Source organism: Dipteris shenzhenensis, chromosome 25, assembly GCF_047967505.1.
Source record: "Dipteris shenzhenensis isolate YYH24624 ecotype China chromosome 25, Dip_SZ_1.0, whole genome shotgun sequence".
NCBI classification, from domain to species: domain Eukaryota; kingdom Viridiplantae; phylum Streptophyta; class Polypodiopsida; order Gleicheniales; family Dipteridaceae; genus Dipteris; species Dipteris shenzhenensis.
Genome location: NC_141620.1, coordinates 39,111,150 through 39,183,238, shown reverse-complemented (window position 1 = coordinate 39,183,238; position 72,089 = coordinate 39,111,150). Strand labels below are relative to the sequence as shown.

The 72,089-nt window shown below is 41.4% G+C and overlaps 2 protein-coding genes across 2 annotated transcripts; one reads left to right on the top strand and one right to left on the bottom strand.

Annotated features, from left to right (window-relative positions):
* Positions 1-26,112: 26,112 nt before the first annotated feature.
* Positions 26,113-28,608, bottom strand: LOC147885872 (pentatricopeptide repeat-containing protein At5g27110-like). The gene has a single exon (XM_087396800.1). The coding sequence runs from the start codon at positions 28,483-28,485 to the stop codon at positions 26,179-26,181; it is 2,307 nt and encodes a 768-aa protein (XP_087252926.1). The 5' UTR covers positions 28,486-28,608; the 3' UTR covers positions 26,113-26,178.
* A 15,553-nt stretch (positions 28,609-44,161) lies between these two features.
* On the top strand, positions 44,162-46,468 carry LOC147885871 (pentatricopeptide repeat-containing protein At4g13650-like). Its single transcript, XM_087396240.1, has one exon. The coding sequence runs from the start codon at positions 44,162-44,164 to the stop codon at positions 46,466-46,468; it is 2,307 nt and encodes a 768-aa protein (XP_087252366.1).
* The last annotated feature ends 25,621 nt before the right edge of the window (positions 46,469-72,089 follow it).

Genomic DNA, 72,089 nt, shown 5'->3' with positions numbered 1-72,089 from the left:
TGTCCGAATCAACAACACATGTGAGCTACCACTTTTTGGAAAAAGCACCAACTATCAAATAGCCATCACTCAGGTCAGATTCAATGCACGCACATGTCACCACATCTCACAACGATTGCATGCAATCAATGCATGTTGCAAAAAGCTTGTAATAGGGTCCCACCACTAGGTGAACTACAAATCATGGTACCATGCCAGTTGTAACCATGTGTCATCACCATAGAGTCCTATGGGTTGAACCTACTCTGATACCATGCTGAAAGCATGGCAAATCATGCCATGTGTCATTGAGAGGAGGGTCGAGTGTAAAGTCTCCCACTCCTTTTCCCATATCCACATAGATCCTCCTCATCTCCCAAAAGATCTTGGGAGGGATGAGAGGAGCGATCTTTGCAAAGCCTTCATATTTGAGGTTACTTAGGGTACACGTGTTCTTATGCAGTTACTCTTAAGTCATATTGCCACATCTTAACTCGTGAGACCATGAGGCCCGTAGCATGCAATCCATTAGTCACATAGTCCCAAGGTACCATGGGGGGGTATTAGGACCACACAAGGCCCTACATTTCAATAAGAGCTCTGACAGTTCAGGTCCTTTGCTACCTCACTTCATCACATGACGGTTCTCGACTTGTCATATAGTGCCACCTCAAAACTAGGAATCTGAACACAAGGTTGAGGTGGGTTGAGGCTACACCCTTTACATGCTCACTCCCTTTGCTCTTTGACTAGGAATTCCATCTTCTTGATCATTCTTTGGTTTTTGAGCTCTCCTTTGGCTGCAACTGAAATCCATGAAATGTTAATTTTGGGGCTCAGCAAGCATATTACTGGGGGGGGCCTCTCATTGGGTGTATATGAGTGAGGTAATCATGGATGGGTTGTTTTGCACCATTGATGTGTTTGTGTCACCTGTTGTTTGTTGATTTCTTGAAAAATAGTTGGAGGGAGACTAAAATATAAAAAATTATGGAAAAATATTTGAGAAGTGTTCTTGAATTATTTGAGGGGTGTTTGGAATAATTGGTAGAACTAGGTTGGGTTGGCGCTATTGCTCATGTGCTGGTAGATGTGTTTTTTTGTGTGGTAAGTCTAAAGGATGTGTTAACCTAGGAGGACTAAGCATGGCAGTGATATTTTCAAGCACGATGGGTGTTGCAAAATTTTGCTAAGGCCTTTGTGGGTGAGGCACCTATGGTAAATGAGGGGGACCACAAAAGATTGGTTGGTAGTGCCAAGAAGAAACCACCCAAAAAATGAAGAATACTCCCAAACCTAGTAGAGCTTGTGTTTAAGGATGACTTCTATAAAATCCACTAGTTTTGATTGCCTAAATAAAACCTAAGTAGTGCCCTCCTACTCAAGAAAGTTCAAATTCAAGAAGTTGGAAACAAATTTGTGTTTGCAACTATCCATTGCTACCAAAAACCTAAGTTGGTCCCCCCACTCAATAAAGATCAAAATTTCAAGAAGTTGCGAAGAAAATTGTGTGTTTGTTCATCACATGAAAATATTGCTTTTGGACTTGAATGAAAGTGTGTCCAAGTAGGATACTATAGGATATACACACATATGACAATACATGGTAAGATGACTTACAAACGAGCCCCTCAAATGGGCCTAAATGTACAAGGCAAGATGTATTACAAAAAACCCTCAAAGGGGCATGAGTGTATAAGGTGAGGTGTATTATGAAAAACTCGATACAAAATCATACTCCCAAAAAAAAAAGGGAGACTAAAATCCAATAAATGCACTATAGTTTTGAGGCAAGATATGTTACAAAACCCCCTTTCAAAGGGGCCACCAAAGCATACTTTTGCCTACAAAAAGTGAAGTGTACAAAAGTATATAACACTAGAGACCACAATATGTAAAGCCCTTGGAAGAGCTCTCATCTCCTCAATCATCACCTGCATCTCAACCCTCATCCTCACTCTAGACCTTGACTTCTTTACCACTCTAGCCTCACCTTCTCTCTCACCCTTGCCCTCTCCATTGCTACTAGATGGGGTCGGTTGTAACATGAATCGAAATATTTCACAAGTACAAAAATATTTCATAAGTTAAAAGAAGCTAGTTTAGAAAGTAAGTCCAGGAGAATCAACTGCTACAGACCACCATTTGATCTATACTCCTTATAAATCAAGCTTTCCAAAGAGTCAATAAGTATATTAGTAATCATCCTTAGTTGCACACAATGCTACTACAAGAATTGTCCATGAGAGCTAAGCATATTAGGCAAAAAAAGACAACCAAATGCAATAACAAAAAAAAAGTAAGTAGTAAAAGATACAAAATATGCAGGCCACCCTTCCTGCTGCTCCCAAGGTGATAGAGTTGTCCATCCAAAGGAGATACCCTAATTACCTCCTAGCAGAAGTGGGCCCTAGGTCGCAAAGAACTCACAAGAAACTCTATTATCTACATGTGTCCAAAAGGAGTCTCTTGTGTGATACTTGTCCTCAATCTGATGCTCCTCCATGCTCTCTAGGTCTGCTCCTTCAGACGTTGAAGCAAGGCTAATCTGCTTTCTAAAGGCCTACAATCTCACTTGGGCTACATGTTGGAGAAAGGTACCTACCTTAAATGTGTTACATCCAACTCTGAGGTCGCACACCTCAAGGAGAACTTGTGGAAAGTATGAATTTCCTCTATCTATGTTGCAATGAGGGGGCCTTAGATGAGCTTGTCTAAGTCGTAAACCACTCACTATTTGTCACACTATCTAGGTTCTACAAGAGTATGGGTCACCAATGCATGATTGGAGTAGGTAGTACTAGCAATGATGCCAACCATACTGCCCCTATCGCATCTCCACTTACTCATGCGATTTGATCTCGAGTGGGTGGACCACTATGAGCATCAGTCCAAGCAACTCGCTTGGTTTTGGTGGAACTCAAGAAGATGCCACATATTATGGCCTCAGATATGAAATAGGAACTCCTCCCAAGTGGAGCACTGTCTCTCATTGAACTATGCTACTTCTTACTGTGGCTTCCTCTTTTGAGAGCCCCTTGAGAGTTTATCCCTGGCCTGGTACCAATCCTCTTGAGTTACATATTGTGGCCATGCTATACCTACTCTCATCACATCTTGGATCTTCAAATTATGGTGGGTCATCATATTTCACATGCACCGAATCATGTACTTGTGACTTCATAATCTCTAGCATGGGAAAATCCCTATATAGCGTGTCTATGACAGTCCTTCTTGTGAGTAGGTTAGTGATGCCAATCATTCAAGATGTCCTTTCCAAACACCACTTGCATGATATGTCATATCATATCTATTCTTTACAAAGACTAATCCCATACGTGAGAGGATGGAGGTTCGCAGGAGGTTGGCATGAAGAGGAGGTTCATGGGAGGTTTGGCATGAACGGAGTAGGTTCGGGGGAGGAGGGGGGGGGTCAGGGAGAGAGGAGAAAATGTTGGAGCACCACGTGGCATGATGGCAAAGGGGTAGACTGCAAGAGGGAGCCATGGAGGAAGGGGTGAGATGCGCCGTGCGGCATGATGCTGAGGAACTACACATCGGGTGAGTAATTGCATGGTGGCTATAGGGTGGGAGGCGACTGCTGGCCCGATGTGCCTCAGTACCACATGGCACGATTGCATGGGGCGCCAGAGAGGGCAAGGTGCATAGGGCACTGAGCCCTCGAGGCAAGATGTAATTGTTGACATGGTGTAGCAGTTGGCGAGCGCCACACGTGACGACAGATAGCGTGGCAAACTATGGACACAGTGGTAGGCAAAGAGCAGGGTGATGTGGCACATGGAGGTGCGAGGGCAAGGGACCCCCTAAAAATGCATGTGACTAGTCTTGACGACTGGTAGCAAGGAACACTGCACCAAGGGTTGGAGCACAACTTGGTGTCGTGAGAGGGCACTACGAGAGGACAGAGGCCTAAGTGGCAAACTATGAGGGAAAGAAGTGGGTTGCCATGTGGCAAAAGTAAGGCACAGATGCAGAGAACCACATGGTGCACCTTGGCAAGTTAGAGGGCATTCCCACAAAGGCAAATATGCTGAAAAACACTAGTTTATGCCACAGTTTGAATTATTCCCATGCGTAGCCAAAATTCCACAGCATTGTAGGTGCTCTCAAAGTTTTCCTCTCCACCCAGGCAATATAACGCTATCGAGAAAAATCAGAATTTGAGACTTATGTCATTTGTTGCAAAGTCCAAATAACTTCTGAATTGTTGACGTTCTAGGAGCTCCGCCCAACGTAAAAGAAAACGCGGGGAATATTGCTCCCCTACAATTCAATATGCGAGGGGGCTGGCATATATGCCAACCCTCGCAGATGTGGGAACATGCTCTTAGCAAAGGGGGGACAAATGGTTGGTAAATGCAACCCGCTGAGGGACACCACCACTCGCTTGACAAGACACGCGGAGCCCCCACCGTCGCTGTCATCGAGGAGACATGGCTACCGTTGTGGCTGATAGTACAGACAGCGTGGCAGAGACTGCGGCATACGGTCGCAGATCAACGATCGCGCTTCAACATGTGGCAACAAGTCAATTGACATGGCACATGATAGCGCTCTCACAAGAGAAGAATAGACGGCTCAGAACACAGACATGCGCACACATAGACAGAGGCGGACATAATACTGACGACACTCAACACAGAGAGAGAGAGAGAGAGAGAGAGAGAGAGAGAGAGAGAGAGAGAGAGAGAGAGAATACTATATATAAATATATAAATATGTATTTATTATATATAAATACATAGGTATATAAAATTTAATATCAATGTATGCAATAGGTATAATATATTATATTATATAAAATAAATAAAATAGTATACACACACACACAGATAGATAGATAGACACACACACACACACATAGAGAGAGAGAGAGAGAGAGAGAGAGCGAGAGAGAGAGAGAGAGAGAGAGAGGGAGGGAGTGCTTGCTTCTTCCATTGATCTCCTATGTTCTCAAAAGAAGTAGGAACAGGTAAAAGATGAGGCGTGAGGATCCAACTAAACTGTAAGGAGTAAATAAAACTAACCTCCCCATCCACTGAATATCCCCATCCCATAGGGAAATTCTGTCAGTGATTAACTGAGCTTCCTGATTTGTGAGTTTGAATTACCTCTTGATTTCAAGAAAAGTCTTCCATCTGAAGTGTTCCTCACGAAGCCACAAGTGCCCCCACATTTGCAGGCCCTTTTTAGCAAGATGACACGCCCTTATGAACTCCTCATTGTTTAGAACAACATTTCTGTGAATTGATGAGAACCAAATAGAGTCAAGTCACATAAAAGAGACTTTCCTAGAGAATTTGATTTGGGATTTTATTAATTCAAGAGCAGCCCATAGGGATTTCCACAAGGGACTTCCTTTTGTAGAGCAAGGTTCAAGGCTAAAGACTGCAAACAAGATTGGGTACCTCTTCCATCCGTTGGCTCTCATTGGCCTGACTTGTTTAAAATTCTTGGATAAGAGAATAGCCCAGTCAAGTTTAGTATTCAAAAGGGATTTTCTTATCTAGGTTGAGGCAAGTTTAGCTACAGACTTCTTGGTGTCCACAACCCCAAGACCTCCTTCACTCTTCAGTCTAGTACAGAAGCTCCATTTGACTTTTGCAATCTTGTTTGACCCTCCCCAAAGGAAGGACCTGCACTTAAAGATAGGCTTATCAAGCCCAGGTTGGCTCGCATGCCAACATGAGAGGTAGAAAATAATGATTGAAAAGGCAATGATTGAACACCATTCGTCTTCCTACAAGGTTGGCCTGAAAGCCTCTCCACTTCTCTAATTTAGAGCTGACCAATTTAGGACCCATTCCCACTGTTCTTCATGGAGACGCCAAAACCCATGGGAATGCCTAACAATCCGAAAACAATTCCTTTAGGGATCAACTGACATCCCAAGTGTTGAAGGTGCTCTTGTAGCTTTTCACTGAGCATGCAATAGTAACTAGTTTTGTTATGATTGATCTGAGATCCTGACGTTGTACAAAAAATTTATAGACACTCCAAAACTTCATGGACATCTTGGGGGGAGTTCCTACGATAAGATTAGTGTCATTCGCAAATTGCTGCATAACAAGCTGTTTTCTAGATTCAATACCCTTTAGTGAACCAGCTTGAGCTTTGTCAGTGTGATGAGTAGCCACCCCAGAGCATCCATGGCTTTAGCATATAGCAAGGGGGCGATGGTACAACCTTTTCTAATAGATCTTTTCAAGGGGAAAGGAGAGGACATCTCACCATTGATGCAAACCTTGGCTGACGCATTCGAGAGTAAGATTTGGACATATGAGATATATAGGTTGGGCCCAATCCCATGTCTCTCGAGGATTGAATTACGAAGTCCCAATCAAACCTGTCATAGGCTTTATCAAAATCAACATTAATAAAACAAATATCCTGAACATATTCTTTGGCATATTCATTGCCCTCCCAGATGTTAGCAATAGCCTCTAGTAGATGTCTACCCTTTGTGAGCCCCTTCTGTTCCTGCAAGATCCACCTGTCCATCTTGTGTTGAATCCTGAGGGCCAATGCTTTGGTAAAAAATTTACAATTGTAGTTAAGCATGGTGAGAGGTCTCCAATTTTTTATGAAGTCTTTCCTGCCCTCCTTGGGAATAAGCTTGATTATGATGATCAAGAAGAGACCTAACTGCTGCTAGGCTTTCCTGCCATGCCTCAAGGAGTTTGGGACCACCAACTCAATCCCAAAAGGATTTATAGCACTCAATTGGAAGAATGTATTCCCCCGGGGTCTTGCCATCCTTCATAACATGAACAGCTTCTTTGAGTTCCTTCAAAGTAAGGGGAGCCTCCAAACTTTGCAAATCAAGCCCAGTGGTGACTCTATATTTGGCTGCTTGATACTTGTTTCTAGCCCGCACAACATCATCATTAATCATATTCTGTCTCGGCTATTCTGTCTCGGCTGCGCTCCCCAGTTTGGATTATGTTTTCTTTTGGGTGCTTCATTGTTAAACCTTGGATTTATTGGTGCTCCCCACTTGATTGACTGCAGGTAGTGGGGCTAGATGATATGTTACTTGAAAATGAGGGGGTAACCTCCCTCTAAAATATGGATTGTACCAACACTTCTCCTTGTCATGATTGTCCTTCAAAGACAATATTCACAGGGAACCTTATCCTTTTGTGATGAAACTCCCAAGTTGTGCAATTGCTCCCGAATGAGCTGCTCGAACTTTAAGTCTCCTTTAGAGCTCTTTTCCTCATGATTTTTGTGTTTAGCTTTGTCTTTTGACTTAGAATTTTTGTCTTTAGCCTTCTTCTTTCTCTTCTTTCTTGGCTCTTGATCATCGGAGTCTTCGTCTCGGAAATATCTGACTCAGATTGCTAACTTACATCATCCTATGTATCAGACTCATTTTTGTCATTGAATTTTATATCAGAGTCATGGAATTTCTTCTTCTTACTTTTCTTCTGGTTTGTTTTGGTGCCAAAACATCTTTCAGCTCTCTAGGCTGCTCCATGTTGTTAAAATCATTGGCTCCAGCTAAGTGATCACGGCCTACTTCTGTATTCCAGATTCCTTGTTCATCCCTTGGCAAAAATAGTCACCTAATTGTTCTTCAGAAGGCCTCTGTGGTGCAGACTCATTGTTTTCAGCATCTAAATGGACCCAACTGTTTTCACTAATTTCAAGCATAGGAATTTCTTCAACTGCTCTTTTCCTGTGGATAAGTTTGAATGTCTCTTTGGTTGGCCTATCTAATTTGCTTGCCCACCATCTTTTGGTATATAGTCTGGCTGCAGTATATTTGATATGCTCAAGCCTGACTAGCTTACTCTTGCCTCCTTGTCTCGCCTATGCCTTCAGATTATCTAGGCGCTCTTTGACCGCATCCATCCTCTTGCTTCAAACCTTATCTCTAACTTTTCTAGCCTATTTTAAAACTTTTTGGGTTTCAAAAACATTTATTACCCACAAGTCAGCAGCAGCTGATTCCTCGGTGCCTCTGGGTGCATTCCAAAGATCTTTGATTTTGTGTTGCACTGTTCCCTGCTTGAACAGGGATCAGCCTTAAACCAGGAGGTGGATCTACTCCTTGAGCCAAAGTCACACGTAACAAGCGAATGCTTGTGATTAAAAAGTGAGAGAGTAGAGAAAATAGTACCTCGATGTTCTAAAGAAGAATCTGAGAAAAATAGGCTGTGTCCAGCCTGGCTTCTCTTCTTAAATCACCTATTTGTCTATTAGACTAGGTTAGATCTCCTGCAGATTCAAATCTACCAATTGTACAGAATCCTTGAGATCGCCCCATGCCTGAGATCAGAACCCCTTAGAACAATGCCTTTCCCAAGCCATCGGTTTGTTTTGCTTTCTACCATGTTTAAATCCCCCAAGATCACCATATCCTCATAGAAACATGCTAGGATTGCCAAGTTCCAACTCTGTCTTGATAGCTCCTGATTCCCTGGAGAAGGCATTTCAAAGCAAGCCTCCTGTTGTCAGTATCTATAACAACATCCAGAACGCTCTGAGAGTAGTGCAAGAGTATTCCAATGGCATTCCCTCCTCTGCCTTCTTCATGAGAAGTGAAAAACCATAATCTCCTCTTGTCAATGCAAATTAGCCTCGCTTCCAATGAAACTCATGTAGTTTTTACTTCTTGCAAAGCAAAAAAAGTGGGGGAAAGAGAATTTTCCCCTAACCAAGCAGTTGTAGGGTAGCTACCACATGGCAGCCTACCATTGTGTTGGAAATATCAGCCTTGGTGTGTGGTCTGGACCCCACTCATGGGACCCTTGGTAATATGAATGTATTGGAGGGGTATTGGAGCCCCTTGATGCGTAGGTGACACGTGGAAATATGAAGGGATAATAAAACTCCCACATACTATGGTGAATTGCTGGTTCCTTGGTATATGTGAGGTAATAGATGGACCCTCCTTCAGTCCAGCCGGCCTTTTGCTGGGGGCTGAAGGAGGCTATGTGTGTGGCTAGGAGGCGAGGGCATGGGACCCCCTCATACTCGACGGATCCATGGTAGGCTACCATGTAGCAGCTACCCCACAACAGCTAGTATACCTGCTCTATTGGGATCAGTGAGACCACAAATGTTCAGGGAGAGAAAAGAAACCCGTTTACTTACCATGTTTCTTCTACCTCCTTTTTAGCCCTAGGGTTTAGGCCACTTGCATGCGTAGATGGGACCTTTGGCTGTAGGGAGTCTTCTCTTGCTATGTGCTGTAACACTTGTCTTACCTATGACAATGATATCCTTATTGACTTGAGGAGGTAGAGGGAGCTCCTCCTTAGAGTCATCTAAACCTTCCGTCAACATATTGTCACTTTTGTTGACCACTTCTTTGAAGTCCTTGGACCAGTTGTCTCTTAGTCCTTGCTTGGGAATATGTTGAGGGTTTTCTTCAGGGACCAGCTCTGACAAGGCCTCATAAGCATTCTTCAAGGGAATATCAGCCCCATTAAAGTCTGATTAGGCTGAGTCAACTTGTCTGTCTTCATTTTTGATAGGTTAGCCGAGTGCTCAGAAACCTCAGGTTGCTTGGGTACCCATTTCTCTCTCGGAATCGAAGGACACTTAGAACTCCCTTTGGGCTTGGTTTTGTTCAAAGGGTAGCTTTTTACAGTGTGATCCAACAGACCACACAAAAAATAGGAACTAGGTAGATTCTTGTATAATACTTTTTGTTCCCTAATAACACCACCTCTCCGATTGAGAATTACAATAGTCTCATGAAGGTCTTCGGTTAGGTCTAATTGAACACATACCTGAGGATTCCCCCTAGGATTAATGAATTGTTCACGCTCAACGCTCAACACCTCACCTAAGCTACTGCATAGAGAAGAGGCTTGATTGCAGAGGGAGAAAGGCAAGTCCAGAAGCTCCACCTAGGCAAGCAGAACAGTGGATCTAGGATTATTAGGGCTGAAGGAAGGGGACCATCTGTCCAGATAAAGCAGTTGGTTTCGAACTGTCTAGAGCCCATGATGCAGAACTCTTGATGCAAAGACAGCTCTTTCAAAAAGAAAGATAAAGTAGCCTCGTCTAAGGAAGCGGACATTGGTAACATTAAGTCCTCTGCAACTCCAATTGTTGTGAAACCAATTCTCAAGGAAAGCAGCAGGGGGCGAGGACCATGTTGAAGAAACTGACTAGTGCATGTGACTCAAGCCATTCAACAGATTTTTCAAGGAGGCCTTCGTCAATTTGAGCAAAAACTGTTTTACTTGGTCTGTAAGTCGCCCTCTCTCCTTAAAACTCTGCGCTCAACTTTTGAAAGTCTCGTGGAACTTCAAGTGCTCGCTCTCCAGCCTTTGGGCTGTCAAAGTTTTGGGAGTCTGCATTTCCTTTTTCAACACCCTTGGGTGACGATGCACCATTCTCTTGGGTCGGCTAAGCAGGATGGGTAGGCACTTTGTGTTCCTTCTCTTGTATTCCCGTTTGTCTAGAAGCTGCCAGAAGGTTGTGTCCTTGCCGGAAGGGGGCTGAGAAGAAACCCCCTCTGCTTTGTTCTACACCCCCCGTGTATGAGGCACCGAATGCTGAAGTTTGTCTAGAGTGGCTAGCCGTAGCTGTTCCTGAATGGAGAGCACCACGACCTGTTGTGGGATTGCCAAGTCTGCTCCCTCCTTGACTTGAGAAGGCAGAGGAGCCTCCTCGTTCAACGGCTCTTCCTTGAGAGTCAAAAGGAGCTGTCCAGTCTTCCCTGCTTTCAAAGTCTCCGCGAGATGTTACAGTAGTGCTTGAGGGTTGTCCACTAGCGGGGGAAAGGAGGCAAGATCTAAGAGGTCAGGGCCCCGGTGTTCCTTGTTGAAGGTAGCTCGAACAGCATTGAGAGGCAAGTACACTGTTACATCATGCAGAAGAAATGCTGGATTCTCTCTGAGTGTCGCATGCGCTCACAAAGGAGTTGAGTGAGGCAAAAGACCGAGTGGGAGTGCTCCGTACTCAGGTTTGAGAGGTCGGAGGGGAAGCCTAGATTGGGAGGGACATAGGCCACCACCATCACCATCCCCATCACATTCCCATCACCGTCCTCCATCCTTGCTCCTCAAAGATGGTTTCTCACACAATCAGCCTCGGTAGTGAGTTGGAAATTCTTACCATTTAGAATGGAAGTGATGATAACCTCGCTAAATAAGTGCATTGAGACATTTCATGGGAAGCTACTTATCTATTTTTGAAAGGATGGCTTCATCAATGATAGCTTCAATCAACTTCCTAAATTTCATTGTCAATCACGCCAAGTCTTTCCTGCAAGGCTAGAAATGAGTTCACACAAGAGCATGCCGACCCTTAAGCCTAGATGAGAGACATTCAGAATTCCTTGACAACTGAAGTAACACCTCAAGGGAAGATCCAACGATAAATGGGCGTCAAGTTACAACAACCAAGATTCGAAAGCAACAATGCCCCACTATGGGAACATTGTGGTCACAGAGTGGTTGTTGGATCTACTAAGGTGATGCACATAGGGAGGGTTAGACTAAGGTTCATGAAATTACGAGGTGGCAAATTCCTATTGGGTGGAGTTGGTGGCCAGCATGTATTGGTTAGTAGTAGGTGGCAAGCCATGTGGCAGATGATGGCTAGTGGCTGTTAGGTGGACTGATAAAGTTGGAAGATTTTCCTCATTTGTAGGAGGCAAGGATTTTAGGCGGTTTTGGGAGATAAAAACGTGGGGTTTTCTTCTTAAGCTGAAAAAGTTGATCTATGTTGATTGTCTTCTCTCTCGACCATGGTGATGGCTTCTTCTTTGTGAGCCCCAACAAGGCTAGTAGGCCTGAGGGGACACAGCCATGCAATTGTTTAGATAAAGTCAGTGTAGTAGGTGTTAGATTTTCTTTTGCAGTTGTATCAATTTCTTTTGGTTTCTTTACTTGTGTCGATTTGTCTTCTTCCACATCTATTGTATCAATTCATAATTCCTATAGTAGTTACCAGCTGCAAGAACTTGCCGTGTAGGAAAATACAACCAAAATCTGCCATGTGTCACAAGGAAGGTGCTAAGTACGAGAGGTTCCCAGGTCCCCACCTCCTAGCCATGCACAACCTTTACATAGTCCAAAAAGCCGGCACGACTACAAGGACTACAATCTTTCATTATAGCTTACGAGATTATTCCAAGTTCCCAATTGTCCACGCGTCATCTACGCACGTTACCATTCGAGGGGTTTGGGCCATACACAAAGGCACCTATTTCCAACAAGGGGGGGAGAGAGAGAGAGAGAGAGAGAGAGGGGGGGGAGGGGGGGGAGTAGAGGCGGAGAGAGAGAGAGTCTCACACACACACACTTTTTTTTTTTTTTTAAAGTAATGCGAGTAGCTTATATTACAGAATTAGGTAATACAAAAAGAGTCTCCAAAGCAGAGACTCTCCATCAAAAGCAAGAGTAAACTATCTCCAAGCAAGACGTCTCTAGGTCACCTTCCTTGCAGGCATCATAAACACATTGCCTTAAGGAGGCTCGAAAGAACTCATAGGGCTGAGTGAACTGTTGTTGCAAATATGCCATATTATGTGCACTCCAAAAAGTCCAAAGAGCCCAGTAAAACGAACCCAATGAAGGAGAAGAGAGTAGAGTCTTACTGGAGTGGGACATCAGCCAAAAATCCAAAAAATTTTCCCAAAGGTTGTATTAGGGAAACGAAGGCATAACATTTGAGAAATCCTATGAATCAAAAGTCTAGAACATGGGCATAACCATAGAAGGTGTGGTACTGTCTCTGCAAATGCTGAACATCGAAGATAGGAAGCCATGGCTGTAGCAATCTTCCGTTTGACCAGTGTAACACCTACAGGCAGAGTGCCTATGATACATCTCCAAAGGAAAAGCCTCTGCTTGAGAGGAAGCTTAATTTTCCATAATGCATGCATAGCCCTGCTCCACCAAGTAGGTGGTTTGAGCAAATGCCACAGATTATTAGCATAAGTATGTATCCAAGGCCTCGGCTGCAAAAGCCTATAAGCGATAATGGATGTGAGCTGACATAAAGGCACAAGACGGATGTTCAGCCCTGAGGGACATAGTGCCCAATCAGCCAACCTATCATCATGCGAAAGAGGAACAGGCAGAAAAGGTTGTAACATCTCCATAATCTTTCGCCAAATAGGCCTGTGATGCATGCGTAATCCATATGTGGCCATAGTCTGAGGAAAAGTAAGTAGGTGCCCTTGATCATCCACCACATCATCTATGTGCTTGATATCCCTTTTGCTCAAATTGTAGGCTTTAACAGGCTCCTGACATGCAAGTGGGTTGTCAAATACAGCACTTCAATATAAGCTTTCCTGACGAAGAGAGTTGGCCCTTGGATTGGGTGGAGCCCATTTGATGCGGGAAAGAGCCTGCTGCCAATCAAGGATTAGAGTGGCAAAAGGACACCTTGGAATCTTTCCCATAAATTTGCCAAGTAGTACCTCCCATATGTCCACATCCCATTTACCATAAGCAGGTGTCTTCATAGTCCTAGACATGTATGCAAGCATGTGGGTCCATGGCTGTTCCTGCTGTGAGAAAGTGAACAGCAGTGACATCTTACGAGACAGGGCATGTAGATGCAAATTAAGCACATTCAATCCACCACTCTTCTAAGGAGAACATACATATTCCATTTTTAGTAATCGGAGAGCCTTCCTGGATGACTTTGTTTTCCACAGCATTTCCATTGCCTGTGACATGTATGCTGAAATATCCTGAGAAGTCCAATGGAACAAAGGCAAAAAGAATTGGACATTGGCCATGACAATAGATTGCACTATTTTGAGATGAACATGCAAGGGCCAAGTGGCTATTTTCGAACAGTGCAGCTTGTCATGGAGTTTGTCAAACACCCATTTAAGTTGTTGCTTCCTGGTAACCGTCCATCCGATAGGATAGCCCAAATGTCTGACGACTGCTTGAGAATCCAAAATCTCCCCTGGCCAAAAAATTGCATGCCAATCAGTTTGTTTGAGGGCTATCAATTTTGATTTCTCAAAATTAACATGAAGACCATACAGAGATAAAGAATCCATGAGGAGCTGCAGCTCTTGTTGATTATTCTGAGGCATGAAAAAAGGGTCATCTGCATATGCCTGTGCTGCAAAATTTTTTTGTCCTGGCAGCTGGAGTCCTTTCAATCTCCCCTGAGTGGTAAGATGATCCAAATAGAGGAGCAAAGGATGGGTAGCAATGGCATAAAGAAGAGCACCAAGGGGGCAGCCCTGTCTGACTGATCTACCCAAAGTCCAAGGCTGAGATAAATGATTACCCAAAATGCATTGAGCAGACAAATCAATGTACAGCCAATGAATTGCATTTGCTACCCTGGGCCCAAATCCCATCCGTGTCATTGTCTAGGCAATAAAATCCCATTGAACAGTATCAAATGCTTTGGCTATATCCACCTGTAGAATAAGGACATCTTGGTTAGTGTACTTGGCATACTCTATGGCTGTCATGGCATTTGCAATGTTATCATAGATATGCCTTCCGGGCACAAAACCATACTGATGTGGATGCAAACCATCATGTAATATATTATGCAGTCTATGAACCAACATTTTGAAGATTAACTTATAAATCACAGGCATAAGAGTAATTGGCCTCCAATCTGTCAGATGTTCACACAAATGCCTCTTAGGAATGAGCTTGACAATGCCATGTTTCCAGGAAGCAGGCATACACTGGCTATCCCAAGCTGCATTAACCATGGCAAGGAGCACCTGTTTGAGTTCCTCCCAGAAAGCCAAGTAAAATTCTACTGTGAGCCCATCCCAACCAGGAGATTTCCCTTTGCCAAGATGAAGCAATGCATCATGAAGTTCCTCAGCAGAAAAAGGCTGCTCCAGAGGAAGTGCATGGTCCATTGTTAGTATTGGCTGTACCTGAGTCAATAGAACTTCCTTGGCATCAATGATTGGCTGAGTGGGTGAAGTAGGTGGTGCAAACATTCTTTGAAAATGATCATAGCACTCTTGATCAAGTTCAGAGAGAGTTTGTGTCCAAGTGCCATCAAGTCTCCTTACTCTGAGACAGGAACTCTTCCGCCTATGTGCATGCAATCCTTGAAAAGTCAGAGGCTGAACATGAGAAAGCTCTGTAAGGTATTGCATCTGTTGTTTAGCATAGTGCACCTGTCTTCTCCAACCAACCATGAAACTTCTGCCATAATCCTGAATAGCATGCTGAACACGGTACACAAAGCCTTCCTAGGCATAAGACATATCATGAAAAGCATGTGCCTGTAGTGGAGCAATGGCATGGTGGATCATATTCTTAAATAGACTATGCTGGAAGTATGCTGCATTAATATGCTTGAGACAGATGGTCTTTGCAGGCAGATCATCTATGGGCATGCCAAAGTTTAGAGTCATCCACAACGGAGTATGATCTGAGAGTGGCAATGAATGATCCAGAGTGAGTTTGATAGTAAAATCAGCAAACTGTTGGGCATTAAATACATACCATCTGTCCAACCTGGCCCAATAGTTGTGCAATGCATTATGATGATAAGGGTAGCCAGGCATAGCATGCTCCAAAGTCAACCATAAATCCTCTGTTGAGTCTCTGCCATAAGGTGAGCCCACTATCTCTTTTGTATTTGAAGCATATGTGATCTGCCTGTGGTATTATCCCTGGACAAGGGTGCATTATTAAAATCTGCTCCAAGAAAGGCAACAGCCCTCCATGGATAAGAGGCAATAGAGTCCCACATGGCAGCCCTTATGGTAGAAGACTGAGCGGCATATACACCTGCAAATTCATAGATTTCACCTTGGATACATGTCTACACAACCATCCATCTGCCAAGAGGATCATTCAAAGCAAGCACAGGCTGCAAATCATGTCAGATCAACATGCAAATGCCCGAAAAATCGGAATTCCCTGCATAATAAATGTCGTATCCCCCAATAAACGTCACATCTCCTGCCATGAAGTGCTGATTATGTTCTTGAAGACATACCACATCAGGCTGGTGTTTCATCAAATAACTCCAAAATAGCCTCCATTTATTTATGTTGTAGAGGCCCTAAATGTTGTAGGTCACACATTTGATTGTTGTAAACATGAAGAAATATGTACAAAAAAGAAATCCATATGTACAAGTGTCTGAAAAGGCAGGGACTAAGCATCAGCCTGCATGCTATCAAAAGACCCCAAGGCTGCGAATGCATTCTCATCTTCACATACTGGTATGTGTTTCTTGACCGCTTGCCGCCATCCCTTCATTGCTAGTCCCTCAGAGGATGTCGATGGCTGTCCAGGCATTGGGGAAGAGACATCCCAATGTCGAGATTGCAAAGGTCTAGAACACAAATTTACTGTCTTTTTCGTTGTCTGCCATTCCTCATGAACATTTTCAATAATTTTTGCTTTACCTTTGTCTTTAGGCTTGTTAGAAGCCATGGCATGATTCCTTGCATGCACTTGAGTCTTAGCATTCTTATGCTGAGACTTCCCAACTGCATTTGGCCTTGCACCTTGCTTCTTAAGAGGCATAATATCCTGAGTCAGAGCAATGGGAGGGGGTTGGTGCAATAAGGTAGGGCATTCAGATGCTAGATGACCAAATTTATGGCATGTGAAGCAAGCCCTCGCAGAGACCCCCCATTTCAATTTGAAATACTTCTCACCTAATGCAATGCCACCAATCTCCACAGCAATGGAGGATGGGGTCTCCTTGTCAATATCCCACAGGATACAGAACCTGTTGCGATTTCCTGCAAGACGAGGAGGACAAATGACCTGGCCCAATGCTGAAGCAACCACTGGCAACTGTGCTCGCATATAATCAGGGAAGTCTACCACTTCAACCCAAACCGGACAGTGGTGTTGAATGAGACTACCCTAATCCTTGTTAGGGGACCAAGGCATTACATGTACCATCTGTTTGCCAAAAAATAGCGGGGACATCAACAACAAACGTTGCTTGTGCGATGCATCTGACAAGTGCACTTCATAAAACCCTTTGGATGCAAAGTATACTCCTTCCACAAAGGAGCCTTCAAGCAGGGCCTTGACCCATTGTGCCACATCATTGGCAGAAGGCAATTTTCTAGGGAAAAAAATAATCACCGCAGTCTGTGATAGCCTCTTGAGAGGATCAACTAAAGATGGCAAACTGAGCTGAATCTTAAGTTGAGGCTGGGCATCATTCCATTCCTTCCGTGTTTGAGTAAAATCATCTTTGAGCATTTTATATACGTACTGAGCATTTTCCAGGGGAACTTGAGTGGTTGAAGCATCCTCCACACATACACACACACACACTCTCTCACAAACACACACTTTTTTTTTTTTTTTGGGTAATTCAAGTAGCTTATATTACAAAGTCAGGTAATGACAAAGAGTCTCTCCAAAAGCAAAGAGTCTCCATCAAAAGCAAGAGTAAACTATCTCCAAGCAAGTCCTGTCCAGGTCACCATCCTTATAAGCATCATAAATAGATTGCCTTAAGGAGGCTCTGAAGAACTCATAGGGCTGAGTGAGCTGTTGTTGCAAATATGCCAGATTATGTGCAGTCCAAAAAGTCCAAAGAGCCCAGTATTGAACCCAATGAAGGAGAAGGGAATAAGATCGTACTGGAGTGGGACATCTGCCAAAAATCCAAAAAAGTCTCCCAAAGGTGATATTTGGGAAACGAAGGCATAACATCTGAGAAATCCTTTGGATCAAAGCCTAGAGCATGGGTAGAACCATAGAAAATGTGGTACTATCTCTGCTAGTGCTGAACATCGAAGACAGGAGGCCGTGGCTGAAGCAATCTTCCGTTTGACAAGAGTAACACCTACAGGCAGAGTACCTGCGATGCATCTCCAGAGGAAAAAGCCTCTGCTTTAGAGGAAGCCTAATTTTCCATAAGGCATGCATAGTCCTAGTCCACCAAGCAAGGGGTTTTTGCATATGCCACAGATTATTAGCATAGTTATGTATCCAAGGCCTTGGCTGCAGTAGCCTATAAGTAATAATGGATGTGAGTTTAAATAAAGGCACGGGACGAATGTTCAGCCCAGCAGGAGACAATGACCAATCAGCCAACCTATCACCCTGTGAAAGAGGAGGAATCGACAAGAGTAACACCTACAGGCAGAGTACCGGTGATGCATCTCCAAAGGAAAAAGCTCTGCTTTAGAGGAAGCTTAATTTTCCATAAGGCATGCACAGTCCTGGTCCACCAAGCAAGGGGTTTTTGCATATGCCACAGATTATTAGCATAGTTATGTATCCAAGGCCTTAGCTGCAGTAGCCTATAAGTAATAATGGATGTGAGTTTAAATAAAGGCACAGGACGAATGTTCAGCCCAGCAGGAGACAATGACCAATCAGCCAACCTATCACCCTGTGAAAGAGGAGGAACAGGGAGAAAAGGTTGTAACATCTCCCTTATCTTTCGCCAAATAGACCTGTGATGCATGCCCAATCCATATGCTGCCATAGCTTGGGGAAAAGTAAGGATGTGCCCCTGATCATCCACCACATCATGTATCTGATGTAGGTGCAAGTTGAGCACATTCAATCCACCACTCTTCCGAGGAGAACATTTTTAGCAATCGGAGAGCCTTCCTGGAGGACTTGGTTTTCCAAAGCAACTCCATTGCCTGTGACATGTATGCTGATATCTCCTGAGAAGTCCAATGCAACAAAGGCAAAAAGAATTGAACATAGGCCATGACAATAGATTGCACTATTCTGAGACGAACATGAAGCGGCCAAGTGGCTATTTTCCAATAGTGCAACTTATCATAAAGTTTGTCAAACACCCATTTAAGTTGTTGCTTCCTGGTAACCATCCATCCTGTTGCTGTGTACTTGGTATACTCTATGGCTGTCATAGCATTTGCAATGTTATATACCTTTGTAAGACTAGAATAAGTCCAATCATACAAATTTAGAATTTTTGTTGTTCTAAAGATCAAAAATCTACAAAGAAAATAAAAGAGAAAATGAAAGAGAAGAAAAAAGAGGTTAACAAAAACTTTTATGAAAAACAAAAGGTAGACATACTTAGCAAGCAAAGCAATACTTATGTCGTCATCAGTGCCCAAGCATAAGCAGCTATACTCGGTTTCTAAAGACCCGCGGAGTCTCTTGGGCAAACCCAGTGCTTACTAAAATACGTCAAATAAACAAAAGAGAATGAAAACAACAAATAAAGAAGAAACGAAGCAGATGACTTGAGCAAAAATAAACAAGCAAGTCAAGAAACAAAAACTTCCAAAAAACTAGAAACTCTCTCTCTCTCTCTCTCTCTCTCTCTTTTAAAACATAAAAAGCTAAATGGCCCTTTACACTTATGTCTCGTTTCTACAAAGAGGCGAAAATACATTTCTAACTTAGAAAGCACAAGTATACTCAAACAAACTCTCTTTTTTCAGCTTATGTTCAATCATTCTAAACAAACCTAAGGCCGAAACACCATAGATAAAAGACTTCATATCTAAGAATGTGCGAACTTTTTTCATTATTTTCCTTGGATTATACCTCTTTTGTAATAGTAAAGTGATCAAATTACTACATTGAGTGATAAAAGACTCCTTAGTTGTACAAAGGCGGGAATTGGGAAGAAATGACTCCATATTTTGCCAAATCAGAGATGTTTGAGTCAATGTGAGGCATTTTTATAATGTGTAAACCACTATATTCAGGTTGTTCACGTTTATCGTATATATCAACCTCTAATCCTATGGTAGACTAAGATCTAAGAAAACACAAGAATCCCCTCTTGAAGTGCAGTTCAATTCACAAGAGTCACGAGGATAGATTCCTTCTCCAAAAGCTCTAGTGTCTTTGTACATAAAGTCTTGAAAGTTGGGAACATCTGGTATAAATAAATCATCTGTAAAACGCCTAACTTGACTAAGCTTATGTAAAATGATAGGGCAAGTATTGATAGAAATAAGACGTTGCATAAACTCAAATTCATAAGTGAAAAGATAAAAGTTTGCTAAAAAGATGGCACAATTAGTGCCCTTGGGGATTCCTGTAACTCGTTGAAACAAAGAATCACCTATTGTGATGTAAAGATTATCTAAAAGAAAATCTATCCAAGAGCAAACATCTTCTACACTTACTACCTTTGTGTATCTTTTCTTTTTAGAACCTATGTCATGATCTTTATTTTTTAGCCACAAAAAGTCAAAGCATAAGGCTGTTTTCTCAACTTTTAGCACTTTGCATCTATCTTTGTCAAATCTCAGCTTGAAAACTTCAGCCACTAGCTTTTTAATTCTAAACTTCAAGTCTTCGAGCTCAATCTTTGTGTAAAGTGTGGTAAAATCATAGGTTTGAAAGAGAATAGGAGACTCTTTTTCTTGAATGCTTCGAGAGGAATTAAAAAATTTTACAACAAGAATCACTCCTACAGAGTCATTTAAAATCCAGCTTGAGTTTGAGGGGACATCTGCCTCTTTTAATAAGTCCCTCCAAAGTTCATGGACACTAGGCAACATGGCTTTGAAGCAGTAGCTTAGCCATTTAGAGACATTTGTCAAAGTAGTCTCACAAGCAGTTGCAATAAATCTTGGCTTTTTTGGAGTTTTGTGAAACTTCCAAGCAGCACAAAGAAAAGGTATGCTTGGATTGCAAACAAACCAGAAGACTTGCAAAAACTCTGATGTTTTGAGATCAAATCCTTTTGAGAAACTAAGGCAGGGGCGTAAGTTTTGGCAGACGAGTTCACTTCTCTCAAAAGACATTCTAAGTAAAACTTTTTGCAAATAAAAACAAAGTTATTGGAACATTTGTCCACATAAGAAATGGCAAAATTCCTATGGAATTTTCGAAGAAGAGTTTCATCTTCCTTAGAAAGATGGTTACTTTTCTTTGAGCAAATAACCGAAGGGACTTCTTCTAGTTTCAAAGCAACTTTCTTCAAAATCTTCCCTTTCCATTCTGATAAGATATTTTTAACTCCTAAACATTCTTCTAATTGCAAAACAAACTTTGAGATTCCCTTATCTATCAGCTTTTAAAAGGCAAGACTCTTTAAAAGAGTATAATCGAAATTTCGTGCCTTTCATGAAAAGATCTCTTAGGTTACTAGAAAGCAAAATTGAGGTATCAGTTGTGACTACATGTCCTAAATCAGCATCAATAAAGCTTTGGAATCTCTTACTTTTACAACAACAAGGTTCTTTAAGGATAGAAGATTTTGAATGCTATGAAAGCCTTCTACCTATCTCTCCATAGTTGAAAGCCTTTTGTCCTAAAGTTTTTACATACTTCCAAGCTGCTACTGGATGCTTCCAAATTCTTCTCACAAAATGAGGGAGAGAATCCATTACTTCAGGAGACTTCAAAATGGAGTTTAAGCCTATCTTGTCAAGTGAGGGAGAAGTAAAAATACAAATCAAGAGTTCCTTAGACTTCTTTGCTTTGAAAGGAAGCTTTTACTGTTAAGAAGCGATCCAACCAAGTTTTAAGTTGTACATAATGGAGCTTATTTAGATTCAAATCCTCAAAAGAGAAGTTTTCCAAGGTGTACTGAAGTTTAAAAAGAACTTTGACATTATATTTTTCAAAAACTTTTATTGAAAAAAGACCCAGTGACATTAATCTATCTAGGTAGAGTAGTCTTCTTTTATAGTCTCGAGAAGCAAAAACTCTTGGAACTGAGGAAGTTAAAGGAACTAAAGGAGGAGGAAGTGGAGGAAGAGGAAGTGGGGGAGGCAACTCACGCACTACATGTGAGATTGCAGGAGAGCTAGGACAACCTCGTAACATAACTTTAGATTTCCATACGATGTTAGGTGTATGACTATGTTGGTAATGATGAATGTTAAAGGGCTTGATATGGGTTCTCCACATCAAAGGGTTCTTTTTAGAGGTTCTTTTATTTTTACAAAGAGTTGATTTTCCTTCCAAATTAAAACCTCTTGGGAAGAAAGTGTGTAAAGTTCTCATCCAAAACAATTCACGAGGACGAGCAGCCTTGTAAAAGTCCTTGGCATTATAAAAATGGCCCTCTATATGCTCAATGGGAAAGCAACGAAAAGATTCAAAACCAGACTTTGCCATTGCTGCATATAAGGGTTTTGAATTCTCAATTAAGGAATTCTTCCTATGAACTTTTCTAGCTTCCCTAACATGTTCTTGAAAACGAATAAAAGCTGTCCTATAGGTTTGTCCTACATAAAGCATATTACTACTATGTATGTTATAGACAACATAAATTACTTGCGTGGCATGAATAGGACTAATAGAAATAGAAGTCTTAAGATGCTTGTTTCTAAGACGTCTTAGTTTATTAAGAATTCTTATATTATTATTAGTATAATGAGTGCTAACTAATAAAGCCTTAAAGTTAGACCAATTAATGTTACCTTCCCCAAAATCATGAAGATTATTCATGTTTGACCTAGCTAAAAAGTTATACCTTTCTCTATATATGTTTCTTCTAACTTTTTTGTTTTGATTTACCGAGCTAGACCCAACTAAATCACCTACCAAAGAGACAAGACCACCAATGTTGTTCGGTGAGGTCAAACGATCCAACATTGGGGAACTTGCTTGCACTCTCCCTGCCCATCCCAAGGCAGTTTCTCCCTTGCTATATCCCCTAACTCTAGCACGAGCGAGACTAGTATTTAGGGGGGGCTTGCTTGCACAGTCGTTACTCGTCCCAAGGCAACTCCTCCCTTGCTACTACAGGGGAATGTCACAGGAGCTAGATGACATCCCAAGAGATCGCCCTGCTGGTTTCTAAAAGGCGAATTCATCATAGCATGTATCACTATTGCCAATATACCCCCAAACTGGCGATTACAATTAGGGTTAGCCAGGGCCCCGAGACCACTGTAAGAGCTTAATCAACCTAGAAGCACCAAAGAAAGAGAAAGAGAAAAGAAAAGTTACCAATAATTTAAAAAATAAATAAATAAAATAAAATAAATAAAAAATAAAGCGGTCATACAGTGAAATAAACCAAGGAGAGCAACTAAAACAAAACGCAAAAGCATACTTTTTAAAGAAATAAAATTAAGGGAGAGAGACAAATTTAAAAATTAAAAAAAATTAAACAAAAAGAAAAGAATTAAAATAATAATAAGAATAAATGAGAATAAGATTAGCTGTTGGGGCTTCTGCACCCGCGTAAGATAAAACGATGTAGTTGAACAGCTGATCACCACTTGGACGAAAATTCAAAGAATTTGCATGTCCGCTAAGGTTATCATAGATCTGCCTTCTGGGCACAAATCCATAATGATGTGGATGGATACCATCATGTAATATATTATGCAGTCTATGAACCAACATTTTGGAGATTAATTTATAAATGACAAGCATAAGAGTAATTGGCCTCCAATCTGTCAGATGTTCACACAAAAGCCTCTTAGGGATGAGCTTGACAATTCCATGCTTCTAGGAAGCAAGCATACACTGGCTGTCCCACGCTGCATTAATCATGGCAAGGAGCACATGTTTGAGATCATCCCAAAAAGCCAAATAAAATTCTACTGTGAGCCCATCCCATCCAGGAGATTTCCCTTTGCCAAGATGAAGGAATGCATCATGAAGTTCTTGAGCAGAAAATTGCTGCTCCAAAGGAAGTGCCTGGTCCATTGTCAGGATTGGCTGTACCTGAGTCAGTAGGGCTTCCCTAGCATCAATGATTGACTGAGTGGGGGCAGCAGGGGGAGCAAACATCCTTTGAAAATGGTCAAAGCACACACACACACACACACACACACGGAGAGAGAGAGAGAGAGAGAGAGAGAGAGAGAGAGAGAGAGGAGGGAGGGACGCAGAAGGCCTTCACAACCTTCCCTAATTCCTTCTCTACCTTGGTCTTTCATTCTTTGAATTTGTTAAAAGCTTGTGACTTCTTGGCCAAGCAATACACCCGGGTCATCTTGCTATAGTCATCTATGAATGTAAGAGAATATCTAGACCTGCAAATGAATTAATACCCGTGAGAATCCCTCCCTGTGTTCACCTTCCATATCTCTAACAAGGTGCCATAGTTGACATGTCCAAATCTCTCATGCCACAACTTGGAGCTCTTATGATCTCAAACTAGGAAAGCATCAATCAAGCCATTCTTCTCAACTCCTTGAGCTACGATATCTCCGGTCTTTTTGGTCTTCACAACAACTCCCTTTGTCATCAAATATCACCCAATGCTTGCCGAACTTCAACGTCTGACTAACAGAAAGCAAGTTCTTGCATAGCTTTGGAACATAAGAAACATCAGAGAATACCTCAATGGCTCCTGACTTGGTACGGAATGGTATGCCTTTGACAGGACATGTCCCATCGTCCCCCACCGTCACTTTAGAGTTGGGATGTGTACTCTCCATGGATTTGAACCTTTTCTTCTTGTTCAAAATGTGTTTTGAAGCCCCTCTGTCCACATACCAGCTTTCCATGTCTTCAATTGCTGTGCATGAGCTGAGCAATGTCCAATGACAAGGAAGAGCTCACCGATAGTAATATTTGCTGAGTCGGATTTCGTCTGCTCCTTGGGCCTCGACTCCCTCTTCCGCTTCAGATCCGTCGTCTTCTTGCGACAATCTTTAGCATAATGGCCAAGCTTCTCGCAATAGAAGCACTTGACTTCTTCTCCTCTGTGTCTTATGCTTTCTCTTTGCAATCTGGATCCTTAGACTTCCCCATGCCGGGTTTGTCTTTCGCCAAGAGAGCCTTGTCATCTTCTTTGTTGAACTGTTTCTCCCGAGCATCCTCGTGCAACAATAAGGATCCAAGCCCTTCGAATGTAAGGGACTTCATCCTCTCCCCTGCTGTAATAGTGGTTACAAAACCCTTGAAGCTCCATGGGAGCATCATAAGTGTCAGCAGTGCTAGCTGGCTTGAGTCACAATTCTGACCAACCGTGACAAGTTGATCCCACACCACGACTTTCGTCAGATGGTCATGCACCGTATCCCCCTCATCTATGCTCCCGCTGAAGAGCTCATGATTAAGAGAGAGAATACGTGATGTGTTATCTGTCTCCTACAGATCCTCAGAGTGGCCCACGCCTCCATAGACATCTCTGCCATCTGGATGTCGGGAATGGCAGAATTTGCTATTGTCCCAATGATCATTGCAAGGGCCTAGGCATCTTTGTCCTCCCACGCTTCGAGCTCATCTGCATCCACAGGAATAGTGATCTTCCATGTCTTATCCTTGACATCCACTAGTTTCGGATCCACCCCCATCGTAATCTTTGACAATTTCCAAGCCACAAGATGGCTCCGGATCTTCACTTTCGAGATGGGATAATTAGTCCCATCCAACTTCCCATACTCTCCAAAATTAAGGATGAAAGGAGTAGAAGAGGAGGAAGCGAGAGGAGTGGTTGTACAGAATGCCATCTCCTGCTGTAATACACATTGCAATATACTCTGCAAATTTGCAAATAATCACTTGCTATAAGATACTAGAAAACTCTGCTCAAACCTGAGTTGAATCGGGTCGCCTTGTTTGGAAGGACTCCTTCCTTCAATGTAGAAAACCTTGCTCTGATACCATGTCGGAAATGGAGGAAAGAATTCCCTCAATCCTCACCCATGCTGTGGATAACCTTCAGCTGCAAGTAACCTCGCACACTTGATCACAATGATGCTAACCTCTCTCTCAGAAAACACAGCACATAGAATAGCAAAGGGGAAGGAGAGAACTCAGAATATATGCATCCACCAATCAGTGGGTAAAACAGGCTCACTAGTAAGCACTACAAAACATCCACCAAGGGCTGGGATAAACCTTGACTGAGTCCTCTCTGCCAACTGCAACTCTCCTCCCTTGTCGCACTCAGCAAAATTGGATGATAAGTGTGGGGGAGTAGGGGGGTTTATTTAGGGGTTGGCTGCCCCCTGAAGTAGGCCAACCTGCTGGTCGGTTTTCTCTGTCTGGACCGACCGCCTGGTTGCCTGGACCAACCAGCCTTGGTTGGCTGGGCTGACCCCCTTGGGCAGGCCTATAAATAAGGCCTCTCATAGGGCTGGTCCTTTGTCGCTGCTGCGCATCTGGCAGTCCACACAGCCCCCCTCACAACACCCTTCCCCCTCACAGTCTAATGTCCCCCTTGTCCTCCTATGGGGGCTCACAGGTGCGGACATTGCATGCCTTTGAGCCATCTTGGAGACGAGCCTGACATGAACATGATAGTTGGCACAAAATTAAAAGCCCTTGGTAGTATGATGATGGATAAATTAAATGTAAATGATAGTTTTGTTCCTTATAATTTCCAAGGCTTGCAGCACCATGTTGCAGCTTAAGAAGAAACCTTGACTTCTCTATTGTCCATGCACTGCCAGTTGTACCCCTTTTCTTTCACCACTTTAGCTGTTATTGAGGATAAATTTGAGCTAACAAGAGAATCAAGCACTCTAGAGTTAACATAAGAATGCTGTAGCTCTGAATGAGTTTTATATTGCTCCTCCCTCGACCTACCAATCAAAATTGCTGCATCCTCCCCCTGGCCAGCTGCTGCGTAGACATTCCATAACATAATATATGGTGCAGCATTCACTGGATCCAATTCAAGTGCACACGTAGCAGCAAGTTTTCCTCGATCCACATCAGCAGGGTATTTACAAGCACTCAACAACGAAATGAAAGGTGTACATGCAGGTTGAAAAGGCATATCATTCATCAAAATTTCAGCCTCATCCAAACGTCCTGCTTTTCCAAATATGTCAATCATGCACACATAATGATCAACAACAGGTGAGATGCCATAATCCCACTTCATGGAAACAAACAACTCATATGCCTCGTCCACCAGACCAGTATGACTACATGCAGCAAGAACATTGATGAAAGTCACCTTGTCTGGCATTACTCCTTTCTCCTGCATTTGTGCAAAAAGGTGGAGGACCTCATGGCCACATCCGTGCTGGGCATATGCTGCAATCATGGCAGTCCATGAGACCACATCTCGCTCAGGAATCTTGTCAAACATCCTCCTTGCGTCCTGCAGGCTAGTGCACCTACCATACATGTTGACAAGAACATTCCCTACAACAATATTTGACTCTAATCCAACCTCTATAATGCAATGGTGTATCTGCTTCCCTTCAGGAAGAGCTGCATCAGTGGCACATGCAACAAGCATGGTGATGAATGTTACCTGATTTGGCTTCATGTTCTCGTTCTTCATTTGGTCAAAAACTTGAAGCATTCTGTTAACCTGCCTATGTTCAGCACAAGCTGTTATCATGGCATTCCACAAGATTACATCCCATTTTGGCAACTTGTCAAAAATATTTCCGGCATCATCCAAGCTTCCACACCTTGCATACATATTGACAAGGGCAGTTCCAACCACGATATCTGATTCAAATCCACTAGTCTGGATGAAGTCATGCAGCCACTTTCCTTGCAAAATCATTGTAGGGGTTGCACAAGCTGCAAGAATGCTAACAAAAGTGGCCTTGTTCGGGATTGAGTTTTGCTGTTGCATTTGGTCAAACAAGCGGAAGGCCTCCTGCCCATGCCCATGCTGAGAATAAGCTGCAATGATGGCAGTCCAGGCAACCACGTTGTGCAATGGCATTTCATCAAAAACCATTTTCGCATTCTCCAGGTTGTCACACTTGCCATACATATTCACAAGAGCAGTACCGACCACAACATCCAACTCATAGCCACTGTTCTGAAGCCAGGAATGCAATCGCTTTCCTGCAGCTAGTGCATTGTGACCTGCACATGCAGCAAGTATGCTGACAACGGTGAATTTGTTTGGCAATACTCCTTCTTGTTGCATTTGTTCAAACAGTTGGAGGGCCACCCTGCTGAGCCCATTCTGCTCGTATACCGTAATCATGGCAGTCCAAGAAACTACATTCCGCTCAGGCATTTTATGAAAAACCATAGCTGCATAATTGAGGCTGCTACACTTTCCGTACAGATTGACAAGAGCAGTCCCCAGAATAACATCTTCCTCAAAGTCAGCACTAACAATGATGGCATGCATCCGCTCACCTAGAGCCAGCGCTGCCTCACTGGCACATGCATCGAGGACACTGACATAGGTAACCTTGTTTGGTAATATTCCAGCTTCCTTCATTTGATCGAAGAGTTGGAGAGCCTCCTGTCCCTGCTTCAATCGGGCATGTACTCTGATGATGACATTCCATGAGATAGCATTCCAATAATGGATGCTGGCAAATACTGACATTGCTTCCTCCAGCGCTCCACACTTGCCATACATCTGTAAGACCAGGTTTCCTACACGCGTGTACTGCTCAAGCCCACTTTTGATGATATGGGCATGGACGCGCATGCCCTGTGACATGGCCTTTAAGTCTCCACACCACTGCAATAGAGACCCATAGTTGGCAAATTCCACCGGTTTGTTGGATCGGTCCAACTGATCTAAACACTCATTCAACCATCCCTGGCCGCTTTGATTTTGAGCAAGGGTAAAGCTGGGGTCCTGCAGACCGTTCGGCAGTTCCCTCGCAGTTTCCCACGTTTCTTCAGGCGATGCGCTTACCATCACTTTTCCTTGGTATTTATAGCTATGGTTGTTTATGTCGCGAAAAAGAGGAACCCGGCATGACCTCTTCAGAGCCATTGCTGACGATGTGTAGCAAGCGAAGGTGGAGAGGGAGGCAGTAAACGTTGTGTAGGAGTCATTGTGGTGAAGCTTATGAGATAGAGCTGGCCTTTATATCAAGAGAGGCCGATTTTGCTGTAAGGGACTAGTATAAGGGAATGACCATAGGGACAACATTCCCACAATGCTGCTTGGGAGCTCAAGTTATAGGAGAATGGACCCTAGGAGGCCTTGGTAGGAGGGGCACTTCCCCACCCAGAAATGACTGCCTTCAAGCCAATCCCCAATTCCTAGGCACGCTATTGGAATTTTCAACAAATTACATTATGAGAGTACTTGCAACAATGGGGCAAGTCACAAAATTTATTGACCTCAAAAGGTGAGCCATATTCTTATTCTGAAAATGGCTTCTCAGCCGACGTGCAACCTTTACGAAATAAGAGAGCTCGTCATCACTGTCTTCATTATGTTGAACTTTTTAACTTTTATGGAGTATATCAATAGTTATTGTAGGAGAGGGTGGGAGAGAGAGAGCGCTCACGCACAAGCAAATTGAGAATAGAAAGGAGTGAATAGAGGCATGGCATGGGATGGGTGTCCAAAATTGATTGAGAAGCATCCTCTACCACATAACTTCAGAGATCACCTCTAGAGTTCGCACTCTGACTTATAGTGGCATTTTCTTTTTTTTTCTATAAAAGGAAATCACAGGCGCGAGCATTGGCATAGAAACCTGATAATCACCCTTTAACAAAATGCAAGACTAAGCTCCATTTGCCAACTCCCATGTCGCCCAAAAGAACCTGTCCATGTTGCCATAGAATCGTCAGTCAAAAGCCATACCGGAACCCACACATCTGGGAGCACATGAATCATCTGCTTAAGGAACAATTGGCCCCTTTAACAACAGAAGATCAAAAGCTATGACTACCAATTCATCTCGACAAGTAACTACATATAGTGCATTCGGCAACATAGAAAATCAACGGGATGAGAAAGCAAAAATTAGTCTACATCGATAAAAAAAGGAGGGTGTGGGGAGCAAATCGGGGCAAGGGAAAGCTATGCGGGGGTGCAAAAGGGAAGGGAGGAGTTACCAATTTGGCTTGCATATTGGTGGTGCCAGTAGTGGCCATTAAAGATGGAGAGAAACAGGATGGGGCTCAAGGATGGGAAAGAAGAAGCATTTCAGCAGAGAATCAAAGGGAGATTGATGGAGAACACATAGACAGACAAATAGAGAAGATTTCACAAAAAATAAGAAGATGGACAAGTGTTGAAACACTGCATGCGCTAATCAGCCTCCACATAACTCGAGCACAAATTCTAATAATGAGCACAAATTCATTTAAATTATTAGCATTTTTGCTTCTCAAAAACACGTTGTCTTCACTTAGGCCTTCCCATGGTAAGCCAAAAAATTTAACACAACTCCCGGCCTTAACTCTTTGTATTCATCTCTTGTTTTGGCACATTATGACACCATTATGGAGAGTTGTGTGAGTGTACTACGTTAATAATCACGATGTGGTGGCATCACAAGAGTCAACAATCAGGGCTGCATTTTTTTCCCAGACATTGGCTGTCAATGACACTACAATGAAATTTGAAATATGGGATACAGCAGGACAGGAAAGATATCACAACTTGGCCCCCAAATATTATCGTGGAGCTGCTGCAACAATTATTGTTTATGATATCACCAATAATGTAAGTTCCTGCAAACCTGAACTAAAATAAAGTTGGCAATCATCACAAAGGCTGATCATCTGAGGCCTTCATGTAGTCTCACAATGAAGCTCACAATTTATAGTAAATGATTTAGCGGTTGGTGTCATATCTATTGCCTTTGTTGAGAAGCGCATAATTTATCATAGCCTGATTTTACCTTAATCTACAAAGCCAGTACGAGGATGATAGATATGGTTTGAACGGTATTGGCTCCATGTGTAACCCTGGATGTTTGGCCCTGATGAACTTCATAAGAATGATGGAGCTGATAGTTGGTAACTAGGGGTGAAAAGCTGCAATTTTTGTTTGTTTTGCTTCCACACTATGAGCATGCTCATACTCTACATATAACTTTTTAGCCTGCCCTATGTGTGGGAAGGGTATAGTGATGGTTCTCCAATTTTTGAAAGGTAAAATAATTTTCTTTTGATTTAAGGACTACATGCTAGGTGGAAATAGTTGATTGGCCATTGAGAGTGCCACATGTGCAAAAGATCCCCTCTTTAAATGCTTGCACAGCTCTTGCATTCGACTAATTTATTTTTTGGCAGGCCTCTTGAATGATTTAAATCATTCATTTTGATTTCAAAAGTGTTAGTAGAGCAATGTTGCTTGGAAGGTAATGCTAAAAATGAAGCATTGATAGCAAGCAAATGTGGATCATCCACATGGTGACTAGGATCCAATGTAGAAAAGAATTAACAATAGCTCCTTGGACAACTCAAACACGGGCAATAATAGTAGCTATATTATGCATCTTCCTTCCCACACATGCTATACTAGTTACACCATATACTGATGCAAAAACACCTGCAAACCACACACACACACACACACACACACACACACACACACACACACACACACACACACACACACACACATACACACACTCCTCCACTCGGGGATCCTTGTAGTCTGGAGATGTGTCCATAAATTGACATTCACTTAGACTTCCCTTGGGGGCCCTTGGCACTTGGTCAACACTTTGACGACCCTTGATATTATCATTGACATTTGCCACCATGGAAATGAGAGTTGAAAGGAACACCATGTGTACCTAGTTATTAGTAAAATGGGAGCACCTAATCGATGAGTGATGCCCCTTAGCCCCCAGATGAGGACCAAAGGAAAGAGGACACCATGAAATTGATAAAAAATTTTTTGGTATATATGAAGTTTTGACACTCTATTTAGCTAGGAACGCTTTGTCTACATGCCTAACCATTAAACTAGAGGAAATGGAAAATGCATGAGAAGTGGGAATTGCATACAAAGTGAACATGAGATCCAAGTAAGATCTACACTAACTACCATTGATTGGTGCTTGACGAGCAAGAGGGTTGCCATTTTGGACTTTGCCTATTGTTCTAACAAGCTCACACAAAGCCCGAGTTGGTATTTGTATAGAAGTCGATATCCTTGTGTTTGGATCAAGCTTGCTCGCTAGAGGTGACTATGGGAACAATGCCCTTTTACACTCTATTAGGATTACCTATCTCTTGCAGGTTGATGGGACAACATGGGAGCGTGTCGTAATGCAGCATTGTGTGTGTGTCATGATGTTGCATGGTCTCCTAATCCCTATGCCACACTTTACTATATGGTGGTACTCAACTATTTTTACAAGTTTTGGATCATGTTATAGACATTGATCCAAGATGACCTCAATAGGATGGAACATACCCATTTGGTTTTGAGACTCTAGCTTTTGGTTCGATGATTCCATGGTGATTATGTGGTTAACACACTTACATAGATTGATCGAGAACTGAATGCAAATATATGGGCTGAGTGGGATGGCCTTATAAAATCGTATGTCAGTGTTTCAATACTAGCTTTGATTGGATTTTTTTTGCATAGCGTTGTGGATAGGCTCATAAGACTGCCCAAGATTGTGGCAGTGAGATGTTTGCTACTAGTATATACTTTGGACTGGGGTGGCACAAAGTATAGATGGCATCTGGCAACTTGCAGGGGACAACCTTTTTTATTTTTGTGTCTTCTTGTTACACGCTATATGTCCTCTTATGCCCTCGACCTAGTTTGGACGACTATGCATAGCATTGGTCATCCATTTGAGAAATTAGTAAACCTTTACTATGTCTATATATATGCAGTCTCTAGTAAGAGTCCCTTTTAAGAGGAAATCGCAGACCTCTGCTCCATAATTGTTGGGTTTAACCTTTAAGTACTTGACAAGCCTTTTGGGTTTAAATAAGAAATACTAGAATGTAGGATTAAAAGCCCTCATGGTAGAGAATATATGTCATATAGGTATCATTTTTTACAACCTTATGACATGAGATATGGCTATGCACGAGATTCATTCACAAGGGCTAAGCATCTCAACTTTCTCACCTAAATTGAGACAATGAAGGAGTTCTTGGCCATATATTCCTTTTTTACAAGAAGTTAAAATAGTCAGGTGATCTATGTTTTGGAATGCTCATAAGTATCTGCTTTAGCACTTTCAATGATGATATTGGTTTAAGTGAAACTTGGTTGATTCAGGTGGGTGAGATTTTCTACATTGTCTATTATAAGGCAAAGATTTAAGTGGGTAAGTTTTTTCTACATTTTCTATGAAGAGGAAGAATGGGCCTTATAAATCAAATATTTATCTCTAATAAGGGTTTTAACCTACCTGGAGATAGTTCTAAACCTTAGCTTAGCATTGATAAATGGAAAAGTCCATCATTTCTCATTTATTTTTCATGAGGCTCTAACTTGAAATGTAAGGTAAATTTCCATGGATAATATGTTACCCTTACGATGGTCTTGCTTATTTGGATTGTAGGGATCGGCATTAAAATTCATGACCTTGGTTGGAATAAGGAAAATGTCCATGGACATTTAACACTTGGATAGTTGAATTAATGGCTTGACACTATGGATTCCTTTGTTTTTTCATTCTATATTCACATTATGGAGTCCTTGGGCTTTTCATTCTATATTCACACTATGGATTGTCTTGGACATAAATGGAGTCAGGACATATTTTACCTTTGATCTATATACATCATTTTCTTGGGTTCTTGTTTGCAGGCCTAACATGATGCAATATCATGGCTGGTTGAGAAGTGATCAAAGGACAACGAGGCCTTTGATTAGTTTATATACTCCCCTAGCAATTGCACTAACATTTTACAAGCATTTTATTAAATTGTCTAAATGCCAACCTTTGATTATTTCTAGATATTCAAATGCCAAGATTTGATAATGCTAGTCTAGATAGAGTGACATGGATAACAACTGTGTGCTGGCATTGAAGCTTGGCTGCCATAGCTTGAATGAATTGTTCTAACTTTCATTTGGTTGTGATGGTGCCAGGTGAGTTGGCACACCTCTCCATCAGATTTGCAAGGGCATGGTATTGCAAAAGAGGCCCTTAAACTTATGGTTTGGATAAACACTTTTTTTTTTAATGGTGGCGAAGCCTATAGGAATTACTCTAACATTTATAAGGCAATAGGCCCCTTTCAAAGAACATTAAAGGATTAATTTTTTTTCCTGGAATTATCTTTCCATTTAGAAATTATTGTGATATTTTTATACTTTAAAGAAAGTGACATTTTGCGACAAATACCCTTGCTTAAATACCCTTGTATAGTAGGGAATGATGAAGCCCATACTAGTATACATTGAACTGTTGATAGTGGTAGGCAATTAACTTTAATTATTTTTTATTGAAACATGCCTTCTTGTATATGTCAAAGAGTTGGCTATCTTGTTTTTGAAAATAGAGAAACTTGAATCTTGATTGATACATTATATATGGCATATGGTAGAGGGCTTGCTTCCATCACACACAATGAAGAGCTAGTAACATCTAGAATGTAATATAAGTCCGTATACCACCCCCAAGTCTCCCTGGCTACTTTTTTGAATACATGTTTTGCACAGATTACTAAACCTCGAGATCCACCCAATTAGATAAACTTTTTGCACTATTTCATGAGGATCCTTCAATCCCTCTGAATGATTTTAGGCAAACCCATCAAAATTAGCTTAGCAATGTAAAGAAATGACATGTGCTCATAGCACATATGTTATGAGAATTGGGATTATCCCATTATCTTTTAATCTTTCAGTATTTAGTTATGGGATCTGTCATTGTGTCGCACAGATGATGTAGTGTGTGCTCACTATTCATATGAGTGTGTAGCAATGTGTGCACCACTTACGCGACGAGAAACAGTATGTGTAGCAGTGTTTGAACCATCCGTACCCATGGTTGGATATATATGGCTATGGCCATATGAGTGTGTAGTAGTGTGCACACCACTTACATGATGACAGTATGTGTAGCAGTGTGTGCACCACTAGTATGCTTTTATGCATGTGTAGAAGTTTGTGCACCATGCAATGGTGTCACATGTGGCACCATCCATCTATGATTTGTTGATTTTGCATTGCTTAAATGTTGAAAGATTGAATAATATTGGTGATTGTTTCCAAGGTTTCTTATCCTTGAGAGATTTGCATTATTGATGGATGTTGTGGATTCAGTGGAAGAGTAGCTAATCAGGAAATGGCTATTGGCGACAAGCATTTTTGCATGCATAAGGCGCAACCAGTGATGCAGGGAATAAACAAGGCTTACTTTCGAAAGCCTAGTTTTTGAAATTACAAATATTCATGTACATATTTTAATTTTTGGAACATTAGAGGCTTAGCCTAAGCATATTAAGTATAGTGGGAAAAGGAAAGTCTATTTCTAGAAAAGGCAAGATATTTTGAAAGGGTGTGTGTGGCTTATCTCCAGTTTGTGCATGGAGGAGATGTACATGAGTTTGTACCAGTTGTTGCTCGAAATTCTGGAATCAATCAAATACATAGGAAGTGGAAGACAAGCACCACTCCTACGGGGGGAGATTGCACCCAGCTTGTCTTCTTTTCCATTTATGAACTTTGAAAGATCGTGCATATTCTTGTATATAGTTTTCACTGTGTTTTTGATGATTTGCAGGTTCCACAAAGCGATCCTCATTGTAGTGGTATCAGAGAAAAGGCTTCATCGATCCATAGCATGTGCGGGCCTACAGGGAAATTCACGAATGGTGTTAACACGAAAGAAAGTGACACAAGAACGAAGGGAAAGATTTTGCCTTCCACAAACAGAAGAAAGCACAAGCAAATTTGAAGAAGAAAGACGGAGCGGCAATAATAAAAAATTTTGCAAGAAAGAAAGTACTGCACAGTAGCACGGAGAACTGTCAAAACACAGTGCAGAAAGCACCACCAAAGCGTGCAACAAAGGGGGGGTGACCAAGGCATAGTCGTTGGCATACTTGCACTATCAGCTGCACGAGATAGACTTCCGAGATTGTCTCTCAAAACTTCCCAGGAGGTCACCCATCCCGATATTGTTCTAGCCCAAGCACACTTAACAATTGTGACTATCCACTAGGTCAAGTCACTCTGTTGTTAGGAAGCAGACAAGCAAGTGTTTAAAAGTGCAAGGCACAAACTACAAGTGCTCTTGGACATGACGTTTGCTTTTTACTTTGCAATGTAAATGCACTCGTTGGAATCGTGTGAGTCTGAGAGGCCATAATGATTCTATACTCAACAAATAGCCACTTTCAAATCTTGGGAACCGAATTGAGATAAGTCTTGTGTCTATGTGTATTTCCTTTCATAGTGTTTTTTCTTGCTTGCACCATGCACAATTCTAACTATGTCGAAAAAGCATATTCTATCAAAAACAGGTCATCTTGAAGACCGACATCATGTCGAGGATGTGGGAAATGATCATTACCAACCAGAGAGAGGTCCAACACCAAAGAAACTCACTGAGGAAGGGTGGGATGCACTCTATCAACATGAGAAACGACTTCGCCAAGACATGGAAGATGCACTATGACAAGTGACGTCAACTTGGAAGTTGGAAGCCACCTATATCTATTGCGGATGAGGAGTCCATGATTACATTAGATTCATTGGAGGCATGGAAACAACATGCATACAACCTTGAGCAAGAACTTGAGTACATGCGCAATATGTACAATACACACAAAGACAACAAAAGGTATACAACTCGAGCACTCAAGGAGTTGTCTGAAGTCATAAAAAACATAGGAAAGATGAAGATGATGGTGAAAGCAACAGCAGCGAACCATTGGATGCCTCCGGTAATGAGCGTGGAAGACACTAAACAGGACATCAAAGAAAGAAGAAGCATCATGTGAAGACTTCATTGCGGCGACACCACAACACTACCCCTTCGCATGAATCTAGTGATGATGGAGACAACGTGGGGAAGGCGATCCTGAAAGCACTCAAGCTTCAGGATAAAACGAAGTCACGTAAGATCAATCGCAAAACTTTTACTTTTCCAAAGTATGATGGTAAAAGAGATGGACAGAGTTTACTTGCTTGGATTAGTTCCTTCAACTTGCTATGAGTCACATGATGGGTAGTGCACAATTATGGTGGAGTGTACTTGCGAAAGCACACACACTGCAAAGACATGGGAAGCATTCAAAGGCAAAATTAAGAATCACTTCCTACCTACATAGTTTGAAGAGGGTACTCGTATGCAATGGCGAAGAATGAGGCAGTTGGACAATGAAAGCATGCATGCATATGCTAAGAAATATCTTTTAGCTCTACTTCATTTACAAACCATTAAAAATGTACCACGAAAGGAGCAATACCATACCTTTATTGAGGGTTTGTGCCCTACTATTCGTGTTGATGTGCGCATGCTTTGATAGATTCTGATGCTATGGATTTGGCATTAGAATCAGAAAGGAAACAAGTAAGAAGCTTTGCTACTCGCACATCTCGAGAAAAGAAACATACTCCATTTTTCAAGGAGGAGGGACGAACTGGTAAAGTTGATGGTAAGTCTAATTGGAAGCCTGCAAAATCAAATATAAATCGAATAACAGGTATACTTGTCAAGTGTTATAATTGCAAGGAGATGGGGCAATATTCTTTTGAATGTCCAAAGAACCCACTTGCTACATGCAAGCTAGGTACTTAGGGAAAGAATACTAAAAAAACAATGGCAATGAAGGGCGCACCAATGGCTATACTAATGGTAATGGCCAGTGCAACTCTGCATGAGTCATCTACATCGATGATATTGCTGAGGGCATCTTTCAAGCAAGAGGGCAGAGAAGAGGAGGAAATCGAGGACACCGACTACATTGCTTTAGGTAAGTGCTCTGTGGGTAAAAGTGCATCTCTTTTTTATACTTCTTTGTTAACGCATAACTGCATCATTACACGGAAAAGAACCTAATTTTTTGTTTGATGACGGAAGCACCCACGATTTCATTTCACATCGTAAAGTTGAGGAACTAGGTCTTCCATCCATCAAAACAAAATACAAAGTCAAATCAGCTTTTCAAGAATCACATTACAATTGTTTGCAAATAGTGAAGGATCTTGAGGTGATTATAGGGCTATTAGCTGAGAGGCATGATTTCTTAGTTGCTCCTTTGTGAGCAAGATCTTATTCTTAGGATGCCTTGGTGCTTCGATCATAATGCCAAACCCGATTATCTTGAGTGCACTATTACCGTGACTCACGACACTGAGTCCATGATTTTGGAATGCAACAAGAGCCTTCCCTCTTGGCCTTTATTGTCGCATACCCAAACTAATAGAGCTATGCACAAACATGACAAAACATATCTTGCTATGGTCAGCAAGGTCAAGGCTAGTCCCACGACCGAAAAACCTAAGCAAGAGCCTCTTGATCCTTTCCTAGCTACCTATGCTGATTGTTTTATGGAAGACTTACCCCCTGGCCTCCTCGATGTAGACCTGGCGACAATAAGATTGATCTTATCTGCTCTGCCATGCAAAGCACCATATAGACATAATCCTACTGAGCAATAAGAGATTCAATTGCAAATAGAAGACCTTTTGGCTGGAGTCTTGATTTGACCTAGCAGTTTGCCATTTAGGGCACCTGTTCTTTTTATCAAGAAGAAAAATGGGATGTGCATTAATTACCATGCCTTAAATAAAATAGCAGCAGTGAAGAATCAATACCCCATTTTGAGGGTTGACAATCTTCTTAACAAGTTGAAGGAGCCACAATATTTAGCAAAAGCGACCTTAAGTTAGGATATCATCAAGTGAGAGTGATCGAGCTTGATATTTGCAAGACTACTTTTAGGACCCAAACCGGTCACTATGAATTCCTTATGCCTTTTGGCTTGATTAATGCACTTGCCACATTTAGTCGGATGATGAATCGTATTTTCCTACCTTATCAGGACATTATGGTAGTTTTCTTTGATGATATCATGGTTTATAGCAAGAGTCAAGAGGAACATGAGAAACACTTGGATCTTGTTTTCTCCCTCTTACACTATCCTGACCCAAAGAAAAGTTCATTTTTTCAATCTGAAATTGAATATCTTGGTCACATTGTTTTAGCTGAAGGTATTTGAGTAGATTCCAAGAAAGTAGAGGCAATAGTGAACTAGCCATAGCCTAAAGATATTCATGAGTTACGATCTTTTCTAGGTGTGTAGTTTTTACCGAAGATTTGTTAAGAAATTTGCACACAAGGCACATCCATTGACTGAACTTCTACGTAAGACTTGTGCTTTCTATTGGAAAGAAAAACACACTTTAGCCTTCCGACGACTTAAACAAGAAATGTCCCGAACCCCAGTTTGACAATGCTAGACTTCACGAGACCTTTCATTGTCATGGTCACTGATGCTAGCGGGCAGGGTTTTGGGGCTGTGCTTATGCAAGATAACCATCCGATTGCCTTTGAGTCATGTAAGTTGAAACCAATGGAGCTAAACTATTCCATATGATAAAGAATGTTCAACCCCAATTATTTAGATGCATACTAGCTACTAATTCTATCTTAGAAAACCGCTTGAATAACTGATATCAGTTTCATCCCATTCTATTTGTGGTATCTCCTTGAGACACGTGAGCTTCTCTTCTTGTGTGTATCCCTCAATAAAATCATCAGCAAGACAGCCAAAGCAATCCTCTGGCAACCCCCCGATGCACAATATTTTCTTATTTTTTGGCTATGTTTTCCTACTCTTTTACCTCTGTATATAGATCTGCGTTGTTGATTTTGTTGTTGGCCACCATAATAGCCATCTCTTTCTTGGCTGAGCTGACCTGAGTAGTGATGATCTCTTTGACCATGGAGACAAGTGTTGGTGCTAGTGGAGATGTGATGCATTTGATTTCTTGCTTTCCATTACCTTCCATCTTCTTCACTTTCTTCTCAAGTGCTGCTACCATAAGTCTGAGCTCTCTTACCTTTTGCTAATTTGCTCCTGCGAGTCTGATCCAAAAGTATAGTGCATAGGGGCTAGGTGTCGCTGATGAGGCTACAATGTCAGAGTAAGAGGGCTTGATTGGTGTAGAGATGAACTGCTTCATCTTTGGGAAAGAGGGGGACTCCATAATCTTAGCCTGTGCAAACGTTTTGGTCCCCTTAGCGGAAGCTAACCCCTCAAACTAGGCTAGGGGATCAGCCCAATTTGAGGTAGGGAGGTACGACTATACGGATCTATATGGAGGTACGACGTATGGAGATGCGGGGGCCTATACAAAAGTATGGCATGTACAGAGGTATTGTATTGGTCCTATACGAAAGTATGATGAAGGGTGTAGTGTGTAGCACTGATGATAGCTATACGGGCCTGAACGACTGACAGGAGAGAGAGGTACGTCTGGGAGGGAGAGCTACGGGTGGGGGAGAGAGAGAGAGAGAGAGAGAGAGAGAGAGAGAGGGAGAGACTTCAACTTGCCTTTGTACAATTGGTTTGTATTTATAAGTGTGTGTGTGTGTGTGTAAAGAGAGAGAGAGAGAGAGAGAGAGAGAGAGAGAGAGAGGGAGAGACTTCAACTTGCCTTTGTACAATTGGTTTGTATTTATAAGTGTGTGTGTGTGTGTGTAAAGAGAGAGAGAGAGAGAGAGAGAGAGAGAGAGAGAGATCTGACACAATTTTCCTTTTTGGAAATAACAAGATGTGACTGGAGATTTGATCTCATAGTTTTATAGGCTAGGGAAAGGGAAGGGGAGCCCTCTCCCACCACGAAATGACAACCACCACAGCTAGGATTATGATCACAAGCCTTTCCAGGTAGGTGATAAAGGGGTGGACTACCCCACCTTTGCAGTTGTAAAAGGATTAGCCACTTTTGATTCTAGAAATGATATTCATTAATCATGCATATGGGTAGAGATGAGGCATTTCCTACCTTGGCACTAGTGCGAATCCATGGGAGATTTGCAATGAGGCAATTGCATCTCTCTAATTTTCCTCCATCCACCACATCTCCTATTGAACATCAATGTCCAATAGTTTTTTTCCATGACGTCCCCTATTGAATGTCGCAGTTGCATCTCCCTAGGGTGTTTATAGACTACCCCACTGTGGGCATGCCCATGGATCTTTTAGTGTGTTTCTATTGAGTTCTAGAGTAGTACTATACTACTTTATATCCTAGAGTGCCACGTGTCACTATGGGACTTATCCCATATACATTTGACTCTTAGAGTGTGTGTGCCTACCCTATAAAGGCATTGTACTTCCTCTTATAGGTATGTACTTTTGTCTCGGTACCAAAATTTTGGGGAGGATTTGTTCGAAGGCTTGCCGCTTCATCTTCTTCTAGCAAGGCACCAGCTGGCTTGACATCTTTTGCTGTAGCTCTTGCTTCTGTTTGCCTATGCGACTCCCTAATTGTGCCATTTCTTCATTCATCAGGATTTCCTCATTGCAAAAAATAATCCAAGAGGTCGTGCTAGTATACAACCACGATTACACTTTAAGTTTAAAGTCCCTCTTTCCAACAGAGCCAAGCATTGTGAACCAAGAATTTGTTTAGTATTTGACGATTCTCGTAGAAATAAGTGGACAACCTCACAAACTCTGATGAATGGCAATCACCATTGGATTTATGTAGGACAACATTTATTGAGTGTGATATTTTTTTCTTGGCAGAATTGGGCATAGTATGAGATTTGCACCTCGTTTACCACTGCTCGCAGCAAGCAACCTGCTCCTAAGTGCCACATCTTTACCTCTACACTAGGTGCCTATCAAAGGGATAGCTCTCTCTGCTCACATTCCTAGATCATCCACAATGGGCTCACTATCGGCAAGTTCCTTGCTCGTGGAAAAATTTATGAGAGAAGGATTCCCCACATGGCAAACGAAGGTCCAACTCCTTCTCATGAAGGAGAATGTTTGGGATTCCATTGAAGATGATGAAGATCCTGCTAAAATGGAACCTCCAATGCACAAGATTTGGAAGCAACACAACTCGAGAGCCATCGCAATCATCAGGCTTTGCCCAGATGATTCTTTGATTCATCACATCGACTTCAAGTCAACGGCCAAGGAGATTTGGGCACGCCTTGAGAATATATTTGGTAACAAAATCATAAACTCCAAGGTTTTTTTGAAAATGCAATTTTATAAGTTGAAAATGGAAGAGTGTGATACCTTGAGTGCACATATAGTAAAAATTCAGTCTTTAGTTCAACAACTTTCTAACTTGAAGTGTTGCTCAGATGACGAGGACAAAATGCCTGTCCTCATGACAAGTATGGAAGGGAATTCTCGCTTTGAGAATGCCCTTGAAGTACTTCTCATTGCATCGACTACCTTTGAAGATATGGTGTCTCTTCTTCTTGAAAAGGATCGCCGTAATAAAGAATCTCCATCCTACTCATCGGATACTAGACAAGCTCTTGCCTCCATCAGCAAATGGAGACCTAGGCCATTGACTCCAGCAATACGAGGAAAGACATTCAAGCTGTTCAAGTGCACTTATTGCAACAAGCTCGGTCATACTGAGGACAGGTGCTACTAGAAGCTTGCTCAACAACAATCGAAGGATCATGCTAGTTGGGTGGCATCCACCACTAGTGATGATGCAGACAAAGATGACCATCCAACACAGGATCATGCTCTTATTGTCTGTCTCCAACATCCAAAGGATGATGGAGATCATGATTTTGCTTTCTAAGCATGATATATTTGGGTACTCTGCCCTAGGGGTGTTTCCCAAAAATGAATGCAATAAATCATGTGTGTGTAGTCAATAAAGGTACTTTGCCTTGGACAATCCTCCTAAAATGATGTATTTCTTTTCTATTTTTGGTGTGTGGCTCCATGTTCCTCATTAGTCTTTGGAGCCAAGAGGGGATGTACTGTGGGAGCCATGAGCCATGTGTTTTTTGGCTTTAATAGGTCTATTTGTTGGTGCATTGGTCTCCTAGACCTCTGAGTTGATCATGCATCCATGCATGATGAGCATTTGAGCCATGCTCACTTGCCTCTGAGATTGTGTGGGAGTCATGTCTAGTTCTAGACCAGCATGCACAATTTTGATGACCGTCATTGTCATGTTCTTTTCTTGGTTCCATTCTAGTAGTCCCTCACCTTTCCTCCATGGGGGGGTGTAAGGAAATGGAGTCAATTTGAGTGACTTTTAGTGTGTTTCTATTGAGTTCTAGAGTAGTACTATACTACTTTATATCCTAGAGTGCCACGTGTCACTATGGGACTTATCCCATATACGTTTGACACTTAGAGTGTGTGTGCCTATCCTATAAAGGCATTGTACTTTCTCATGTCAAATCAATCAAGCCTCAAGACTTTCTTGATCATGTAAGTACTTTGCTTGGTTGTACATTTCTTTCTAGCATTCTTTCATTTCCATTATGTTTGCCTAGTCTTGCTTTTCTACTTTCCTTTCCATTCCATGTCTTGCATCTTCAGGATCATGGACGAGGGAGACTGCTTGCCCATGTCTAGTTCACTGACCAGATGTATTCAATGCACCATGGGTGGCTTTAGTCTGTAAACATCCTTAGTCTTCCCGCGAGATGACCCAAGCCTTTGATGGAGCTAGGAAACAGGACATGGCACGTGCCTGTTTGGAGGATACCCATGGGGATTTTGTGTTGGTTGGCACTAACGAGAGTTCACCACTTTTCATGTGTAAAAGCTAATGTGGCAAAGCAACAATCAATGCTGTGATTCCTCACATTTGATGTGGCAATCTTTGTTGCATTTTCATACAAATGTGCAAATTTTGGTGAAATTTTGGAATATTTGTAGATCGAACACTCAAGATCCTTGCATGGTTTTCCATTGGCTATGGTGTTCCTTGGAATTAGCATTATTTTGCAAAGTCGATAACCAGAATGGCCTATGCAGCTACAAAAATTCTTGGATGGCAATAACAATTGAGGTAAATGAAAGGAGTACTTACTCAACTTCAGGAGCCTACATGAACTTCGTGTATCGGAAAACCCACAACCACCTTGCATGAATCGTAGGACACAAGCAATGGGCTTTTAACGAGTATGTCAAGAAGCTTTAAAAAAAAACAGAGAACAAAGGGATGAAGCAGAGAACAAAGTAGCAAGACTAAGACAGAGACCTTTCCAAGTAGGTAATCTGGAAAGTTGCAAGCCTTTTTTCATGGAAGGGGGCCCTTTCTTGCCCAGGAGGGTAACATGGGGGGACCTCTAAGATTTGACTATGTTTCTCAAAGATTTCCAAAGAAGAATTAATCTTTTTGCTATACGAATCAATTTGGACATTGATCCCCTACATTAACTTCTATTATTCTTGTTTTTTCGTGTGTATGCTGCTAGGAACGTTTGTGTATGCTGAACATCATGATAAAGTTTTAACAACAACATGCTGCTGGAAGCATGGCGAGGCGCTACAAGAGACGTTTGGGATAAGCATGATTTTGAGAAAGGTGAAGTTACTACTGTTCCATGCACATGGAGAAACCAAAGCCAAAGGCAAGTCTTTAACATAGGAGCCGCTTGTATTCTTCTACGTACGTTTCCCTTGGAAGCGTGTACACAGTTTTTGCCACATAGACAGCTTGTTTATAAACTTACTGTAGCTACGCACACGACGCCGTACTGGGGAATGACAGGTGCGGAGCTTGACGGGATGATGCAGTTGCTCTGTTTGACAATATGCCCTCGAATACAATCCTGAGAGCATGCAGCCGGCAAGGTCAGGGCCAAGTGCCCATCAAGCGGTTTGCTCAAATGCAGCAGGAGGGGCTGGTTCCAGACAAGGTCACACTTTTTTGTGTTCTTTCTGCATGTTCCAGCCAGGTAACCCTTACTGAAGGCAAGCAGATGCATGCTCGAATCATGGGCAGTGAATTAGTGTCAGATCTTACGTTGTTAACTGCACTTGTCAACATGTATGGCAAGTGCGGCAGGCTGAATGATGCGTCAAAGATTTTTCATGAAATGCATGATCGAGATGTGGTTGCGTGGAACTCCATGATTATGGTTTATGCGGAGCATGGATATGACACTGAAGCCTTCGAACTTTTTTACCAAATGCAGCAGAAAGGAGTAATGCCAAACAAGGTCACTTTCATAAACATTCTCACTTCATGCACCAGCCATGCAGCACTAGGAAAAGGTGAGCAGATTCATGACCATAGTTTGAAAGTTGGACTGGAGGGAGATGTTGTTATTGGGAATGCTTTAATCAATATGTATGGCAAGTGTGGAACCGTGGAGGATGCACGGAGGATGTTTGACAAAATTATTCATCGGGATCTGGTTTCATGGAATGCTATGTTCTCAGTTTATGCACGTCATGGGCAGGGCAAGGAAGCCCTGTTACTCTTTGGCCAGATGCACAAGGAGGGAGTACTGCCTAACAAGATCACTTTTGTCAGTATTCTTGCGGTATTTGCTAGCCAATCAATGATGGTTGAAAGTGAGCGGTTGCATGTCCATGTGCTGAACAGTGGATGCGAATTGGATACGTATGTTGGCAATGCTCTCATCAACATGTATGGTAAGTGTGGCAGCCTGGAGAATGCAGTTAAGAGTTTTGACAGGATCCCAAAGCGGGATGTAGTTTCATTTACGGCCATGGTTGCAATTTATAACCAGAATGGGCATTGCAAGAAGGCCATTGAACTCTTGGAAAAAATGCAGCAGAATGGAGTAGCTCCAAATAAAGTTACCTTTGTAAATATGCTTGCTGCATGCGCGAGCTCTGCATCACTAGCTGAAGGTAAGCAGATGCATGGCTTAATCCTGGAGTATGGATTTGAGTCAGATGTTGTCATAGGGAATGCTCTCATCCATATGTATGGTAAATGTGCCAGTCTAACAGATGCAAAGAGGCTGTTTGACAAAATGCTTGAACGGGATGTTGTATCCTGGAATGCATTGATTGCAGCATACACCCAAAATGAAGAGAGCATAGAGGCCCTACATATCTTTCAGCAGATGCAGGACGAAGGAAAAATCCCAGATGAGATCACCTTTGCCAGTATCCTTGATGCCTTTGCCAGCCATGGAGCATTAGCTGAAGGTGTGAATGTTCATGCCTATCTTTTGATCAGGGGCCTTGAGCTAGATGTTGCTGTGGGGAATGCTCTTGTGAAGATGTATGGCGAGTGCGGCAATCTCGATGATGCTTGGGAAACTTTTGTCAAAATTCCTGGACAAAATGTAGTCTCATGGAATGAAATGATTGCCATGCTGGCCCACCAGGGACAGGGCATGAAAGCTCTTGAACTTTTTGAGCAAATGAAGTGGGAGGGGATTGTTCCCAATGAGCCTACATTTGTGAGCATCCTTTCCGCATGTGCTGATCAGGCTATGCTAGTTGAAGGCAAGTGGATACATACTTGCTTACAAAACCATGGGTTTGAGTTTGATGTTGTTTTGGGAACTGCTCTTGTCACTATGTATGGCAAATGTGGCAGCATTGAGGATGCATCGAAGATGTTTGGCACAATCACAGAACGAAACACAGTTGGATGGAATGCCATGATTGCTGTATATGCCCAGCATGGACAGGGCAAGGAGGCAATTCTATTGTTCGATCAAATGCAGCAAGAAAGAGTCATGCCAGATAAGGCCACGTTTGTGAGTATCCTTGCTGCATGTAGCCATGCTGGTCTCATTGATGAGTGCTGGCATTGCTTCGTTTCCATGAATCAGAGGCACTACATCTCACCTGATGTGGAGCATTGTGTTTGTATCATTGACCTTCTTGGGAGGGCAGGACGGTTGGATGAAGCAGAAAACTTCATCAATAATATGCCTGTCCAACCTACCGTTGCATCCTTTATGGCATTGCTTGCTGCATGCAGGTACGTTTCTGACATGAAACGTGGAAATTGGGTTGCAAAGCAACTATTTGAATTTCATTCAAACAATGCAGCACCATATGTTATATTACCAAGCATCCATGGTGTAGCTAATGGCAAGCTTCTGAGACAGCAGCATGCTGGCTTCTAACAGGGCACAAGTCTTAACCTAGCATAATGTAACCATGAAGATGGCTGCACGGTGAGCCCTCTGAAGGCTTGTATCTACTCACTGGCTGGCTTCTTATGCTTCTGCCAACTTCGCTCTCAAACTCTCTTGTGATAAGGGATGCTTTGTCTTGACGGTTGCTAAGAGGGATGATCCCATTCGAGTAAAGCAAAAGCCTCATTGTTCCCAATGAGGCTACATTTGTGAGCATCCTCTCTGTATGTGCTGATCAGGCTATGCTAGTTGAAGGCAAGTAGATACATACTTGCTTACAAAACCATGGTCAGAGGATGATGTTGTTTTGGGAACTGCTCTTGTATGGCAAATGTGGCAGCATTGAAGATGCATCGAGAAGATGTTTGGTGCAATCCCAGAACGAAGCACAGTTGGATGGAATGCCATGATTACTATACATGCCCAGCATGGACAGGGCAAGGGGGCAATTCTATTGTTCAATCAAATGCAGCAAGAAAGAGTGGTGCCAGATAAGGCCACGTTTGTGAGTATTCTTGCTGAATGTAGCAATGCTGGTCTCATTGATGTGTGCTGGTATTGCTTCATTTCCATGAATCAGAAGCACTACATCTCTCCTGAATGGAGCATTATGTTTGTATCATTGAGCTCTTTGGGAGGGTGGGACAGTTGGATGAAGCAGAGAACATCATCAATAATATGCCTGTCCAACCTAGCGTTGCATCCTTTATGGTATTGCTTACTGCATGCAGGTACCTTTCTGACATGGAACGTGGAAATTGGGTTGCAAAGCAACTGTTTGAATTTCATTCAAACAATGCAGCACCATGTGTTATATCATCAAGCATGCATGGTGTAGCTAATGGCAAGCTTCTGAGACAGCAGCATCCTGGCTTCTAACGGGGCACTATTAAGTCTTAACCTAGTATCATATTAATAATGTAACCATGAACGGTGAGCCCTTTGAAGGCTTGTATCCACTCACAGGCTGGCTGCTTATTCTTTCTGCCAAATTCTCTCTCAAACTCTCTTAAAATTTGATTGAACTCAGTTAGATTTTGGTCCATGTATTGTACTTGACCCTTTGGAAAGCTGAGTGAATTTTGCTAGGTTTACTATCCTGTAGTCAAATGTGAAGGAGATTTCAACTGATTATGGTTTTATTGACCAAGGTTCTACCCATTATGATTATTAACCCGTATTTTGCCTGTGGTGGGACATCCACATATGCTCAGGCAACAGCTCTTGAGTTTCTCTCACGAATCCAAGGGTTGAAAATGTAACCATGATGATGGCTGCACGGTGAGCCCTTCGAAGGCTTGTATCCACTCACAGGCTGGCTGCTTATGCTTCTGCCAAATTCTCTCTCCAAATCTCTTAAAAACTGATTGAACTCAGTTATATTTTGGTTCATGTATTGTACTTGAACCTTAGGAAAGCTGAGTGAATTTTGGCTAGGTTTACTATCCTATAGTCACATTTGAATGAGATTTCAAATGTTTATGGTTTTATTGACGAAGGTTCTACCCATTATGATTATTGACCCTCACTCCAGTATTTTTGCAGTGGTGGGACATTCACATAAGCTCAGGCAACCGCTCTTGAGTTTCTGTCACGGATCCAAGGGTTGAAAGAAAGTGTAAAATGTAAAAGTGCTCTCTCTCTCTCTCTCTCTCTCTCTCTCTCTCTCTCTCTCTCTCGTGCAAACGCATGCATGCACATGCTCAACCCTAACTAAAAAAAGTCACTTCACATAGTTCAATCCCATCGAAAAGCGCAAAAACTCGAGAGAAGCACGTCTTTTCTCAATGCATAAAGGAAAGCGTGCTTGCAACCTCAGTCCAATTGATGAGTGTAAGTTCCATGCTTCATTCCATTTAGGCATGGACAAGAAGAAGAATCAACTTTTGACCTAAAGAAGGAATCACAATCAAGCCAGAAAGCAAAGCTAATGCTCTCAACATTACCCTCCAAGTGTCAGTTGCAATTTCACAAGGATTAGAGTCAATGGTATTGAACTCTAATCCATGATCAACCAATGCACGCAAAGGAGATTGAACATTGTAGAATTGACATACATCTCAACTTCCATGATCAACCAATGCATGCAAAGAAGATTGAACATTGTAGAATTGACATACATCTCAACTTAAGAAAGCCCAAAAGATAGTTTATCCAAACAGGATAAATGTATAAGTACATTATATAGAATGATTCCAGCTTGCCAAAAGGAATGATGTGCCCCTAACTCTATTGCTCGTGTATAGATTACAAAGACTCATTCTATCACAAAGGGTAAAAGAAAGGGCATAGTCTTACAACTCTACATAACAACCAGTGAGCTCCACTCATATGAGAATCAAACCATTACCTCCCTAATCCTATAATGTGCATGGCATTTGTCCCCAACTAATGGCCTCAACAACTATATTCACCTTACCAAATGTAGAACGATGCATCACATTCACCTCATGCACTTTGTGTATTAGTGTGTCAATGTGGATAAGAGTTCAATGCATATATCACCACACTAAAAAGAGAATACTTTGGTATAGACTAAATGTGTCACTTTAGGCCTACTAGTATTTCGATTGTGCAATTGCACGTTTTAATAAATTCCCCTCATGTTTTGGCAAATAGGTGTGGGAGAAGGCAAAAGCCGTATAGAGACAGACACATAAACATACACATGAGAGGATAGGGTAGGATGGGGGGAGAACTTCCAAACTGACTACATACTACAATTCAAAATCACAAAAAATAACATGTCCTATATAATGGTTAGGCTTCATGTCCCTTTTATGCATCTTAGCACTCTAAAGAAAAATAATGCATTTTACACTATGTAGAATGTTGATCTTATACTCTCAACAACTCTCCTCAAGATCAACATCATGAAGGTGGCATTTCCTAAAGGCTTCACGGCCCTTTAATACATTTTAGTAGACTGCTGATCTTATATCTCAACAGCTCTCTTCAAGATCAACATCAAGAAGTTGTCATCTCCTAAAGGTGATGTTCCTCGGTTTGAACAAGGATTGATACTTATTGTTCCTTAAAGGGTATGTCCCTCCTCTTAGTTAAACTATAAGCTTCTTAATGTTTCTATCAAAAAATTTGTTTTGAGTGGTTCTTTAAAACATCGATCCAAAGGGTTTCTTTGCTGTCACTTTGTTGCAATTTGATGTCACTAAGTAACACTCTTTCCCTAATGAGATGCTCATTGACATCTATACTAGGAGTTCAAATGTTCTCTAGATCATTCACTTTGACATATGGAGGTATGCTTCTACCATGTTACTAGGTAAAGCATATACTTCATCACCTTCATTGATGATTATTCCAAAAGTTTTGGATATATTTCTTAAAACAGAAATCAAATGCTCTCAATGCATTCAAGGATTACAAAGCACTTGTGGTCTTTGCCAATGTTCATGCTGACAAATAATCACAATACATTGTAGTTAGATTTGTCTCATCAAAATAGTGATGACAAACTTCTTAGCCACATAGTTACACAAATAAAAGTGGTTAGAGCTGTAAATCATCTTTTGATAAAGAAGCTGGATGTTTGCTAGATAACATTAATATTGCTCTTTGGGTAAGAAAGATGCAAATATTTTGATCTCATATGATCATAATCACTCTCACAATATACAAATAGTTTATATTCAATTTCAAGTCATTTCATACCTTTGACGTATCTCAATACTCCTTACATTCTAGTTTGATTGTTTTGGATTTAACATGTATTGAGTAAATATAGTAATAGCATGATTCCTACATCCTTCATATCTTCAGCATGGTGATAGAAGTTTCATTGCTTCTCCTTACTATTCTTTACCTTTAAAATAGTGATATCTTCCTATTTGAACTCTGTTAGTATAATGTACAACCTGCAAAACATATAATATTCTAGGTTATGATACAATATTCTTAACTAACTTCTAGATGCTTGTATTCTTTTGATTCATGTATATATACCTTTTCATTCAAATACATAATGGAACACATTCACATCTCTAACTCTAGTACATGCTACATTGTGGATCATTGTTGAAGATACGAAAATTTCATGGAGTCTTTTTGTACTTGGTGCATATGCCTACTCATAGTCTTCATATTATTCATAAATCCTTTTAGAACAAGGTTACCTTTGTATATTTTCATATATTCATCTTCCACTTTGGAAATTCAATTATTTGCAATAGAAAGTTGCTTGTCTAGCAAATCATGCAAATTTGATGTGTTGTTCTTGTACAATGCACTCTTGAATCATCATCCATTCAGTCTAGCTTTTATTGCATCTTCAAAATGGCTAGTCCATAATTTTTATCACTAAAGAAACGCTACGTGACCCAATTGACTTATCTTTTAAAGCATGAGTTGACCTTTAAGGTTGTTTCATTTCTCTTCTTTATCTTCTTGGACTTGCTCATATGTAGATTCTTGTTCTTGATATTATCCTTCAAGTTGACTATTTTTTGTTCTTTTTGGTCTACTATAAAAGTAACCTTTGTATTGGTAGCTAGTCCATATCATTGATGAATATCCCCTTTATAGAAAAATGTGTTTATTTGAAATCCCAAGTTGGCCAACTCCAATAGGAATGGGCTAAGAGAAAAAGGGTTTTGGATTTCCTCTTGTACATGTTCAAGAGACCCATCCTTTGTTCCTAGTGATAATCATTGTGGAAATAAACTATATGGTGCCTTGACTCAAGGGAACGAGCACACCTAGATCAAACTATTTGCATTCTCACTGCATCCAAGTGTGCCAACTTCTTCATATAAAGAAATAGCTAGTTCTATGGGCTCTTAGTACACCTAATGTGCCTATACATTTGATATTATACCCAAGGTGCTTGAGGAAGAAGACATGGAGGACCTAGACCCGATCATAACCATAGAAAGCTATATGAAACAAGAAATTACAGTATGCAAGAACGTTTTATAATAGAATCCACCATATGCAACCATGCATTGAACCAAAAGATTTTGCCATGATTCCCAAATAAGCCAAGCCAAACTTGTTTATAATACAAGCAACGACCAATAATTAAGTAATGTTTCTATATGATAAAACTCCTCCTTTTAACTCAAAATAAAATCATTAGCATGTGGCTATTAAACGAGAAAATACTATTTCCTTCCTTTTATATAAACTTTAGGCTCAAGTATATATTTTTTGTATTTGACATCACAGACATTTTAACAAGCTACCTTCTCAATGGATCATTGAAAGCTAAGGGTCACCATATATTGCAAAGCTAATTCGAATATTTTGCAATTTATAAAAAATTTGCAATAATAAGAGAGAAAAGTGTTTTAGAAACTTGAGTAATTTCTTATAGGCCCCATTGAAATTGTGTCGGATAGAGGCACACATTTTGTTAATGAGATAATCAAAGAACTCTTGTCTGGCTTTATGGTAATCCATAGAAAAAGCACACCCTACTACCCCTAAGGGAATGGACAGGCTGAATCCACCAACAAAATATTATGCATTATCCTCACCAAGGTAGTAGAACCATAGCTTTCTGATTGGGTAGAGAAACTGAATGCAGCCTTATGGGCATACCAAACCACACTCAAGGTCAGTACAGGGAACACACCTTTTCAATTGGTGTAAGGCCTTGAAGCTGTGGTCCCACTAGAATTTGTAATACTAAGCCTATGCATAGTAGTACAGGAACACATGGGAGATCATGAATCCTTGAAAGAAAGGCTCTATCAATTGGAGAAGCACACAGGGACAAGACTAGTTGCCTACCATGCCATGACAACAAAAAAATGCAGAAGAAGAGCATGGTTTGATAGAAATCTTAAAGCAAAAAACATCAAAGAAGGTGGCTTGGCCTTGTTATACAATGCTAAAGTACACAAAGGGCAAACTCAAGTATCTAGGTCAAGGACCATATCGAGTCAAAAATATGAATCCCATCGGAGCTGTGCTACTAGAAACATTGGACGGAGTCCAATTCAACACAACGATCAACGGGAGCCAACTGAAGTGGTACTACTTCAACATGCAAGCCATCCCCAACACAAATGAAGATTTGGGAAAACCCAAGTCTTCCTTAGTTAGGATTAGATTGTTCACGAGCACTCACTTTTATATGTACGTCTTCACACATATAGGTAGCATCAATCGATTTCAACCTAGGGCTCAGAAGTGATGTATGAGTTCTAACTGTCCTATGAAATCCCAACAGCAAAAAAATAAGCATATAGTTAGTCCATACCTAGCTACTAGGTCACGTGCACTCACACGCTTTTGCTTAGGCACATAGTTGATTGCATGAATAATTGTGCCACACACTTTCATTCCACACTCTCAAAGCATGTGTAAAAATAAGATCTCTCACAAACACACACAAATGTCAAACCTGCATGCCAACTAATCTAATGATCAATGGTACACCATATGCACACACATGGCTGCAGGTTTAGCAACAATGCCACCACGAAAGAGGATGCGCAGAAAGAACCCACCACCTCAACCACGATACCCCCTCCCGAGTTCGAATCCATGTATCTCCTCTCAATTACGATGACCATAGGAATTTGTGGTCCAGAGCGATAGCTCTGTGAGGAGGATTTTTTGCATGACATGGAGACCCAAATGCCACCCCAATCACCTACATAGCCATTGATGGGGCCCGGTCATTCGAACTTGTGTGGCCACCTACGTCGACTTATGCTCTTTCCAATGCAACAACATCTTTCTTAGAGAAAGGGGTTCTCGGTAGTTTGTATGAGAGCCTAAAATACTTGGAGGATAGTCCTATAATGACCACATACATCAGGGACTTTCTCCATTCTTACCTTTCCAGAAATGCACAGGTTGGCAAGTATACATCAGAGCCCACTCAACATTATCCTCAATAGTACAGTCATTCAAAGGTCCTTCTCACTCCCAACACAAGGTGCCAAATACACGGCTTGCCGATGCTAAATTTCTTGAAGTACAACCTCTCCTTGCCAAAGGCACAATGTTCCATAGGGACGGCATATTACTTCGCCCATCCTTAACCCTCGCCTCAAGGAAGTAGCACAATTCCTATCCATAATCCTGGGGGTTAAGTGTGGCAAGAATCAATCCCTTCCACTCCAAACGTTTGTTTTGCTGAGTAGGAAACTAAAGCAAGACTGGATCCAACACTTAGTCATCTTCTTCACAAAAAAAAAGATGGTTCATCAGGCCAAAAATGAAAAATTCCACACTTATTGGCTATAATCATAAAAAAAGAGCTACAAGAATGAGAAATGACTTTGCCCCAGTCACCAAAACCTGTTGAGTAGTTGGACATTCCCTTCTTACCAGTATGGAAACCGTCGCCAACTTCTCTTACTATCACATTGGCAAATGAAGATACCTCAAAAGAAATGCCTATTTTGGAGGTCGAAATTGAGGAATTGCCCCACGAGATGCTACAGCTTGGTGCACAACTACAACCAATATTTCTCCAACAATAGTAGCATCCAGAGCCTGAGGCAGGATCAGCACCAGAGCCTGAGGCTACATCAGCACCAACACCACCATTGATGCCATGCCAGTCCATGAGCCACAAGGGGAGCTAGTGCCAGATCAACACTATGACTATTGTACCCAAGTGACTGAAATACCATTGGAACAACCCCCCACAAGTACTACAAAATCATCAGGATGGCTATATGGGCACCAATTGTATCAGCAGTATCGCCAATCCTCATCATCGTCTGTCATTCTCCATCATCAAGCTAGCCAAATGATCCAAATGTCAGAACTATTCACTAGCTTGGCCAAGGAGGAATATGCAAGAGATTTGGACAGACAGACTGCAACATGAATCGAAGACCAATTCTAGGCAATTGCCATAGAGGTCAAGGCACTTCGGGCACAAATAGATGAGAAGGAGGTTGAAGAAGTGTGCATGAACCAAGCTCTCCAAGCTCAAGAGAAGGTAATGAGGGATGTGACCTCCAACCTTCACCAAAGCCAAAAACAGCTAACACCAACAATACAAGCAATGGAAATCCTATAGACCTACTATAACTCCTTGACCTCCACACATGCTCAGCAAACACAGTCATTGGCACAAGCTCGACTCACTCTAATTCACAAAGAAGCATAGCCCCAGGATTGCCAAGACAAGCTTGAAGACATGAAATAGTATTTGGCAATACGCATGTTCAACATTGAAGAGCTTACAAGGGAATGTAGAATCTTAAAGGACCAACCGCTCAAGAGACCAGCACTTCACAAGCACAAGTCTTGGACCAATGGTCCAATACCATTGAAGACATTCCTCAACAGGCAAAGGTCAAATTACAAATGAGAAAGCTTAAGGGGGCATATACATCCATCTACCATAAATGTAAAGAAAAAATGGATGAGATGCAATCCCAAAAGATAATCATCTCCAAGCTTGAACTCCAATTGCTAGTGCACAACAATGAGGCAATGGGAGACAACACTAATGAAGCTCCACTACAATGCACAACGGTGGTGTATCAAGGGCTTGTGGCTACTCTACAAGTGGAAGATCACCTCAATGCACGAGTTCTTATCCAATGGAAACAAATCCAAATCAGGATCATATCCACTCATCCAATAATCAAATGGGAACATTCCATAGGGGACCAAAACTCTACGCATAATTTGCCAAGACTTGTCCGAAGATGAGAAAAATATCTTCTACCTATCTAGACGTGCGGGGTTTATAGCACTCAGGACTGATGCTTTCATCGCATATGTATGCCTTATGGGTAGTCCTCCCCTCAAGGTTATTGTTGGTTTGTTGCCATTGCTACAAAGGCCATCACTATTATTTGTAAGGCATGACATAACCGACATCCCACCCTTGCAATTGATGATCCCATCGCACTAGCAAAAAGAAGTGTTGGAAGATGACAGGGCCTATCTCACATCCAACTTCCCATATCTAACCACTCTCTCTACCAACCTCACAACCTCACTTCCCCTTGTTGCTACCACCCTCTTAACCTTCCCTAAGCTCCATCCTAACATCTATTCCCTTCATTGTCTCTTTGCTCATGCTTCTCACCATTTTCAACTAACCCAATAGTCACAAACTTACGAGCCCCTCACACCTAGCTTCTTCCCTTCCCTTGCTAACCCTACCCTTGAGGATTACCAAGCTGCTCAAACCATTTGCCTAGTTCTTCCCACCCTCCCCTCTACTCCCCCTTCCACAACTAATACTCTTCCATATTTCTCCCCCATGTCCCCAAATTCTCTCCCTGCCCCATCATCACGTCCGACACTACTTGTGCTGCCATCAGCAGAAAATGACATAGTATTTGATTTTGAATATTAGGATCCAGATAATCCATTTCGTACTCCCATGCCAAAGTCCAATGATGGGTATGATTTTGATGAGATACCACTTCCCAGTACCCCTATCAAGGAATTTTGGAGCAAATATCTTGATATGAAAACTCGAGGTGGATGGGGACCTTGGACAACTTTCCTACCAACCTTCATTAGTGTCAAATTAGTGAAGATTGGATAAGCAAGTTGGATCCACAACCTGATTGGCATCATCCCAAGCTCTTTGATGTAATCTTCTTGAAAGAGTATCTACATGCACCTCAATGTCTCAGAACCCATCCTAAGTTCTATGCAGTTCCATGACATCACAGATGGGAAGCCAACATATACACTTTGGATAAAGATCGCACCATTAATTGGCCAATGATCGAACCATACTCTGGTGTACAATGGAATATCCATATCACTTTAGTAGCATGAGCAAATAATGTGTAGCAACATTGATCGCTTCCTTTGCCTAAGTGCTATCTTCTACAAAACATTGGAATACTACATTCTAGAGGTCCCATGCCACCTTGATAGCCATTTGCCTCCACTTAGTTTCAATCCCAACGAACGAGTCTCTATGCCAACATGGACTTAGGTAGTACAGAATGTGTGTAGAGTAGCAGTAAAGCTTCGCTTGTACTTGCATAAGGCTAGGAATAATCTCTCTTAGGAATCCTCAAATATGCATGTTCTACATGCAAGTCCTACATGCGAGTTCTACATACAACTCCTACATACAACATGCAACATGCGAGTTCTACATGCAACTCCTACATGCAACATGCAACATGCAACTCCTACATGCAACTTGCAACTCCTACATGCAACTTCTATATGAAACTTCTACATGTAGAGAGAGATTCTCTTACAATTCCTACATGCAGAGAGAGAAGCTCTCCAACTTGTATAAATACCCCATAATGGAATGAAGCCCACACTCTTTGGGACATTGTGTTGAGTTCTACTTTGGTATTCCAAGCAATTGTCTCAAGTGTCCATGCTTCCTTGCACTCCAAGTCCAAAAGCATGTCCTAACCTTACAACTCCTCCTCCCCTCTCCTCCAACCTTGCAACCCATCCTCTCCCTCTCCTCCTCCTCCTCCTCCTCCTCCTCCTCCTGCCTCCTCCTCCCTTCTTCTCTCTCTCCTTTCCCCCCATGCTCTTACACCTTCTTCCTCTCCCACTCCTATGTTCCCCCTAAACCCTTAGTTCCTCAACCCTTAATCTCCATGAACTATAAGGGAGACGAGTTCTACACCATGTACTCTACCCTGAAAACCTTGGATCCTCCTTCTAACCCTTAAACCTCTTCTAAACTCTGGAACCTCTCTCGAAACCTTGGAACCTCCCTCTAACCCTTAAACTCCTCCTAAAACCCTTCAACCACCAATGAAGGCAAAAGCCTTCATTACCTCAACCATGATGATGCACGTTCCTTTCACACATGCATGCACTATGTTTGCTTACCACACTTAAGCTTACATCTCTCATTGGAATATGACTCGAAGTCCTAAGCTACACGTATACTACAAACAACAACCTTGATATATTTGTAGGTGACAAAAAGCCTCGAAACCTTGCATACTGAGAATACCTTGCTCTTCCTACAGAAACCGTGGAAAAGAGCTAACACCCAACAATATCTACTATAGTCATCGATGAAAATCAAGTAGTAAAGTGAACCATTGATGCCACGGGTTTGGGTGTAACCCCATACAACTGTGTGAACCAAATGAAGAAAACCTCATGCTTGAGAGGTGCTTCTGCCGAAATTGGTTTACTTTTGTTTACCAAAGTAGCATGCTTCACAAACTTTTCTAAGAAATTGGAGCTTAAGAATTCCAATTGCCATATTCTGATTTTTGAGCTCTATCAAGCTTTTAAAATTGACATGTCCATATCTCTTGTGCCATTTTGTGGAATTTTGGCATTTGTTGTGGTTGAGTTGACATGGCATGCAAATTTGATACTGAAGCTAGCATTCTGAACAAGCATCCTTCCTTGATTGCTTTTCCTACTAGCTAATATCCTATAGATTTGTATGTGATCATGCATTCATCTCTATCGAAGATGACTCAATAGTTGTGTTCTGTCATTTGACAAAATGACAAGATGTTCTTAACATAGAGTATATCTTTCACCAATATTTTCGTACTAGTGAAATTGTTCATAGGGACATTGCCTTTCCCTTGAATTGGATTCGGTGTGTTATCTGCAGTGTAGATAATGTTCTTTTGTCCTTCAATGGTTTCATCTCTGTGAACCATTCTTGATGTTTTGTCACATGAGATGATGCACCACTATCGATGTACCAAGGATCTTGATCTACTTGATCGACTTGATAACTACGTTCCATTTTTGAATTGCAATCAATGTTGAGATACACTGTATCAATCTTTTTCATATCCTTGCTTGCAAGAAACATGTTCTTAGGTTCATTTGCATGATGAATATGACTTAAATGTCCACCATGATGATTTCCTCTTTCACAAAAATTCCCTCGATTGCTACTACATTGACCACCTTGGTCGTACTACTTCTTGTGGCAATGTCTTTCATAGTGTCCAAACTTATGACAGTAGTTGCACTGATTGTTTGACACATTGGTGGATGCATTTCTCGTCCTTGGAATCTTCCTCGATTGGAGTGATTTCCTCTTTGCTAATGATGATTTTGACTTTGATGCTGACTTTGTTGTTGATGATGACCTCTTCACTGGAAAGATCTACCTCTACCTCTGCCTCTACCTCTGCTTCTATTTAAGGTTGTGAATGATTGATAATTGTAATGACCTTTGCGTGCATGAATAGCTTGCATCCTAAGTTCTTCATACCAAGTAAAACTGACTATAGTTCTTCCAGTGTTGGAATTTTCCATTGAATGGAAATACTCTAGACTATATTCTCGTATCACTCTCCTAGTCCATTCAGGATGACTTGAACCATTTTAGCTAGATTCATGGTCTCTCCTCCTACTGCTATGAGTTGATTGTTGGAATCCTTGATCCTAAGTATGTAAGCATGACCAATCTCACTGATGTTGCAAAAACTTTGGTTGATTTGGTTTCTTAGTGTGAGAATCTTGAAAGTGTTCTTAGACTCATAGAGAGCTGTGAACATATCCCATGCTTCTTTTGATGTCTTCACTGTGTTGAGTTGTCCTAGCATGACATCTTGCACATTCTGCTTGATCAAATGATAGGCATTTTTGTATTTCTTATCCCATTCTTCATGTGCTCGGGCAATGACAAGATATGCTATTGGTACGGTGATTAATGGTGTAGCTATAGATACCAATGTAGATCTTGCTGTTGGTGTTGTGCCAACAGGTGGAGTAGCGATACTACTGACTGGATCATCCAATGGTCTAGGTGTAGACCCATCGACATACTCCCATTTGTCTTGAAGTACAAGAATGGTATCGATTTGGTATTTTAATTTGAGTTGTCTAGCTTAGTAGATGCCTCCAGATTGAGGTTGCTAGTCATAGTCATGGTGCAAGAAATGGACTCAAAGTGTATGTGAAATCACTCTCTGAATAAACTACAATACATGACACTATCAAGTGAAATCTAAATTGTCAGTGAAGATGGAATTGTAATATATAATTAAATATGTTACAAGGCTTGTGGCAAATGATGCCAGGAATAGCCAAGAGGATTTGCAAGGCTTGAATAAAGTCCACAATGCTGGAAAATAGCTAAATAGGCTTTATAATGATGGCACGTGTGTGTGAAATCAAATCATGTGCTATTTGCCCACTGAACAATCGGTTAGTTCCTCTAAACACTCTAAATTCTTCAAGCTAAAATTGAGTTGGTAGACTCAAAAGCTAAGACTCTATCAAACGATGAAGATGCATAGGGGGTGGATGCTATTCCAAGATGGAGAAACAAGAGCAAGATATGTGTGAAGTTTCTATTGAGGTTGTTGAGGAGAAAATAAGCAAGAGTAGGATCAAGAAAGAAGAGGATATGGGGAAGTGGGTAACCTTCATGCAAGAGGAGATGGAAGGAATGTTGAAATGGCCATATGTGGATGCACATCCATGAAAAATTGGTATGAATCTATTCAAGATGAGGAAGATGCAATACAAAGAGTCCTAGATTATATTATGCATGAGAGTGTGCATGATAGGTTGCATAGGTGGGCCTTTTGAGGAGGGGAAGGGATGATTAATGATGATGAACTCTTGTGGCAATAGTTGTAGGTTTTGCTAGAACTAGGTGCTGCATGACAAGAACTTTCAATGATGATGCAAATGTGGAGCCACATATCCAAGCTTAGCTTTTACAAGGGTGAAATATAAGTTGCATCAATGGCCCTTTGCACAAGAGGGGAGGATGTGGATCTAGCCATTTAAAGAACCAAGGCTAGTATCTGATCGAGGCAAAGCATCTAACCAAGAAGCGATGTTCTACTAAGCATGTGCATGCTCTAGCAGTTGGGTGGAGGAAAAAATATGATAGGCCCATTTTTGGAGCCAAGGAAATCATTGTAAACATTTTATGTGTTGTATATATCACACGTACTAGCCCCAGTAGGTAAGTGGCATTAGTATTGCCAGACACAAATCTAGGATAGGGGGATTGGTTCTAGGTTCAAGGGCTAGGAAATAGCAATGCATTACCTATAGGATTTTTTGGTTTTGCTTTTGTAAATAATCATGATTTTCCTATTATGATTTTGTGGAGAGACTTTAATAATGATGTACTCACAAACACTCATGGGAAATTGGCCTACTCACACACTTTTGATTGTGGATCTTGGGCAATTGGCAGCAAGTAAGTGCATCTAATGAGGATGATGGAGATTGAGGGAAGCAATGAGAAGTGAGCACACTCTACTAGAATCTTGATGACAAAGGTAGTGGTTGTAGGGTGGCTAGAAGTTTTCATAAGTAGCCAATAGTAAAGGGTCACTTAGCCACATGTCTTGGGGTTTACTTGGAGACATCTTTAGTAGAAGCTAAGAAAATAGAGGTTGCATGGATGCATGTTAGCTAATAAATATATACGATATCATTTGTTACATGAGGAGCTACTTTTGTAGGGAACTTTAGCACAAAAAAATGGATATCCTACTGAAATTCTATCAGATAGAGCCACATATTTCATGAATGAGGTAACCAAGGAACTTTTGACAGAGGCACATATTTCATCAATGAGGTAATCAAGGAACTTTTGATTGGATTTATGGTTGTTCATAGAAACATGCAATCTACTATCCCCAAAGTAATGAACAAAGAGAGTCCACCAACAAAATACTATGCATTGTCCTCACCAAGATGGTGGAACCAAAGCGATGTGACTAGGAAGAAATATTACTCCAACCTTATGGTCATATCAAACCACACTCTAGGTCAGGTCAAAATTTACACATTTTCAATTTGTGTACGTACTAGAGGTAACGGTTCCACTAGAATTCATCATACTAAGCTTATGCATAGCAGTGCAAGAACGAATGGGAGATCATGACTCCCTTCAAGAATGTCTCTAACTGGCAAACTGTGACCCTTATTAAAGTTCCTCAAGTAGTCCATGTTTAAGTAGAGTAGACATTACATTATTTACAATTCCACTTCAAAGTATGAGAATAATTATGCATCCACGTTAATTACTTCAACAATTTTCAATAATCATTGCATTTTTTTCAATTTTACTTGTCCCTCATATCCTAGGGAGTGTGACTGGAACTAAAAATTTGAAAAAAAGTGATAATACAAACTCAATAGACAAGGAGGATATAGAGAACATTTCTCGGTTTGCATTGGGAAAGAAGATAAAATGAAACGAGTCTAAGTGGTAGAAAAGATTCTTTGTAATTGAGTAGTCATGATAAACATATGTTAACATCCACGAGGTATAGTCACAGAATGCAGGGTAATTAGTGATTAGAGGTGATTAGGCTTCATGATTTACTTCAACGGTTGTAGCCATGGAAGGAGTACAGTGCAGGCTACACGGGGTTTGAGCCACAAATAACCCAATCGATTACAGATTCGAGCCGCAAATTGCCACAAATAACTCAAGATCGGCCTCACCACTCTAGGTTTTGAGCCTTGTATAAAGGTATTTATCCTCAAATGGCTTAGGAATCGGGGGTGTGAGGCTAACACAAGCACTATTTGGCACTCTTATATGGTTAACACAAGTGCTATTTCCGACACACAAGAGTGGAGCAGTAGAGGAGAGATGGAAAGGATAGCAAAGATGCCGTGGCACCCTAGGGGCCCAAGAGCCTTATAAATGTAAAGAAAGAGAGAGTGCTAAAAGGGTTGGCCCTCCCTTCAAAAGGTGACTTGTTTCCTTTGCCACGTGCCTTTGTGTTTGCCACTCCATCCCCCTTCACTCTCCTCTTTCCTTCTCCTTCTCCCTCCCTTCTCCCCTCTCTTCTCCCTTCTCCCTCTTCCCTCTTTCTCTCTCGTGGAAACACATTGCAACAATCCGGAAACCGCTTGAGTGACACATGCAGATGGCTCATGCCTTGCATTACTCTCACAAGGAGTAGCTTGGAGTGGAGGCTCCATTGGCATATCCCCACGACATGTGAGTCACCATCGAGACCACATTTTTGGCACCGTTTTTGGGGAGTTCAAGGTATGCTTTGGCATTGCATTTGCCTTCTTTGGTAATCTACCCATTGCACATGGCTTCAAGCTTAACTTGGAGCTTTGTTAGTGGATTTTTAAGAGAGAAATGAGGAAGGAAGTGTGAGTTGGATGGAAAAGTGAAGGGAAACTATCATTTTATGTTGAAAAGCATTTTTTAGGATAGGAAGCTTATTGTTGAGGTTTGTTAGCGTTTTGAAATGATAGAAAGATAGTTTCTCAGATTGCTAAGGAGTGTATGGTGTCAAAACTCATAGAAAACAACCAAGAATGATGAATCATGCTGAAAATTGAAATGGTTTTGAGTGTTGATAGTCACCTCTCTAAGAAATCTCTCATTTTGCATGCAAATGTTGTTTTTTTTTTTGTTTTTTGCATTGAGAACTTTCCATGTTAGATATGCCTCTATTCTCTCCACCATGAGCTCTCCACTATTCGCTCATATTTTCCTTCCCTTCCCTTTCCCTTTCCACCATGCCTCACCCCCCTCCCCTTGTGTAATAACTTCATCCTCTCCACCCTATCCTTCTCTCATCTAGTTGTTCCTTGCTTGTATATGTGTAGAAACTAACTTTTGTAGGTCATGGCACAAGGAGACTCATGTCACCCAATTCCCTCATATCCTAGGGAGTATGAGTAGAACTAAAAAATTTGTAAAATGTGATAATACAAACTCAATAAACAAGGATGATATAGAGAACATTGCTCGGTTTGCATTGGAAAAGAATATAAAATTGTCAGAGCTGTGGGAGCTACTTTATACATGTAATTTTCATAGATAGGTGAGTAGTGTAGAGACCATATCTTGATATCAGATTTTGATGCTCTTTTAGAAGAAAAGTTGTGGAGTAGCTTGAGGGATACAATTTCTTTATTTTTTTAAAATAATGCATCAATCCAACTTTTTAATCAAAAGTTCTCTCTTCAATAAGGATTGGTGGGTGGTCCTAGATGTTGTTGTGGGCTTGTGTGTACACATGTAGTGTTGTGGCATAAGTTTTCCTATTCTTGCACTAAGCTTGACATTGAGATTTTGGGGTTTTTTGGAAGGAGCATCTTGGTGCTACCAAGAGCTTTCCGGAGGTTGCTCCAAGATATTGGCTTGCAAGATTGCTACCAAGTTATGCCAAAGATTTCATGCATTAAGAAGCAAGTGTTTGGGAGGTTTTGTGAAGAGTTGAGAAAATGGGTTGTGGTGAAGCGGTGGTGAAATTGCTTTGAGGATTGAGAAGTGTACCAGTACTTTTGTGATTTTTTATTCTCATGTATGGATTATGGTGTTTTAATGATCATGTGTAACCTTTGTAGGTGTTTTCAATCTCATCAGAGTCCAAAGAAGAGACTAGTAGAGCAAACTTTATCAATGAGTCTTGTGTGATTATGCATGATGTAAAGGACAAATAAGGAGATTTACACAACATATCAATAACACACATAAAGAGATATGGTCACTACTGCCAACCCTTACTAGAGATACAGTTGAATGATGAGGTAGAAGTCTTGTTTTAGCTCCTTTATGAGTGAATTAATTAAATTTATCCCAGGACGTTTGAGAGCACACGCATTGCATAATTGTCTCCTCACAAGTTGATGTTCACCCAAGGAAGAAGAAGATGCTTTGAATGAGGACGAAATAATGCAAGACATGATAAACACTTACTTTGATGCTCCTTCACACCAAAATGAAAGAGCTAAAGATGTGGAAGTGAATAGGGAGGATAACATGAGTCCCAAAGAGGAGAGCTTGCAACGTGAAGCAAGTGAGAGTGTTCTCAATGGAAGTAAGAATGGAAGGGGGAGAGAGACAAACAGAGTGCCACACAAGTTTTTGGTGGGTGCAGAACACCCTAATCTTCTTTTTCATTCATTTATATATGTTTGAGTATTGTACATAACCAGGGTAAAGGCACAGTGACCTTTAACCCCCACAACCTCCCACTTAAAGTAACATGTGCCTTTAAGGGAGAATAACCAGTGAGCATACTATCCAATGCCCATCAATACATGGCAATACTCAAACTACTGACTAGGTAGACTCTTTGTCAGCATATCTGCAGGGTTATCATCTATATAAACCTTGACAAGCTCTATGCGCTTGTCCTCAAGTACCTCCCTAATGAAATGGTACCTGATCTCAATTTGTTTGGTCTTTGCATGAAAGACCAGATTCAGTGCTAGCTGAATAGCACTCATAGAATCACTATGCAATGTCGGTATACCTGTATGAATCCCCAAATCTCCCACTAGTCGACCAAGCCATATAGCCTCCTTGCAACCCTCTGTGGTTGCAACATACTCAGCCTCTATGGTAGACAAAGCAATGCACTTCTGTGCATGAGACATCCACGACACTGCACCACCTGCAAAGGTGAACACATAATCGGAAGTGGATCTCCTATTATCCACATGCCCTGCATAGTCTGAATCTGCTATGTACCCAAGTACACGCATGTCTCCTCTACCAAAGTAGATGCACATCTCCTTGGTACCCTTCATGTACTGGATGATGCACTTAACTTCCTCCCAATGCCTCTTTCCTGGATTAGCCATATATCAGCTAACAACTCCCACTGCAAATGCAATGTCTGGTCTAGTAGCTATCATAGCATACATAAGACTCCCAACCGCTGATGCATAAGGAACCTTGGCCATCATGGCCCTCTTCTCATCTGATTTGGGACTATCTGTATGACTCAGTTTCACATATGGAGGCAATGGAGTACTCACTGCCTTCCCCCCCTCCATATTGAAATGCTGCAATACTTTTATAACATACTCCTTCTGTGAAAGCCAAAGGAGTTTCCTACTTCAATCACACGTGATGCGCATACCAAGAATATGACCTACAAGTCCCAAATCTTCATATCGCTCATAAGTATTCTTGCTAGCCAATAGCATATCATCCACATATAGTGCCAGGATTATCACGCTATTATCCTTAGCTCTTTTAGTGTAGAGGCAGCGATCAATTTTACTCCTTCTAAAACCCTGGGACCGAATGAAAGCATCAAACTTCTGATACCATTCTCTAGGCGCTTGCTTAAGACCATAGAGACTCTTCTTCACCTTGCAAACTAAATGCTCTTTGTCCTTTTCTTCAAAGCATTTTGGCTGCACCATGTAAATTTCCATATGCAGATCCCCATGCAAGAAAGCTATCTTGACATCCATTTGCATAAGTTCCATATCTTTTGCTACCACTAGTCTAAGCATGCATCTAAGTGTGGTCATCTTCACAACTGGAGAGAATATCTCATTAAAGTCCACACCCTTCTCTTGCTTGAACCCTTTAGCGACCAAATAGGCCTTGTACCTAGGCACATCATCACCTGTGATCTTCATCTTGTAGACCCATTTACATGGCAATGCTTTCTTTCCATGTGGCAAAGAAACCAAGTCCCAAGTCTTATTCTTCATAAGTGAACTCATCTCTGATTGCATAGCATACTCCCACTTGCATTGATCCTCGCGCATCATAGCCTCTCTGTAGCAAGAATGTTCCCTGCAATCAGTAAGCACCACATAGTCTACCCCTAGAACAAACCTATCAGAGGCGGTCTAGACACTCTAGATGATCTTCTCAAGGGCATTTCAGCTTGCTGTCCCACCTGCATATCAGCCACATTTGGATCATCATTTCCACCAATAGATGATCCATCATCTACCCTTGATTGTATACCTGTGGGAGTACTTGGTGGTACCATTTCTTGCACATTTGGTGCATGGATAGCTTGCTATCTATCAACATATGCAGGTGGATTCACGTCCTGGAAAGTGATTCTCCTCATTTCCACATCCCTCATGGGTGCCTTATGCATCTTCTTCTCATTGAAGACTACATCATGGCTGCGTATGATCTTCTTTGCTTCTGGATCCCAAAGACGATAGCCCATCTCTCCACTTTCACCATAACCTAGAAAGATGCGTTTCCTAGACTTAGGATCTAGCTTCATTCAAAGCTCTTTTGGCACATGTGCATATGCCTCACACCCAATATACACAAATGAGAGTAAGAGGGCTTCTTGCCACTCCATGCCTCTTCAGGAATACCACCATCCAAACTCTTACTAGGTGATCTATTGATCACATGCACTGCAGTCTTCATTGCCTCATCCCAAAAACCACTAGAAAGACTTGCATTGTAAAGCATGCATTGCAACCTTTCTTGAATGGTACAGTTCATCTTTTCTGCAACTGGATTTTGCTCTGGAGTACGAGGGGATATGAGCTCCCTTTTAATCCCATGTGTATCATAGAAATGTTGAAAGTCATGAGAGAGATACTCTCCACCATTGTCAGTTCGTAGGCATTTAAGCATTCTACCTGACTGATTCTTAACCAAGGCCATCCATTTTTGAAATACTTGGAACACATCACTCTTTCGAGTTATGACATAAGCCCACACTTTCCTAGTTGCATCATCAATGAATGTCACATAGTTTAATGACCGTGTAGGCATGGGACCACATACGTTTGAATGCACCAAATCAAGCTTTTTAAACTCTTTCTTCCCCTTCTTTTATGGGCTGATTTAGTCTGCTTCCCAAAGAGATAGTGCTCACAAAACTCAAAATCGGAGAAACTCAAATGCAGTACATAACCCAAACAGCATAAGAGTTTCATTCCATTTTGGCTCATGTGCCCCAACTTGCAATGCCACAAAGAAGTACTTAGCTGCTCGGTTATTGCAACAACATGATCAAACACCCCTAATATATGTAAGGGATACAAAGTCCCACACTTGGCACCCCTGGCCAAAAGCATAGAGCCCTTCTGAATTTTCCAACTCCCAAAACCAAAGTTGGTCTAAAAACCAGCATCATCTAGCTGACCCGTTGAAATGAGACTCTTAGTCAGCTTAGGCACATGTCTCACATTTTGCAAAATAAATGCAGACCCATTTGCAAAAGAAAACTTTGTCACCTACTCCCACTATGTCACATGCATAGTCATTTCGAAGATGCACACACATCTGTCTTTCCATTGTCATAAGTGGAGAACCATTCCATATGGGGAGTAACATGGAATGAAGCACCAGAATCCAAAATCCAAATCCTGGGAAGATGCATCATCTGAGGTGGTAAGCAACTCTACAGATAAACTAAACATGAAGAGAATGTCATTGTCACTATCATGTGTGACTGCATTGATCTCCTCGATCTTTACTTTTCCTTTGTCCTCCCTTGGACTCTCTTCCTTCTGATTTGCACCCCAATTTGCATTCTTTTTCTTATCCTTTTGCTCTCTTTTCAGCTTGTAGCAATCCTTTTTCATATGGCCCTTCTTGCCACACTGGTAACACTCAATGTTCCATGCCCTAGATTTGCTACGAGACTTCCCTCTTTCTTAGGGCTTCCCCTTGAATTGTGATCTGCCCCTTTGCACATTTAAGGCTGCATCCTGCTTGTTGCCATCCACAGACTTCCGTCTAATCTCCTCGGCCAACAAGCTACCCACAACATCATCAAACTTTAGTACTCCCCCAGGTGCAGAGTTACTGACAGCTGTACAGAAGGTATCCCATGAGGATGGCAATGAACATAAGAGAAATATTGCCTTAGCCTCCATCAAAATTCATCTTCTGAGCCTGAAGCTGGTTGAAAATAATATTGAATTCATTCAAGTGAGAAGCAATGGAGACCCCTTCCTTCATTTGTAGCTCAAACAACCTCTTCATGAGGTAAACTTTATTAGAGGCAGTTTCCTTCTCATAAGTGGCACACAGTTTCTTCCATAAATCTTCCGTAGTCTACTCATTTACTACTGTGAAATAAACTGACTCTGCAAGATGAAGTCTAATAGTAGACTTTGCTAATGCATCCAACTCATTCCAATCATCCTCAGACATATCTGCAGGCTTAGCTTCAATCCCTGCCAAGGGTTTAATCTGCTTCTTTTGAATAAGCACATACCTTATATGTTCTTCCCACAAAGAAAAGTTTGTCCCATCAAACTTTTTAATGCTGAAAAACTCCTTTTCAGACATGGAAGAGGATGCCATGATGCAAATATGCCACAATAGACTGAAATATCACCAAAACTCAAAGCTCAAAGCATCAAAAGATACAGCTGACTCATGTGCATGCACTATGCATCCATATGAGCAAATCTGGCCCAAAAGAAAATGCCAACTGCAATGGCAATCCAAAATGCCAATAAGTGCCAAATGGCTCAAGCATGAACACCGTCCATGGGCATATGCATTACCAATATCTCATCCAAGAGAGGATAACACTATTAGTGCATCACCTAGAACTCCAAAATCCGAACCGATGAGTGAGAAATGGGAGTCAACACTTATCCACTACCATGTGGCATAAATCTTAGGTTTCAAAACCTTAGAATGAAAAATGCATAACAGAGAGACGAAATCCAATCCATAGAGATCTATAACTTCGAAAATACTCCACCGAATCATGCAAGAACTGACAAGTAGGGGTCTTTAGGCATCCGAAATGCAATGGGACAGATGGTTTTGGAAACCATGGTCTCAATCACTGGGTTCGACATATGGACTGAAAAACGTTTTTGGAAATAGAACTATTTGTAAACTCCATTGGAGTACGAATGATGAGCAACATAGAAGTTTTAGGACCTCCTGAGTCCACCGAAACTAATAGATCTGCAAATGGTTGCTCCAAACTTGAGTTCCAACACCCGGACAGAAAAACGTAGAAACTGACACATTGAGTTAGAAAACCAATGAAATGATCCCAAATTCAAGAATGAAGGTGTTTCCAAGCTCTTGAAGTGAAATGGACACCAAAAGCAAGCAATAGTCGCCTCTACAAGTCAATACGGAGTCTCTATCGTTGAACGGAAGAAGGAAAAGCTTAAAAAATGACTTTTTCTTTGAAAACACTTAATAGGCTCTCAAAACCACTTCACAAAACCAAAGTGACTTTTCCAAAGGTTCCTCCAAGGTCTCTGCACACTCGGATGCAAGTAAAGTCACCCACAAAGCTTTGCACAGAGCTTCTCCTTCCTCCCACAGAGCTGCTGAGCTTCTAGGCATTCACACATGCTCAGCTAGATCACCCGTGCTCTGATACCAGTTGAGAGTGCTCTCAACAGAAGTAAGAACGGAAGAGGGAGAGAGAGAAATAGAGAGCCACACAAGTTTTTAGTGGGTACAGAACACCCTAATCTTCTTTTTCATTCATAAATATATGTGTTTGAGTATTGTACATAACTGGGGTAAAGGCACAGTGACCTTTAATCGCCACAGCAAGCACCATGTTATATGAAGGGCAAGCCATTCTTATCTTGTGGCCATTCTTTTGATCTTGAATTCAGAAGCACCTTATGGACGGTCAACGGACACTAGCATTACATCCCTTCTTTGATAAGAGTTTTGATGTAGTCTAAACTATAGTTTCATGCATGTACTTCCAAATTGTTGCTTCAAATTCATTGAATGGGTCAATGTCCCAAGTTACTCCAAACACTACTTCCAAAAGGAAATACAATGCCGACTCAAGAAAGGATGCAAAGAAGATACTGGCATCATTAAGAATGGATTACAAGTCAATTCATGCATGTCCCAATGATTGCATCCTTTATAGAGGAATTTATTAGCACTCTATAAGCTATCCACAATGTGGTGCATCTCGATACCGACAAGACACACAAGGAGAAAAGATTCCAAGAAAGGTAGTGCGACGCATGCTAATCCTAACATGCATCACAAACTCATTTCATTGTGGATTGTTAGCTAGATTTGGCATTCTTGCAACCACTCGATGGATGGAATACTAAGGAACCCTGCGGATGGAAAGGCCTGGAGACACGTAGAGTAGAGGTGGCAAGAGTTGGGGCTTGAGCCTTGTCATTTGCGTCTTGGGCTGGCTATGGATGGTGTTAATCTCTTTGGGCATTAGTCCACATCGTGGTCTACATGGCCAGTAGTAGTCACAATATACAATATTCCTCCTTGGATGACCATAAAGAAGGGGCATTTCATGTTGGCACTCATTGTGCCAGGCAAGTACAAAGGGAAAAACATGGATGTGTATCTAGTCCCTTTGATGGATGAGTTGCAAATTTAATGGAATGGCTATGACATTTCAAAGCCTTTGGGTCAACATCATTTTCGAGTGAAAGGCATTCTGATGTGGAGCATGCATGATTATCTTAGATTGCATGATTGCTCAAGTACAAAATTTCTATTCCTCTCAATTCTCTTCTACCTATTAAAATGCAAGATGTACTTTTTGTTGATGCTCTTTGCCTCGGTGGTCTTTCAATTCTCAAGATGTAACTTGTGTCCTTGCATTTAAATAGGTCTCCAAGTGTCTAGATACTTTTCATGTCCAAATTGTGGAGACAGTTTGTATAGTCATCGGCACTCAAAAGATCTAAACAAGGTGGTCTATGAGAAGTGCATGCAGTTTCTTCCTAATGGACCATCCGTATTGTGTGGATCCATCTTTTGGAGAGCCAAAATTAGATATTATTCCTCCAGTCATGAGATCCAAATATTGGGAGAGACTTTGGCATGATCAAGAAGAATAAACACCTCCACATGGCATGCAATGTCTCTCCATATTTTATACCCTTTTTTATTGGAGACAACACAAAGTCACATATCTGTTGGACCCAATTCATATATTAAAAAATGTGCCTAAAAGTTTGTGGGAGCATATGATTGGGGATAGAGACACCCCAAAGACACGAGTTGACTTGAAAGTGATGAAAACCCAAAAGAGCCTTCTAGTCAAGAGAAAGCCATGCCAGCAAGGTGAATTTACCAAGGGCACTTTGGGTGTTGACAAAAGCAGAGGAGACCTACATGAAGAGCGTTATCACGGGTATGAAAACCTCAACTAGGTACATGTATAAATTTAAAGGGTGCCTTTACTTCCTCTGGAAAACTGTGGTCTAAAGTCACATGATTGGCACAAAATGATTTAGGTAACATTACTTCCATGTCAGTTCGGTCCATTTTCAAACTCGTATTTGAATTTCACTGACACAACATTGTTTCTATAGTGTGTACTTCCAATTGCTTTACGGGGATGTAGTACTAAAGATGCAATAGAGACCATCAACAAGTTCAGTGTATTTGTAAGGTGTGTCGGAGGCTATACAAATGCATGCCTAATTTTTGTACTCATTGCAAAAGCAAGTTCCATTGCTTACCGACATGTAAATGCAGATGGATATCATCAAAAGAGATCAAGAAATCATCCATTTTGTAAATGAGATTTTTTGTAGTAGCCGTATGTTTGATTGAAAAGGCATTTCCAACGAATATCATGGACACTTGGGGTGCCAACTCCTTTTAGTATGAAAACCTATCTAAATCTTGAGTTTAACAATATGCCATGAATAGAAATTATTCAAATTAAGATGGTTGTGTTCTACACTAAAAGAGCTTCAAATATGTCTTTACACCTTGAAATTTGGGTAGCACATGAAAACGTTACATTAATTTTAAAGCAGATGGGTTTTCAGATTTTAGTGTATTTTTTGTTTTACCCCCCCCCCATCCAAAAGACCCCCCCCTTGGGCCTCACATATTATGAAAAATATGTACAAATCGTAAAATGCTGCATATTTTTCAAGGTATATACCTTATCTTTTATGGGAGGGAGGACATGAAATTTCCATATTTTTCCCTTGCATATTTGAATTTTTTAAAGGAAATCCATGCATATTGTATATGGACCTTGTCCCCCATACCTTGGATTTTGGA

Coding starts and splice junctions, on each gene's coding strand:
- LOC147885872 (XM_087396800.1), bottom strand. CDS start 28,485: ATGGCTCTGAAGAGGTCATGCCGGGTTCCTCTTTTTCGCGACATAAAC.
- LOC147885871 (XM_087396240.1), top strand. CDS start 44,162: ATGCCCTCGAATACAATCCTGAGAGCATGCAGCCGGCAAGGTCAGGGC.